This window comes from Oryctolagus cuniculus, chromosome 4 (genome assembly GCF_051225735.1).
Source record: "Oryctolagus cuniculus isolate XC-2025 breed Fujian yellow rabbit chromosome 4, ASM5122573v1, whole genome shotgun sequence".
In the NCBI taxonomy this organism is placed as follows: domain Eukaryota; kingdom Metazoa; phylum Chordata; class Mammalia; order Lagomorpha; family Leporidae; genus Oryctolagus; species Oryctolagus cuniculus.
Window position 1 is genome coordinate 129,795,797 of NC_142870.1, and position 62,047 is coordinate 129,857,843.

General features: G+C 40.0%; 1 long non-coding RNA gene and 1 pseudogene across 6 annotated transcripts; one reads left to right on the forward strand and one right to left on the reverse strand.

Moving 5' to 3' along the window:
* Positions 1-10,203: 10,203 nt before the first annotated feature.
* Positions 10,204-11,539, reverse strand: LOC100340166 (RWD domain-containing protein 1 pseudogene; annotated as a pseudogene). The gene is made up of 2 exons (XR_016232980.1): positions 11,451-11,539; positions 10,204-11,191 (listed from the first exon to the last, which is right to left on the reverse strand). The product of XR_016232980.1 is annotated as an RWD domain-containing protein 1 pseudogene (transcript).
* Positions 11,540-38,039: 26,500 nt separating this feature from the next.
* Positions 38,040-48,294, forward strand: LOC149127113 (uncharacterized). Of its 5 annotated transcripts, none has more exons than XR_016232697.1 (4): positions 38,051-38,184; positions 39,328-39,427; positions 44,856-45,051; positions 48,008-48,294. It is a non-coding gene; the product is annotated as an uncharacterized LOC149127113 (long non-coding RNA). The 5 variants fall into 5 exon arrangements; XR_016232698.1 differs by lacking the exon at positions 48,008-48,294 and adding an exon at positions 45,505-45,950; XR_016232699.1 differs by lacking the exon at positions 48,008-48,294 and adding an exon at positions 45,281-45,496.
* The last annotated feature ends 13,753 nt before the right edge of the window (positions 48,295-62,047 follow it).

The following is a 62,047-nucleotide window of genomic DNA, read 5'->3' on the forward strand; positions in this document are numbered from 1 at the left end:
TCCATGTAGGATCTCTGTCCTTAATGTGTTTACTATGAGAATTAGCAGTAAAACTAGTCTTCAAACAGTACTTTACACTTTGTGTTTCTGTGTGAGTGCAATCTGTTGAAATCTTTACCTAGTATATACTAAGTTGATCTTCTGTATATAAAGATAATTAAAAATGAATCTTAATGAAGAATGAGATGGGAGAGGGAGTAGGAGATAGAATGGTTTGTGGGTGGGAGGGTGGTTATGGGTGGAAAAACTGCTATAATCCAAAGTTGTACTTTCTAAATTTATATTTATTAAATAAAAGTTTTCTTAAAAAATAATGACTCAATTGCCTTTATAATTCTAACATTATTTGTAACTTAGAGGAAAAATAACTAAATTACCCAATTTTATCCATGGTAGAATTCTACACTTGTCTATAACCATTTTTTTCCAATAGTGCCCTTAAATTTATGGTATCTATCATCTACTTTATTCCTATCACTGAAATTCTAATTCTGTTTTTTATAAAATGAGGATTTTCTTTTTGAGAGAGAGAGAGGAGAGGGAAGAAGATAGGAGAGGAGGGAGAGAGAGAGAAAGAGAGGGAGAGAAAGAAGGAAAGACAAGAGAAGGCAAGGCTTTTTCTTATTTGGGGGTAGAGATAAATTTGTTTAAAAAAACAAGCATTTGCATTTCCTTACACATGTGCAGGAGTCTCTCTGTGCATGTAAAATGGACCATTTATTATGCTTCTAGGTTGTGCTAAACACTTCACTCACTTTTCATATGTTTCTGTGTTAGTCTGTGGGTGAAAGCATACTGCCACAAAAATTTTGTGGTGCTTAGTAAACATAAATTTGATACAACCAGAAGTGATGTAATGTGGTAGTTCAGTAATCCCATTCAACTTAGACCTAACTGCTTCAACAGAAACAAGCAGTTCTCATGTATTCTGTTCATCCCACAAACATCTGTAGACTAAAAATCTACAATGATCTTCATCAAAACAAAGAAAGAGGCAAGAATAGCTTTTTTGATAGAAAGCTTTTATTTAATAAATATAAATTTCATAGGCACAACTTTTGGATTATAGCGATTCTTCCCACATACCCTCCTTCCACCCTCAAACCGTCCCACCTCCTACTCCCTCTCCCATCCCATTCTTCATTAAGATTCTTTTTTAATTACATGCAGAAGATCAACTCTATACTGAGTAAAGATTTCCACAGTTTGCACCCACACAGACACACAAAGTATAAAGTACTGTTGGAAGACTAGTTTTTCCATTAATTCTCATAGTACTACTCATTAAGGACAGAGGTAAGAATAGCTTTCTGGAGCTCTGAAATTCTTTTTGTACCCAGTGTCATGACTTAATGCTATCTGGAGAACAATAATTCCATTGTGATTTTAGTATCTAAGGCAAAATGAAATCGCTGAAAGGGTCCTGGGATTCTCCTTAGTGGAATAACTTAGCTCACCTTGTTCATACCCCTGAATGTTTCTGTTGTCTCTGCCAATGAGCATAAAGTTCACATCTCCTTTCCTGCTACTAGAAGAAATCTTTTCCAATATTTTTTAATCAGCCCCTAGTGTGAAAACTAATAGAGGTTTAAAGGATTATCTAAAGCCATTCATGACCAATCTTTAGCTTCTCTCAATTCTCTGTTTCAGTTATTGAACAGTGACTGTGGTGTAGGTAAAGATATAGCTAGAAAGCAGAAGCTGACCTACATCTTGACCAGTCTACTTCTTGCATCCCTGTAGCCCACTGTGGGCTGCAGCTTGGCCTGCACTGCCTAATCCCCACTGCCTCTCTGTGCAGCTGAAAATAGCAGCTTCTGTAAAACCACTGCTTAGAACTGGCTTCTGCCAAAAATCACCAACATTTTTGCTAACTGGATCCCTGCAATGAACTTTAGCTAATTATAAGGTCATTATGATAAAATTACCATGGCTGATACTTCTATTTCTGTCATGCACCTGAAATCATGAAACTTCTGAGATTTCCAAAGTACAGCAAGGAAAAGGGCAGTATTAAAGCCCCACCCAAACACTGCCCCTTACAAATACTCAATTATACTCTGCCTGAGACACTATCCCAGGTAATTCCAGATCATATAAATGGATGACCCTGAAATTTGCTGAGTGCTGCTCATTTCAAAGGTGCCCTCACTCCCTGTTAAGTGTAAACTTTTGCTTTGCATACAAAGAAATCTTGTTTCTCTGCTGACCTTTACTCATACCTCATCCTTGAATTATTTTTTGTCACCCAGAAAAGTTTATTTAAAGTATACAAACTTCATGCATTTCATGTATAAAATTTAGGAACATAGTGATTTTCCCCACTCTACCCTCTTTCCCACCTGTACCCCCACACCTCCTGTCCCTCTTCTATTCCCATTCTTATTTTTTACTAAGTTCAATTTTTAATTAACACAATACACATAAAATAAAACCTACACTAAGTAAACAAAGAGTTCAACAAATAGTATGAAAAAACAAAGTGTTCCACAACATTCAAGACAAGGACTGTTCAAAATCATCACATCTCAAAGTGTCAATTTTACTTCTATAGATTACCTTTTAGGTATTCTATTAAATTACCACAAACCAGGGAGAACATATGCTATTTGTCTTTTGGGGACTGGCTTATTTCACTAGGTTTAATGTTTTCCAATTGCCTCCATTTTGTTGCAAATGACAGTATTTCATTTTTTTTCCACTGTGTAGAACTCCATGTTTTACATATACCATAATTTCTGTATCCAGTCTTCACTTGACAGACATCTGGGTTGATTCCAAATCTTAGCTATTGTGAATTTAGTTGCAATAAACGCTGGGGTACAAATAACTCTTTCATATGCTGATTTCATTTCCTTTGGGTTAATTCCCAGCAGTGGGATGGCTGGATCAGATGATAGATCTATATTCAGATTTCTGAGGTATCTCAATACTGGCTTCCACAGTGGCTTGTACCAGTTTACATTCCCAACAACAGTGCATTAGGGTATCTTTCCCCTCACATCCTTGCCAGCATTTGTTGTTTGTTGATTTCTATATGAAAGTCATTCTAACTGGAGTGAGATAAAATCTCATTATGGTTTTGATTTGCATTTCCCTGACAGCTAGTGATCCTGAGCGTTTTTCATGTGTCTGTTGCCCATATGAAGTTCCGCCTTTTTCTTTTTAGATTTATTTTATTTATTTGAAAGACAGAGTTACAGAGAGAGGTAGAGATAGAGAGAGAGATCTTCCATCCATTGGCTCATTTCCCAGATGGCCACTATAGCCGGAGCTGCGCTGATCCAAAGCCAGGAGCCAGGAGCTTCTTTCGGGTCTCCCACGTGGGTGCAGGAGCCCAAGGACTTGGGCCATCTTCTACTGCTTTCCAGGCCATAGCAGAGAGCTGGATCAGAAGAGGAGCAGCCGGGAATAGAACCAGCAGCCATATGGGATGCCGGCACTTCAGGCCAAGGCTTTAACCCACTATGCCACAGCGCCAGCCTCCAGAGTTCCTCTTTTGAAAAATGTCTGTTCAAGTTCTTTGCCCATTTCTTAACTGGATTGTTTATTTTGTTGTTGTTGAGCTTCTTGAGCCCTTTATATATTCTGTATGTTAATCCTTAATCAGTTGCATAGTTTGCAAATATTTTCTTCCATTCTGTTGGTTGCATCTTCACTTTGCTGAGTGCTTCTTTTGCAAGGCAGAAGCTTCTCAATTTCATGTTTCAATTTTGGCTCTGATTGCCTATGCTTCTTGGGTCTTTTCCAAGAAGACTTTTCCTATGTCAATGTCTTACAGGGTTTCCCCCAATGTTCTCTAATAATTTGCTGATATCAGGTCATAGATTTAGGTCTTTGAAGCATTTTGAGTGAATTTTTACGTTAGGTGTAAGGTCAGGGTCTTGCTTCATACTTCTGCGTGTGGAGAACCAGTCTTCACAATACCATTTGTTGAAGAGACTGTCCTTGCTCCTAGGGTTGATTTTAACTCATTTTTCAAAGATAACTTTGTTCTAGGTGTGTGGATTGATTTCTGGAGTTCTACTCTGTTCCATTGATCTACCCATATGTTTTTGTGCCAGTACCAGGCTGTTTTAATTCTAACTACCCTGTAGTGTGTCTTGAAATCTGATATTCTGGTGCCTTTCTTTTTTGTTGTATAAGGTTGCTTTAGTCATTCCAGTCTCCTGTGTTTCCACATGAATTTCATCATTGTTTTTTCGAGATCTAAGAAGAATTTTATTATTATTTTAACTAGGATCACACTGAATCTGTAAATTGCTTTTGATAGTATGGACACTTTGATGATATTAATTCTTCTAATACAAGAACGTGGAAGATTTTTTTTCCATTTTTTTTTCTTTATTTATTTCTTGAATTTTTTTTATTTTCATCATAGAGATTTTTGATCTTCTTGCTTGAATTTATTCCAAGATATTTTAATGTTTTTGTAGTTATTGTGAATGGAATGATCTTAGAAGTTCTTCCTCAGCCATGGCATTGTCTGTGTATACAAAAGCTGTTGATTTTTGTGTTAATTTTATATCCTGCCACTTTGCCACAGTTTTCATGAGTTGCAATAGTCTCCTAGTGGAACTTTTTGGGTCCCCTATATATAGAATCATGTCATTTGAAGCTAGGAACAGCGTAACTTCCTCTTTCCCAATTTGTATGCCTTTGATTTCTTTTTCTTGCCTAATGGCTCTGGCTAAAACTTCCAGGAATATATTGAATAGTAATAGTGAAAATGGGCATCCTTCTCTGGTTCTGGATCTTTCTAGTATGAATGCTTCTGACTTTTCCCCATTCAATAAGATACTGGCTGTGGGTTTGTCATAAATTGCCTTGATTGTGTCAAGGAATGTTCCTTCTATACCCAATTTGCTTAAGGTTTTCATCATGAAAAGATTCTGTATTTTATCAAATGCTTCTCTGCTTCTACTGAGATAATTCTATGGTTTTTATTCTTCAGTTTCTTAGTATTAGGTATCAAATTTATTGATTTACAAATGTTGAACCATCCCTGCATACCAGGGATAAATTCCACTTAGACCGGGTGAATGATCTTTCCAATGTGTTGTTGAATTCAATTGGCTAGTATTTTGTTGAGTATTTTTGTGTCTATTTTCATCAGGGAGATTAGTCTACAATTCTCTTTCTTAGTTGTATCTTTTTCTGGTTTAGGAATTAAGATGATGCTGGCTCCACAGAAGGAGTTTGGGAGGAGTCCTTCCCTTTCAATTGTTTTTGAATAGCTTGACAAGAATTGGAGTTAGTTTTTCTTTAAATTTCTGGTAGTGAATGCAGTGAAGGCACCCAGTCCTGGGATTTTCTATATTGGGAGAGTCTTTATTACTGATTCAATTTCTGTATTGGTTATCAGTCTGTTTAGGTTTCCTGTGTCTTCATGGCTCAATTTAAGTGGGTTGTATATGTCTAGGAATCTATTCATTTCTTCTAGGTTTCTCTGTTGTTGTCATACAGCTCTTTGTAATAATTCCTAATGATTTTTTTTAATTTCTGTGATATCTGTTCTTAACAGTTCCTTTTTTCATTTCTGATTTTATTAATTTGAGTGTCCTCCTTTTTTTCTTTGGTTAGTTGGGCCAATGATGTATCAATTTTGTTTATTTTTTCAAAAAACCAATTCTTCATTTGGCTGATCTTTTGTATTTTTTTGTTTCAGTTTCATTTATTTCTTCTCTAATTTTAATTATTTCTTCTACTAATTTTGACTTTGGTTTGTTGTTGTTTTTCTGGGTCCTTGAGATGCATTGTTGCTCATTTATTTGGTGCCCTTCCAATTTCTTGATGTATGCACCAATTGCTATAAATTTTCCTCTTAACACTGCTTTTGCTTTATCCCATAAGTTTTGATATGCTATATTGTTGTATTCATTTGTTTCCAGAAAAATGTTTTATTTCTTCTATAATCCACTGTTCATTCAGATGTATGTTGTTCAGTCTCCATGTATTTGCATATATTATAGAAATTCTTCAGTTGTTGATTTCCTCTTCATTCCATTGTGCTCAGAGAAGATGCATGGTATGGTTTTAATTTTTTTTTTTTTTTTGCATTTGCTGAGACTTGCTTTATGGCCTAGCATGTATCTATCCTAGATAAAGTTCCATGTACTGGTGCAATAAATGTGTATTCTGCAACTGTAGGATGAAAAGTTCTGTAGGTATATCCATTAGGTCTATTTGATCTATAGTGTTGATTAACTCTGTTGTTTCCTTGCTAATTTTCTGTCTAGTTGATCTGTCCATTGCTGAAAGTGGGGTATTGAGGTTCCCCATTACTATTGTTTTGGAGTATAGGTTTCTAGTCCCATCTACTTCTTGCACCCCTGAAGAAAACAGCAAATATTGCCCAAAGCCTAAGCCCAGGCTGACTTCCTAGATGCTCAGCAACCCCACCAGTGTCCTGTGGGAGCCATACAAATCCCCCAAGCATATCCTAATTATACCTATCAAAAAAGTTATGAGGATTAAGGGTGCTGAAAATCTGTGGTTAATTATTTCATGGCTTGGGTGAAAAAAAGTATTATGAAAGTCATAAATCATGACAAAATCATAGAGGTAATACAACACAGGGAACAGAATCCAGCCTTATTCCAGGATTGGTTGCTAAAAGCTTTAAAAACATACTAAAATAGGGGCCAGTGCTGTGGTGTGGTAGTTTAAACCTCCACCTGTGGTGCCGGCATCCCATATAGGGGCTGGTTTGAGTCCTGGCCACTCCTCATCCAACCCAGCTTCCTCCTAATGACCTGGAAAACAGTGTAAGGTGGCGTAAGTGCTTGGGCCCCTTCATCTATATGGGAAACCCAGAAAAAACTTCTGGCTCCTGGCTTCAGAGAGGCCCAGCTCCAGGCATTGCACCCATTTGGGGAATGAACTAGCAAATAGAAGATATCCCTCTCTGTCTCTCTCTTGCTCTGTTGGTAACTCTGCTTCTAAAATAAATCAATAAATAGTTTTTTAAAAAGAGATGCTAAAGTAGACCTTGCCTGATTCCTATTCCCAGTTATTTTTTTAAAAAATACAAATAAGAAAAAACTTGTATTTACCTCCATTTTACCAATTCCAACTTTTTTTTTTTCATTTCTTTGAGTAGACAGATTCAAGTTACTCTCTGATATATCTGTTTACTCTAAAAAAATCCTTTAATGGTTTTATAGTGAAAGTTTTCTGGTAATGAATTCTCTATTTTTGCTTGCATAAAAATCTTTATTTCTCCTTTATTTTTCAGTAGTGTATTAATTTGGCACCAATTTCTTGGTTTTGTTATTTTTTTGCTTTTTCCTCTCAGTACCTGAAAAATGTCCGCTTATTGTTCACTGGCTTGGATATATTTTAGTAAGAAGTATGCTTCCATTTTTATATTTATTTTTCTGTATATGATGTCTTTTTTGGGGGGGCGCCGTCAAGATTTTATTTTTATTTTTTTCATTCATTTATTTATTTGAAGGCATAGTGAAAGAGAGAGAGAGAGAGGGAGATCTTCCATTCATTGGTACGCTCCCCAAATGACCACATTGGCATAGACTGGGAAAGGCTGAAGCCAGGATCCAGAAGCTTCATCCAATCTCCCACATGGGCTCAGGGGCCCAAGCACCTGGGCCATCAACTGCTGTTTCCCAGACACATTAGCAGGGTACTGGATTGGAAGTGGAGAAGCCAGGACACGAACTGTCACCCATATAAGCAGCTTAACCTAGTGCACTATAGTGCAGGCCCCTAAGCTTAGATCTTTAACAATTTGAATATAATATGCCTAGATCTTTCTTTTTTTCTTTTTCCCTTCCTTCCTTCCTTCTTTCCTCCCTCTTTCTTTTCAATATATATTCTGGGTGTTCTCTGAGGTTCTAGGATCTGTGATTCAAAGTGCTTTAAAATAAAAAAAAAGTTTAGAAATATAGAGTTAATGGTAGGTAAGTATTTTTTTGCTCTACTTGTATTTTTATGCTAGCACACAGATTATAATTTGTATATCTGAGATAGGACTGCCCACTAGAACATAGGGTTTTTTTTTATTCTTTAGACAAGTGAACCAGCAGTTACCTAAAGATTGAAGGCCATAAGAAAACAGAGAGAGATTTTGTTTTAAAATGTACCTGGAATTTGTTTCAATCTGATATAGTAAAGCACATGGACATGGCAATGACAGATATGAAAGAAGTTTTGTATTCACTATTCCCTAGCAAAACGAAGCACAGCAATGTGGGCACCCCCATGTGGAAGCAAGGCAGAGGGAGACAGGAGAGTGGAGAGACAAGAGCCTTTATTGTTTTCACAGGAAGGAATGGACAAGGCAGATAAACAGCCCAAGCAGTTTTAGGATTGTGTAGTTAAATCACTTCAGCAGGTATGGGCAGAGGGGCCATTCTGAGTTGTCTGGCACCTTACCCCAGGGTGCAGGCAGGAGAATATTGGCTTAGAGTATAAGTGCTCTGTGGCTGGGGAGAGGAACTTTGGATTGGTTAGCTTGTATTTGAAAGGCACACTCAGGTAAGTTGTTGGCTCTATCTAGGAAGTAACTAACCTTGAAAAGGGCGGGCCCTCACAGGTCAGCAAGAGCTCAAATATCAGAGCTTCAGGAATGCAGAAAACAAGAAAATAATGTTAACACAGTCCACCTTCAGTATCTGCATGGGATTGGTTCCAGGACCAACACCACACCCCCCATACATACACATACACTCAAAAATCAGAGGATGTTCAAGCCCCTTATATGAATGGCACAGTGTTTATATACAACCTACATTCTCCAGTATTTTTTGTCATTTCTAGATTATTTATTATACCAAATACATTGTAAATGCTATGCAAATTATTGTTAATGTATAATTCAAGGAATAATTCAGGAAAAAGTCTATGTACTTAGTACAAATGCGACTTTTCTTTTCCCAATATTTTCAATCTGCAAATGGTTGAGTTCAAGGGTATAAAACCCATGTAGGTGGAGGGCCAACTGTCTAGGTTTACAATGGGAATTATTTCTACTCATCCCCAATCATGCACCCAAGCGTAAATCTGAGAATTTCTTCATAGTCCTCGTATAGGGAAGACAATCTCAGAAACAGAGTGACTAGGCTTTGCAATTCTTTCATAGGATAATGAAGAAGCTCAAATAATATTGTTGACAAGATGGATAGGGTCCCCCAGCAGGATTTATTCCAAAGTTCTTGCCTGAGCATACTGATGCAGGTGTCAGACGTTCTAGCCATTCTGGTTCATGTCTCATGCCCATGAAGAATGAGAACATGGCCCAAAAAGGGCAATCAAAGTGTATTGAAACAAAGGAAAAGCTCTCAGAACACAGCAAGAGGGGCTCCTGGGCAGGAATAAATTGAGAAGTGGAGGTCTGGTAGGGCTATGGGGAAGTTTTTCACAGGGACCTTTCAAGCAGTGATTTATGTCCAGCTGTTGTCTCCACCCTTCTGTAATCTCATCCTATGTCCTCATCTCTCATTACTCCCCTCTCACTAGTCTCTGGCCCCAAGTCCTTATATCTCATTCCTCACAGCTCTTTAACTTCCAGTCTCAGGCCCCATCTTCAGTTCCAAGACCTTGCATTTACACAGCACATTGTTTTTCACATAGGCCTGTTTGCCCCTTACTTACTACTTTCTGTCTAACAATATAGGATGAATTCAAAGCAGAGACTCAGACAAGTGCAAGAATGGGAGTAACATTTATTAAAGAGATTAAAGAGATAGCACACTGAGAAGTGAACACATGCAGTCTCATGAGGACAATCACACCCACCCGCCTTAGTTTGTTCACCCCTTTATTAAGTAGGGGATGGTGCCCTAATTGAATATGCAAATAACATGGAGTTTGTGCGGGGTTCAGTGCACGTGATGATTTTTTTTTACATTTGAAATTTTTTTTTTATATTTTTTTTTGACAGGCAGAGTGGACAGTGAGAGAGAGGCAGAGAGAAAGGCCTTCCTTTTCCATTGGTTCACCCTCCAATGGCCGGCACACCACGCTGATCCGATGGCAGGAGCCAGGTACTTCTCCTGGTCTCCCATGCGGGTGCAGGGCCCAAGCACTTGGGCCATCCTCCACTGCACTCCCTGGCCACAGCAGAGAGCTGGCCTGGAAGAGGGGCAACTAGGACAGAATCCGGTGCTCCGACCGGGACTAGAACCCGGTGTGCCGGTGCCGCAAGTGGGAGGATTAGCCTAGTGAGCCGCAGCGCCGGCTACATTTGAAATTTTAAGGTCAGTTTATTAAGTTCAATGATGAAAGCTATCAGAAGAAAATTCTCCTGAAAATTATTTTTTCTTAGAAAAAAAAGAAAGGAAAATCAAAACCCTCTCAGCTAAGCCACAGATGCTGTGGCAGTCAAGCCTCTCTGCAGAAGGGGATAGTCCATTAGTGGGTTGAGTCACTTCCTGGGTCAGCAGGATTGAGGTCTGGATCATCATCATCATCCTCCAGCTCCAAGTCACCCATTTCCTGGAACAAAGACTCATTTACTTCCACACTGTTGCCAGCATCCTCCAAGAACTGGATATCAGATGTGTCAAGATTATGATCTGTTTCAAACAGCTGTTTCCCACTTGATTTATTTTTTCCTGCTTGTTCTTCTTCTTTCATTCGTTTCTTTTTAATTTCCAAGAATTCTGCATCAAACTTGGCCTTCCAACTTAAGAAATTCTCAATTGTAACAGGTGCGCCATGGAATAATTGCTTTTCAGCTTCTTCAGCTTCTTTTTCCTTTTGTTTCTTTTCTTCCTCTCTTCTAGTTTTTATCTGATCTACTATTTCATTTAATTTTTCTTGCACAGCTGTCACTAGAGTAAAGATCATCACCATGCCAAGATTTTCTTCAGCCTGTAATGCTAATAATTTTAAAATGTCTGATACATCATTATCTTCTAGATTTTCCTGGGAGAATATTTCATAAAGAGGAATGTCATCTGGGTATTTTTCACTGTGTGTAAACTTGAGGGTAGTCTGGACAGTTTCATCTTTCTCTCCTGCCTCAGATGTCACAGTAATGGTGAAGCTGGGTGGCTTTTCTGATAATACTGTGAAGGAGTCAGGGTAGATGGATTCCAGGGCCTCCAGCTCGCTACGCTGTTCCTCGCCATAATCTGTCTTCCTGGCTCTCGCGGCGGCCGCCCATGGATCTCGCAAACACCCAGGCGGCGCGCTGCAGGCGAGAGCGCGGCCGAGCACGTGATGATTTCTTATGAGGATTCATGGCATCTGCGTGTGGAATGCGCCTCACATGTGTCCATCTTGGTGTCCTCATGATGGAAAAGGCTCAGGTGCATCACTGGATGGTGGGTGTGCTGAACAGGCATGGGAGAGGGCTGAGTTTTCTAGCGGTACAGGGCTAAGGCACAAACACTGCTGGAAGACTCTCCATTCCTTTGTCCCTCTCTTACTCCCTAACTAGCCCATAGCATAGTGAGTATTTATTGTAAGGTGATGAAGTATCTCACAAAACTGAAGCAAAGCAGAAGCTCTTAGGAATATCAGTTAGAATATAGGACACCATGGAGGCCAGAGCATAATCTCTCTTGGTGGGCATTGTAGTACAGTAGTTTAAGTGGCTTGCAATGCCCACATCCTGTGTTAGAGTGCCTAGGATCAGGTTCTGCCTCTGCTTCCAATTCAGCTTCCTTCTAATGCACACTCTGGGAAGGCAGACATAATGGTTTAAGTAACTTGGGCCCCTGCCACCAATGTAAGAGATCCAAATAGAGTTTCTGGCTCCTGGCTTTGGTCCAGCCCAGCTATCACTGTTGCCAGCATTTGGGTATGAACCAGTGAATGAATGATATCTTTTTCTCTCTCTCTCCCATAAATATATATAACATATAATTTTTACCTTCTCTGAGCATTGACTACTCCCCACAAACAACATTTTTTTGAGTTAAGAGTGTTCCAATATCTGAAATGCCCTCAGTGGGCTCAATTAGTAGAATCATTTTGTCAATAACCCCACATCCACTTGACTTTTGACTCTGTGTCTAGAAATACAAGTTTTGTTACAGGTCAGCCAACAAACTGACACTCACTGGCATAGAAAAATCCCTGGTCTAATCAGTAATGGGAAAAGACTTATGTCTGTTGTAGGACAACATAAACAATCCTGACTAATATAGCCAAAAATTATATCTAGTAAATGGAACCAAATGAATACTATTAAATCTGTCTAATCATCCTTCAGTTCTAAAGAGGCCAGAGGAGATATTTATGTAATATCTTTGCCTTATTGTGTTACTGAATCTTGATCTCTGTCCCTGGTGCCAAATCAAAATAATAAGGAAAAGGTCTGAGGGCAAAATAAAGAGGAAGTTTTAATCTGTCAACAAATGAAGGGGTAGCAGACATTGAGTATCAAGAACTACTGCCTGCTAAATGAGGGTGCTTTAGGGTTTCTAATGAAGCTGCCAAGAAGGGGAGTCATTTGCAACAAAATGGAGGAATCTGGAAAACATCATGCTGAGTGAAATAAGCCAGTCCCAAAGGGACAAATATCCTATGTTCACCCTGATTGGTGACAACTAACTGAGCTCCTAAAAGGAAACCTGTCGAAGGGAAATGGACACTATGAGAAACAGTGTCTTGATCAGACCTTGTCCTGACTGTCGAGGAACAACTTACTATTTTATTCTTTTTAGTATTTTTTTGTTCTACTTAATACCATTGGTTTAATTAACACACAATTATTCTTAGGTGTTTAAATTTAACTGAAAAGTGATCCCTATTAAATATAAGAGTGGGAATAAGAGAGAGAGGAGATGTACAGTTCAGCACATGCTCAGTCAGACTTACCCCTAATGGTAAAGTTAGAAACGTGCTAGGGGATTCCAATTCAATCTCATCAAGGTGGCATGTACCAATGCCATCTCACTAGTCAAAAGCAATCAGTTTCAGTTCATAATTGATCATAATGATAGGATTAAGTGTCAAAGGGATCACGTAAACAAGATTAATGTCTGCTAATACTAACTGATAGAATAAAAAAGGGAGAGAACAATCCAACATAGGAAGTGGGATACACAGCAGACACATAGAATGGCAAATGCCTAAACAGCACTCTGGCCTCAGAATCAGGCCTTAAGGCATTCGGATCTGGCTAAACAGCCATGAGAAAGCATGGAAAGCCAAGCTACTGTGGCAAAAAAAAAAAATATATGAACTAAATGAAAGATCTCTGTGAGTGAGATCCCAGCAGAAAGAATGGGCCATCAAAGAAGGAGGTACCTTTCTATGAAGGAAGGTGAGAACTTCATAGAACTATGGCCTTGTCTAAATAAGATCAGAGTTGGCGAATTCAAGAGGCTTCCATAGCCTTGGAAGCTCATGACAAGAGCCTAGGGTGATTACTACGTCATAAATAAGAGTGTCAATTGTTAAGTCAACAACAGGAGTCACTGTGCACTTACTCCCCATGTAGGATCTCTGTCCTTAATGTGTTGTACAATGTGAATTAATGGTAAAACTACTTCTCAAACAGTACTCTATACTTTGTGTGTCTGTGTGGGTGCAAACTGTTGAAATCTTTACTTAGTAAACACTAAGTAGATCTTCTGTATATAAAAATAATATAATTGAAAATGAATCTTGAAGGCTGGCGCCGTGGCTCAATAGGCTAATCCTCCACCTACGGCGCTGGCACACCGGGTTCTAGTCCCGATTGGGGCGCCGGATTCTGGCCTCTTCCAGGCCAGCTCTCTGCTATGGCCAGGAGTGCAGTGGAGGATGGTCCAAGTCCATGGGCCCTGCACCGCATGGGAGACCAGAAGAAGCACCTGGCTCCTGGCTTCGGATCAGCACGATGTACCAGCTGCAGCGTGCCGGCCGTGCCGGCCATTGGAGGGTGAACCAACGGCAAAGGAAGACCTTTCTCTCTGTCTCTCTCTCTCACTGTCCACTCTGCCTGTCAAAAAAAAAGGAAAGAAAATGAATCTTGATGAAGAATGGGATGGGAGAGGGAGCGGGAGATGGGATGGTTGCAGGTGGGAGGGAGGTTATGGGGGGAAAAAGCCACTATAATCCAAAAGTTGTACTTTGGAAATTTATATTTATTAAATAAAAGTTAAAAAAAGAAGGAACTGGGATAGGTACAGTTGTAGTTAGCCTCGGTTGAGGTGATAAAGAGCCGGTTGGAGTTTCAGTGTTTATCTGCTCCTGTTGTATGTTCACTTGGTGTCCAAGTTTCTGTTTGGTCAGAACATTGTGTTACTCAAGGACTGTTTATGATGCCCAAGTGGGCTTCATCCAGGCTAGGAGCTCCATGTGGGTAGTAGTTACTTTCTACCCTAGACCAGAGAATCCCCTCCCCAGACATGGAATTTTCCATAACAAAACCCATCAAGACAATACTGGCCACCAAAGTCTGATCTACTGGAGAAAAAGAAATGACCTCGTGAATCCAGCGGATCTTTGGCCATTCAAAGATCAACAAGCATGGGATGGCCAAAGATTTATCAGTTGTTCCCTGGTCTTTTCAGAGCAGGGGCATAAGGTAGCCCACTACTGTTGTTATGAATAAAATGTTGGTATAATGCTATAAAGCATGTACCTAAGCAAATTCTAACCACTTTTGTTGCTCTATACAGAAGAGGTCAAGTTCTGAGATGGTATTAGGGCTGAGTCCCATCCATTGGCAAAAATCTCTCCATTTCCCAGCTTATATTTTGTCCAGAGATTATTACAAAAGAAAATAAGCTTTTTCTTAATTATACCATTCAGTTTAAGAGTTTGCAAATTATTAAGCATGCATCTTAGGAGTATCCATGGGTATAGATGCAGAGTTGCCCATAGCTGAGTCTCTTTATAACCTGGGAAAATAAAAGGTAGAAAGGGCTCAACATAAACCCAGTTATGCTTAAATATGTAACTCACATCCCCAGTATTAGATGAGATCTGGTGTCCCAAGATCACTTTTTTGCAACCCAATGTGGGGTTCTCTGTTCCAATCCACCTCAGGGGCTCTGTGCAGGTTGACCTAAATCTGGGGCATTACCAATACATGTATATATTTAGGGCATTGCATATTGGTAATTTTAACCAATGAGCCAATTTTAACCAATGAGCCATCACCTGTTACCTCCCATGGTGTGCTATAGCAGGAAGCTCAACTCAGATATAGTCAGGACTGGAATTCAGGCCCTTCAATAGGAGTTGAGGGCATCTCAAGCAATATCTTTAGGGCATTGCATATTGGTAATTTTAACCACTGAGCCAATTTTAACCAATGAGCCATCACCTGTTACCTCCCATGGTGTGCTATAGCAGGAAGCTTAACTCAGATATAGTCAGGACTGGAATTCAGGCCCTTCAATAGGAGTTGAGGGCATCTCAAGCAATATCTTAATTGCTTGAGATTTTAACCACTGCACCTAGGATATCTGACCACCATAGGGCACTACTATTGCTAAAGTTCCAGTAAACCAGAGGAGGAAGCATTTGATTCATCATTACTTGAGGCGTTTGGTACCTCAAATATTTCTGGGAGACAAAACCACCCCACTAGTGCTTTCAACCTCTAGGGACATTGAACTTCAAACCAGGTGTCTATGCTCCAAGATTATAGCAGCCTTCAGAATGTGTTTGAAGCTGAAGCCAGTTTTCAGAGTTCTGTTTGAACTCTGAAGCTCCAGTGTGCCAAATATTTCTGGGGGCTTGCACTGCCACACCTAGTGCCCTTTACCCTAGGAAGAATAGAACTCCATGTGCTTGAAGATGGTACTTGAAGGTGGTGCCTGCACTGTGCTGAGAAGCCAGTTGTTGGTCTCTATTATGAGGTAGGGTGTGGTGACTCTACTGGCATGAGGCCACCTGGGAATTATATGGCACCTCTATGAGTTCTATGTGGGGCTCAATATCCATACATTTTCATGGCATCCCCCTTAGGTCCCAGATGAAGCAGATGTACCCTGAGAAAGGGACTGTTTTGATTGACAAGTAAGAAGATAGAATTACATGGGGGCTCATGACTTCCAGCTCAGCTGACCTATCTAACTGCCTAGCTATCCCACATCACTACCACTCCTAAAAGGTAACCTCCAACTAGTGCAGCTCTGAATCAGTGAGTCGGAAGCAATAGAATCAGTCCAGTGATTCAGTGCCACATAAGATAAGCTCTGGAGTAGGTAATTTAGTGGTCTGAAATAAAGCAGAACATTTCTGTTTGTCTATTTATACAACTTTTTGGGTGATTCTAATGTACAGAGTCATTTGGATCTCCTGGACTGCATCATTTGTAGACTTTGAATTTCATAATTTGAATTGTTTATCCCACCTTGGAAGGGGGACCAACTGCCTGTGTCCCTTTAACCCATTTCAACAAGCTCACCCCTTGTTCTGGCCAGGAACTTCCAGCCTTTCAGTAACTAGACCCTACTATCTACCTCTATGTATAAGGAAATCACAGAATAGTTGTTAATAGAGAGGTGTTTCACACAGCAATTAAGATATTGCTTGAGATGCCCTCAACTCCTATTGAAGGGCCTGAATTCCAGTCCTGACTATATCTGAGTTAAGCTTCCTGCTATAGCACACCATGGGAGGTAACAGGTGATGGCTCAAGAACTGGATTCCTCCCATTCACATGAGAGAACTGAGTTCCCTGCTCCTAGCTTCAGACTGGCCTGGTCCTGGCTGTTGCAGGCATTTGGAGGATAGAATCAGTGGAGAGAAGGTTCTCTCTCTCTCTCTCTCTCTCTCTCTCTCTCTCTCTCTTCTTGAATTCTCTGTCTTGCTGCCCTTCAAGTAAAATGAAAATGAATTAAAAAAAAAAAAAACACCTTGTTCAGGTTTTGTACTTCTGGATTACATATTGATAGTTTGTGTTCCAATTTACACAAATATATGAAATATGGTTTCTGAGCCTATAAAGTCAAGGGATGGATCTTGGATTCAAGTTCTCTATTACCAGTTCACCAAACTCCAGCCTGAAGTCCTCAATTCATCTTTCCTCCTGATAGTTGATAATTGATAATGGTAAATTATAATATATAACAATTATTAAATCATCACATATCCCATTCTCAACTCTTTCACAGGTTTTAGAGAGCAATTCAGGGTGGTTTAAGTACTTTCTCTGACACTTATTAGCTGTGTGATCTTGTACAAGATACTCAACCTCCCATGCCTCAGCTTCCTACCTCCTAGTGTTATCAGAGTTAAAGGGACTGATGCCTATAAGAAATCTGGCACTTGGACGCATTCAATGAGAATTTAGTCACTGCCATGGTTCTTTTGAGCTATGGGCTATTTATTTAGAACCACTCAATGTAAAACTTTCAACTGTTTACTGACCTCAGTAATCTAGGTCTTCCACATGGACAGCAAAACCCAATTACTTGACCAACTTCCTGCTAATGAACACCTTGGGAGACAGCAAGTGATGTCTTAAGTACTTGGGTCCCTGACACCCATGTCAGAGATCAAGATGAAGTTCCTGGGTCCTGGCTTTAGCCTGGCCCAGCCCCAGTTGTTGCAGGAATTTGGGAATAGAAGATTTTCATTCATTCTCTCTCTCTCTCTCTCTCTCTTTTAATCTGTGTATGTATCTTTGTGTGTATGTGTATGTATATTTCTCTGCCTCTCAAATAAATAAATAACTTTTACTTTTTTAATGTTATTTGTCTTACGTGACAATGGAGGTCACGGAAAACTCTCCCTAGATCCTTAACCCTTTAGTAGATACAGGATTTCCTGAAGTCCCTCCAAAGACCTCAAATTATGAAGTTCCAAGTTAGGACATTTTTGGTTTTATTATTCTAGTTAGCTGACACTTAAAAGCTAGGCAGGACCTCCTGGAACATGAAATGGAGGCATGCCCACCCTGGCAATAGCACTAGGGAGGAAGGACTAGAGGGGAAGGTCATGAGGCTGATTGAGCCTGTTTATTCTATCTCCTGAGGGGCACAGGTTGAGAAGAGCACAGCCCTGAAATTAAGAAGTGTGGGGCTCCCGTGTGGGCTTTGGTGCTAACCAGTTGTGTGACGTATCTTCAACCAAAAAAAAAAAAAAATGGGGCTGTTTGACTAGATGTTCTTTCGGTCCCCTTAAACCGCCTGTGTCCTCTCTATGCCAGAGTGTAAGAATAAAACAGGGCTTTGAGATCAACATTTGAAGCCGGAGAAGTCAAAGCTGCACATGTGGCTACATTTTTAATGATTCATTTATTTTATTTAATTAATATATATTGCTTCATTCCTCAATATTTAAATGGTACAAAATATTGTATAATAATAAAAATTTATTTCCCTTCCTCTTCCTTCCCCACATCCCGGGGCTCCTTCCAGAGGCCACCAGAGATACTTACACATTATTACTTCTCTTTCCCCTTTTTTTAAAAAAAATTATTTATTTATTTTAAAAGCGGAGTTATAGAGAGGCAGAGGCAGAGAGAGCAAAAGAGGCCCTCCATCTGCTAGTTCACTCCCCAAATGGCCACAAAGGCCACAGCTGGGTGGATCTGAAGCGAGGAGATTCCTCCGGGTCTCCCATGCAAGTGCAGGGGCCCAAGCACCCGGGCCATCCTCTACTGCTTTCCCAGGCTACAGTAGGGAGCAGGATCCTTCCTTCCCCTTTTTTAAGCCACAAATGGTAGCAGATATAAGTGTTATTTTGCTCCTTGTTATTTCAAACAGGGACTCTGGAAATGCATTCCATACCAGTACATATCCATCCTGTTCATATTTTTAGGGCCACAAATATTCCATTATACATATATGAGTGCACACAGAGAATAAACTATTCCACATGTAAAGGACATTTATATTTACAAAAAAAAACACACACACACAAATGCAACCTTTTGCTATTATTGTTAAATAAGTACCTGTACACAGATGAGCCTGGTGGAATGAAGAGAGTACACAGAAAAAAAAGGAGAAACTTTTTTACCCAAGCAAATAAACTAAGTTCTCATTTAGAGAACAGTTCAGTCTGTACGCCTCAGATTACTAGAATTTTCTTGCTTTTCTTTATCCAAATCCCTTCTTTATGAGGTTTTTTGTTTTGTTTGGCTCATATGACAAAACTTATCACAAACATTCAGAGGTCATAAAATGGTTTCAAGGTTCTGCTTGAGAAACCACTTCCTGTTCCGATTCCAGTCTGTCATTGGTTGGCTGCTTTTCAGGAAAATTGCACTGACATGTTTGTCAAGAAACAAATACCAGATTCCCCCCAAAATGCTAACCAGATTTTATAAAAGCATGGATATCCTCAATATATCTCATTTTGAAGTATATTGGCTCAGCTTCTAAAGAAAACAAAGATTTCATCATTTTCATCCTTGGAGCCAATATAATAGTCTTGTTAATCCTAAACAATACTACCCAACAAGTAAACTAAGATTTGGAGGCTATCTAATTTTAAATTGTGTTTGGCCATGAAGCCAACATGATTAAGATAGCATCCTCATGTTTTGTTCTCTGATTAATTTGCTCCCACATATTGTAGCTTAAAAAGACAACATACTCAGGGCTGGCACTGTGGCATAGTGGGCTATGCCTCCACAGAAGTGCCGGCATCCCATATGGGTGCCAGTTCTAGTCCCAGCTTCTCCACTTCCAATCCCGCTCTCTGCTGTGGCCTGGAAAAGCAGTAGAAGATAGCCCACTTTCTTGGGCCACTGCACCTATGTGGAGACCCAGAAGAAGCTCCCGACTCCGGCTTTGGATTGGCTCAGCTCCAGCCATTGAGGCCATTTGGGGAGTGAACCAGTGGATGGAAGACCTCTCTCTCTCTCTGTCTCTCCCTCTGTCTGTAACGCTACCTCTCAAATAAATAAATAAAAATCTTAAAAAAAAAAAAAGACAACATATTGGGGCCGGCACTGTGGCAGAGCAGGTTAAGCCCCAACCTGCAACACCAGCATCCCATAGTAGCATGCTTTAAGTCCCAGCTGCTCCAGTTTTGATCCAGCTCCTTGGTAGTGTACTTGGAAAAGCAGCAGAAGATGGCCCAAGTGTTGAGGCCCCTGCTACCCAAGGAAGAAACAAAGGTGTAGTTCCACACTCCTGGCTTCATCTTGGCCAAGCCCCAGCTATTGTGGGCATTTGTGGAGTGAACCTGTGGACAGTAGATGGATTCTCTTCACCCCCTACTCCCATGTCTCTCTCTTTCTCTGTAACTCTGACTTTCAAATAAATATATCTTTGAAAAAAAGGTAACTTATTCCAGAAGCTAAAATTACAAGATATGGTGTCAATATGAAGAGACTGACAGCATAGTGTATTACATTGCTTAAGAGACTATAGAAGGGAGATGGAGGCCATGGTAATGATAATTTATTATAGGTCTATAATTTGAACACATCAGACCATAGTAATCTGTATTTATGAGTGGTATTAAGTGAATATCTTGATCAACATTGATTCAACATTTGCCTGAGACCATTTTTTTTCCCTTAGAAAAGTCTAATATCTCAGACAGAGACATTGAAATCTGTGCCCAACACATTGGGACTGCTCTTCTTCCTAAGGGTTACATGATGCAGGTCTGGCCACTTGCTGCTCAAAAGCCAATGCTTGAGAAACAAGAGTTGGTGCAGGGAGACCTTAAGTTCTCAGGTCAGCAGGAGGACTGGTAAAGGAGAAAGGAGAATTAAAGGAGGTGATGGAACATAATGCTCTGAGTTGGCTATGTGCACATTCACGTGATCATTTCTGGTATCTTGAAATTGCTTGGGTGGTAGTCTGGGTGGCAGTGGTCTGAGTAGCATCAGGCTTGATTATTTACAGCTGGCGGTTATAAATTCTTTCCACTTAACTTATCTGATGTTCCAAAATTTTAATCAACTTCCCTGAGGTCAGTCCCTGGAATTCTTCAGCAAGCATTATTTATCTGTGAAAGTTGAACACATGCAGTTAGTTTTGTTAAGCAAAATGGGAAAGGCAAAAGAAAATGGAATAACTTGAGCTATGGTTCCATAAGCACTCAAGCAGTTTCTTTTTTCCAGCAAGATGTCCTCTTTCAGAAAGCAGCTCATGAATTCTTTTCGAGGTGGTCTCAATGCTATTCAAGGTCACTGAATAGTTTAGGATACGCTTAGCTCTCCCCTTCATCTTCCAGTACCCTTGTCCCCACACAGTTCTCCAATATTTCCCTCCCTTTCTTCTCAATCACATTATATATCAGAATATTCCTTATTTAATGCTAATTAACAATTGCCTTGGTCTTGTAAAGTATTTAAGCATCTTTCTGCAATAAATTAAAGAATATTCTTATATATACAAAGTTATCTATGAATTCCAATTTTCTTCTAGAGTCTCCATGTATTTGACACATTCATGTGACTTTATTCTCCTAATAGTTGTTTCCTGTTGCACTAATTTCTTTGTAGTATTTGTTCAGTTTTACAATAGTCATATACTCTTGAGTACATTCACTGTATTTTTATTCTAAACTGTTTCAATAATGAAATCTTTTGTATGATGCATTCTCCCTGTGCACGGGGTGCCACACAACGGAGGAACATTGCCATGGAATTTTCAGTTGTCATTTCCTAGAAAATACAATGCTTTCAAACACATGACTATGTTTTCACATATGTCGGCAGAATACTTTAACTTAAATGTTGTAAGTTGTATTGTGTGTGTGTGTGTGTGTGTGTGTTTCCTTCATTGAATCATTCTTCTAAACTGGCTATAAAGTTCCTTCTGTCTTATTGCTATAATTAGCCCAATGAACCTAGAAGTTGAATTATCTAAATCTACTTGATAGGCAGTGGAGACTGCCTCTTTTGTCAGTTGGCTGTGACTGAACCCTTAAGGTATTTCTGATGTTTCCTATTTTTCAAATGAAGCTTGGCCAACTTTGACTTCAGCATTACATTGAGGAGGAAAAAAATGTGTCTGTATATAAAAACTGTACATGAAAAAATGCAATCTATCTACTAGGATTCTCCAAATTTTTTCCTCACAGACTTATTTTGGCTCAAGAAAGACATCATATGTATCAAGGGTCAGAAGAAAATCATTCCAGAGATGAGAGCTCTCCTGGGGTCTACTGTGGTGGGACAAACATTCCACTGGCGGGATCCGGAATTCTAATGTGTGACCCTTCTAGTCCAACTTCAGCATCAAATAGTTGGAAAAATATTTATTCATGTGGCATGGTTCCAAGGTCATTTGACAGCAATTATTAAGCACTAGAATAGCAAGAATGTGTGCTTGGCAGCATGTTGGGTGGGCATGACCTGCATTTGTAGTATTTTACCCATTTATTCCTATCAAGCCTACATAATTTGTGTGCTAGTAAAGCCAATCTAAAGTGATATTATGTAATTTTTATCTCTCTCTCTCTCTCATCTCTTTTTCTGTCTCTCTGTTTCCCTTCTACCTATATTCCTTCCCTCCCTTGCATTCTCTCCTCCTCCCTTATACCAGTGGTTTTTAAGCCAGTCTTACTAGTATTAACCATGCCTTCTTATATCTTGTTCCAGTGTTTTCTTCTCACTTTTTTACCTGACATCAATAACCAAGTGCAAATCTGCTCTACAACATTCCTATCTGTTCCTTGTTTCATCAAAACTCCCATGAGAACAAGAAAAAATTCAATCTTCAATTAGTTTTTTCTATCAAATAAAGTTATTATTCCAAAGATCTTTTTTTTTACATTCTGAATGGTCTCACATCCTTTTATCCCAAGTATGTGATACTGTTACCTATGCATTCTCCAATTTTTGTTAAGTTTCCTGTGAATCTGATTGCACTACATTTCATTTAGTAAAATTCACACCCACAATTCTTTTGAAACAATTCCCATTCTTTAGACCCAATTAGTGCTGGCTTAATCCAGGAAGGCAGCTGGATACAACTTCCTTATGATTTTTTAATATTTAATTATTTTGAAAGTAAGAGTTACAGAGAGAAAGAGACATATCTTCCATCTACTGTCACTCCCCAGATGGTTGCAATGGCTACCACTGGGCCAAACCAAAGCCAGGAGCTCCATCAGGTCTCCCACATGAGTGGTAGGGGCCCAAACATGTGGACCACCTTCCACTGATTTTCCCAGACCATTATCAGGAGCTGGATTGGAAGTGGAGCAGCTGGGACACAAACCATCACCCATGTGGTGGGAGCTTTACACACTACAACACAATGCCACCCACCCATCCCCCCTCCCCCACCTTTAAAAAACTTTATTTCAAAGGCAGAGTAACAGAGAGAGAAGGAGTGACAGAGAGACCTTCCATCCACTGGTCCACTCCCTAAATGGCACCAATGTCCAGGACTAAGCCAGGCTTAAGCAAGGAGCCAAGAACTCCATCCGGGTCTCCCATGTGGGTAGGGGCCCAAATACTTGGTCCACCTTTTACTGCTTTCCTTAGCACCTTAGCAGGGAGCTGGATCAGAAGTGACGCAGCTGGGACTTGAACAGGTGCCCATATGGGATGCCAGTGCTATCAGCAGGGGCTTAACCCTGTGCATCACAATGCCCCTCACCTTATAAGTGTTAGAAGCCTTTGTTGGCTCAGAGATACATTAAGCACCACATTAATTCTGTCAGAGATATTAGTAAGGGCTCTTTCAGTCACACCCTTGACTTGATCTTTTCCTTAATACCTGTTTCATTTTGATAATTTTTACTGACTCAAGTGGAAGAAGATGAGAAACAGCTCTATTTTCCAGTCCTCTAAGTTCTGATCCCTCCATATTCCCTCTACATTCCACTTGCAAATTGGCCAGTATTTTCTCTATTTCATCTACCTCATGCAGCATTTTATCATACACAGCTCATAAAACACAGCTGACTATTTTAATATCCTATGTAGAAATTCCCTTGTTCCAATCCAAAAGTTCACAAAGTACATTTTCCTTTTTTCTGGTTACCACAACTGACCGTTTTATAAATTGTTTTTCCACTATTTAACAGGGGACACAAATTCCTTAACTCCCTTCCAGACTCCGTTAATAGTCTCCATGCCACTTTAAAGTCCATTCTTGTCACCTTTTAGTTTTTTGTTAGGATGGTGTCCTACTTCAAGGTACCAAACATCTGTCAGTTATCCATTGCCATAAGAGCACAAAACACCACAAAACTTAGCAGCAGTCACCATTTCTCACACATCTCTGAATAGCTGAGTGTCCTTGTAACCAGTGAAAATGCCACTAAAACATGTATTAAGTAAAAGCATTTCTCAGGCTAAATATTTTACTAAACCTTCAGAAGGCTTCCTTGGGCTGAGTGCAATACATGGTTTGAATTTTTTCTGAGGGAATACTAATGCCTCAACTGTGCAAATGATGGAGGTATTTCCTGAAACAATTCAAAAAGTGTACATACATGTCCTCTTTTTTTTTTTTTTTTTTTTGACAGGCAGAGTGGACAGTGAGAAAGAGAGAGAGAGAGAAAGGTCTTCCTTTTGCCGTTGGTTCACCCTCCAATGGCCGCCGCGGCCGGCACGCTGCGGCCGGCGCACCACGCTGATCCGATGGCAGGAGCCAGGAGCCAGGTGCTTTTCCTGGTCTCCCATGGGGTGCAGGGCCCAAGCACCTGGGCCATCCTCCACTGCACTCCCTGGCCACAGCAGAGAGCTGGCCTGGAAGAGGGGCAACCGGGACAGGATCCGGTGCCCCAACCGGGACTAGAACCCGGTGTGCCGGCGCCGCTAGGCGGAGGATTAGCCTAGTGAGCCGCGGCGCCGGCCCATACATGTCCTCTTAAACGTCAAGCCATGTGTAATGATCATCTTGTCCAAAATCACCACACTTGGTTGAATTAGAACTATTAACACAATAATTCCATTTTTTTCCATGTAATTATATGTTTGAATATGGGCTCTAGGTTTTATAAGGTAAAATCCTTTAAATTATAAAAAGAATCTCAATTAATACTTAAAGAATAGAATTACTTATGTTTATTATGAAAGCATTTTTCAATAAAAATGTATATCTCATCAACAAATATGCCTTCAGATTTTACCTACTAAGAAAATTTTAGAAAAATTATTCAGTGGGGAGGTAGATATTAACCATGTGTGTGAAAGAGGTCAAAGAGAGAAGACGAGAAAGATTATATGACAAGAAATGTAGCAGCCTTAGAGCCATGCTTCAAAAGTAGGCTGGTATTTGCACATCAAAAGTACTGCCCATGTCTAATGACCCTGTAGCAGCACCCCAGCCTTCCCCACTCCCAGAGACTTCCCAGGGAGATCTTCCTGATCCAATATCAAGTGGGCTGTTTGTTCCAATAACACTGTGTAATGAAACCTTGGGAGGAATTTCACTCACAGAAGTCCTTTGTCCAGCAGTATTTCAGAAGAGAGAGGGGGAAAAAGGAAATGGTGTGAAGAAGTAGACCCTATACCCATAAGAACCCTGGTTTAAATGTAGACTAGGACTCAATTCCATGCTGAGTTGCCCACCTGGCCTGTCAGGTGTACTGCTTCATTGAGCTTTTTGGCTTGCCTGCCTTATATCTGAAATTCTTTTCTTATTGCAAAACAGGAGCCTCTATTACAGCTGTCTCTGGAGACAAAACCAGAAAAATGACAAAAATAAAAGCAGACAAACCCTTTAATTGCTTTCTGTTTCTACTATCCACCAGCACACTTAAAACTCTGTGTGTGTGTGTGTGTGTGTGTGTGTGTAAATGCCCTTGTTCTATGATATTTCTTCTTAAATCTTTAGGGTTAAAAATTCTTTATTTCGTTTGACATCTAAGTAATGTTTCTTCAAATTAAAGCAATTCATTCCCAAAGAAAACTTAACAGAGAACCAGTGAGCTCACTGAAGCTCCTAATTATGCAACTAGCTAGTTAACATCTGTGCTTAAGGGAACAAAAGAGACTTCATCCAGTTCACAACAATTTACCCTGCAAACCAAGAAACCACTCCTTGCCTCTGTTTACCAGTATGGTTTGAGTTCAGTTATCAGAAGTTCGGTTAAACCTGATAGAAGGGTGTATTGAGCAATCCTGAGGCATGGTTTCATGGCTGAGTTTGTTAGCTAAAATGGCCCAGGAAAGTCCATTCTAAGGAGTGAGAGCAGATAAAGGCCAAGGAAAAGATCCAAGTGTCAGTACCAGGGGAGTAACATTAGTCTTAGATTTAAGGAGCAAATATGAAATCATAGGCAGGAATCCAGGCCAAATGTCAGAAACCAACAACAAGAACAGATCAGCATATGGATGCCAGGAAGAGGAAGAAATTTGGACAGAGTAGAAATAGCTTGTTTCTTCTCCCCAATGTCTGCAACTCCAGCTGGGAAGACTCAGTGCTGCAGATGATCCAATAAATGGATGAAATCATCTGAAATCATGCATATTTATCATTCGCTGCTGAAGTCAGCTGTAGCCTCCACAGAGGCTGTGGATACAAGAACCTCAGGAGGCCTCCCAATTTGCCCTAGGTTTCTCTAGAACATATTGTCAAGGGTAGTCAGACTGCTTATTTTGTCACTCAGGGTTTCACAAACGCAACTCTCCCAGAGCAATGCAGAAGCTGCACTGCTTTTCCAAACCTTGTCTCACGATCCCCACAGTACCACTTCCACCACAGTCTATCAGGTATAAGCAAACCATTAGTCACCACAGTCAAGAGAAAATTACATATATCTCAGTGGGAGGGTGGAAAGGCCATATTGTAGAAGAACAGGCAAGATGAATGCTATTTTACAACCATTTTTGGAAAAAGCAATCTGCCATACTACAAACAGAAAAAAGTAGAATGACTTCAGAATATTCAACAGCAATACTGTAACGAGGCCATGAAAAGAAGAAAATAAACTTCAATCTAGAATTCTATTTACAGGCAAGCTATCAACAATGTGCATGAGCTATCAACATATTTAGACATATATCATCTCATATATTTGAGGTATTCCATGCATCCTTTCTAAAAAGTTACTGCAGGATGTACTCCAAAATGAAGTGTTAAATCAATAAGGAAGATAATGTGGGCTCAGAGGAATCCATATAGTGCAGAGGTAAACATCTCCAGAGATGAAGAGTAAGTTCATGATGACAGCCATGCAGCAGGTGTAATAAGCTTCCAGTCCAGACTCTGGGAGCAATTGTTTCACAAACATGAGACGGGTAGAATGTACAATGTCTGTACTGAAAGAAAATCTAGACAACTGGTGACAGTCTGGTATTAGCATAGCATATATATAGTATATATATATATTTATATATATAAAACTAAGAAAAGGAATGAAGATTGATTATTGACTTCAAGAATATTAAAATCTTACAGGAACATAACCACTGGATATAATATTGCTCAGCTATGAATAGAAGCTACATATTTATGAACATGTTTAACAAAATGAATACTGTTCTAATTATTATTGAGTTAAAAGGAATGGAGTAGGAGAATGGGAAGTTTGTAAGGTGTTTTTAAAAGAGAGCTAAATCCTCATTTCCCATGTTAGTAAGTTAGAAAACATCTAAAAACTGAAAAACCTTGAAGAACCCATGTGAACAAATTATTTAAAAATATGAAGAGAGGCTGGCGATGCCAACATCCCATGTGGGCACCAGTTCACATCCTGGCTGCTCTTCTTCCAATCTGGCTCCCTGCTGATGGCCTGAGAGGTCAGTGGAGGATGGCCCAGGTACTTGGGCCCCTGCACCCATGTGGAAGACCTGGAAGAGGCTCCTGGCCTCAGATGAGCCCAGTTCCAGCCATTGCAGCTATTTGGGGAATGAATCAGCAGATGAAGACCTTTCTCTCTTTCTCTACCTCTCTCTATCTGTAACTCTGCCTTTCAAACAAATAGAAGAAAGAAATATGAAGAGAAGGATCAGCTAAAAATTCTTAAAGAGGTTGTTATAATGGAATGAGGAATAGGGACACAGACAACTTCTGCCTAAATCATAATGCTTGTTGAAATAGTTTATGTGAATATATTACTGCCAAAAGAAATATAAGTAGTCAAGAACATAGACATTTATCAAATAATCTAGAGCTTCTGGCATGTTAAACTGCTATTGTTGGGGCTGTTTTTTGGTGTCATAGATGATGTCATAAATGATGCTAATTTTTGTAAGGCAATCTGGCTGCACCTCCTGAGTTGCACATCTGGAGACTTTTGCTTAACGGGCCAGAGGGATACCTGGCCGTATATGTGTTTTCAAAGCTCCCAAGTTGAGAAGCACTGCACTAGAGGAGAGAGCAGCAATGCCTTTCTGCAAAGAACTAGACCTCTGCGCTCAGTTTTGTTGGCCACATATGGTCTCTATCACATGTTCTTTGTTTTATTTTGTCTTACAATGTTGTAAAAATGGTTTAAGCTGTGCTTAGTTCATCTACCACAGGCTGCGTTTGGACAACAAGCAGCACTTTGCTAACCCCTGCACTACAGGTTCCTACCCAGTTACCCTCAGCCCTCTGTTCTTCCCTCGTTGCCCATGACAACCTCAAGTACACATACTCACACTGAGGTTTATTTTTTTCAATCCATAAATCTCACTAAAGCATTTTAAAAGGTACATATTCAAGGACAATGGTAAGAAGGATGAGATGATAACCAACATGATGATAACCACCAAGTCCCTAAATATTTGGAAAATACAAATAACGAACGGATGGCAGGCTGGTCTCTGACAAAGCAAAGTGGGGGAAAGCGAAAGTGTGAGCACCTGTGAAGGATCAGTACCACAGACTGGGCCAGTTTCACCTAAGCATTCCAGAAAGCCTCAGAACGTCAAGGCCAAGGATGTGCAGAATTGGGGGCTGCCGCACAGGGCCAAAAACAAGGCAAGTGTCAGACAGCCCCATTATGTAGCAGTTATGGCAAAGGCTTTGTCTCATTTTCCCAATGCTCCTAGGCAGAGGATCACAGGATTCTTCACTGCAAAACTGCACAGTTCTAGAGAAAAACCTCTGACTACCTCTAAAGGAGAAGGCTGCCTTCCTGCCTTGTAATCCTACCATGCAGCTTTCCACTCAACAACTGGACTTGCACATTTGCTTCTTGGATATGCCTTCCTAATCTGAAGCATTGCCAGGTATTTGAGAAAGTTCTCTAAGGTAAAAATAGGCCCAAAATAGCAGAAAATGGAGCCCAAAGCAGATTACATACAAAAAAAAGCACAAGAAAACCTCCTAAAGTATATCACTAATATCCTTAAAAGGATTAGAAGATATATTACAGTCATGAACCAAAAACAAAAGGCTACTAAAGAACCAAGAAAGAACTCATAGCAGTTAAATGGAGAATGGCTAAAATTCAAAATCAGCATGGGGACAAATTTGTGAAAACGTCTCAGAAACCTGGAACCAAGAAACAAAGGTAAAACTTTTTTAAAAGTTAAAGACGTTTTGGGCTGGCGCTGTGGTGTAGTGGGTTAACACCCTGGCCTGAAGCGCCAGCATCCCATATGGGTGCCAGTTCGAAACCCATCTGCTCCACTTCCAATCCAGCTCTCTGCTGTGGCCTGGGAAAGAAGTAGAAGATGGCCCAAGCACCTGTGTGGGAGACCTGGAGGAGGCTCCTGGCTCCTGGCTTCAGATTGGTGCAGCTTTGGCCATTGGGGCCAATTGGGGAGTGAACCAGCGGATGGAAGACCTCTCTCTCTCTCTCTCTCTCTCCCTGCCTCTCCTCTCTCTGTGTAACTCTTTCAAATAAATAAATAAATCTTAAAAAAAGGAAGTTGCAAAATTAGACTAGAAATAAAAGGAGATCCAGAAGACAGAATAGAGAAAACAAAGGAGAGAAAAATCATCATAGCACTAATACAAGGCCATTTTTCCAGAACCAAAACAAAAATCTCCAGGCTGAAAGATTTCATCATATGTGGAGTACACTAGACAAAGTATACAAAACCATATCACAATGTTCTGGAACATAAGCAAAAGGAAGTCCCCAATCACAATCAGAAAGAAAATATAGGTGGTTGAACTCAGAATTAGGAGATCAAAGAGCATCTGACTTTTCACCAGCAAAACTGAAAGGGAAAAGGGGAGCAGACTACAGAGCAATGCCTTTACAAACCTCAGTGCAAATGGTCTTTAACTTTTTTTAATCCAAGAAACTATCCTTCGAATATAGAAGCTGAACATATATTTTCAAACATTCAAAATGTTTCTCCCCCATGAACTCTTTCTTAGAAAACTTTACAGCATGCTATACCAAGAGCAGGCAGGCAGGAGGCAGGAGGCAGGGAAAGAGGGTCCCTGGAGAAAGCCCTAGGAAGCCTGTGTGGCCGCAGCAGTCTGAAGAGAGGCACAGGGGCCCTGCAGAGCGTTCTCCAGTGGTCCTGACGCTTGAGTCCACAAAACATCAACAGATGTTTGGCAGCTCTGCTCTAGCAGCTGGGGAGGAAAAATCAGAAGACACCTAGAAAACTAAGCAAATGAGAAAACAGACACTTATTTACTCCAGGAAGAATCAATATTCACAGACCCACTTGGCTCAGCAGAGAATTCTTACAAATTCCTAATATTGTAGAATTTAACATAATCTAAAAAAATGGGAGTTGGGAAATTAGTAGGAAACAGATTGTATAAGAGAGTTGAACCATTTTTAATAACAAAAACAATATCAATATCATTGATATCTAGAATTGATGAAGAGAAAGTATACATATAAAGATGAACAGCTAGCTAAAATATAAAAATGTTTGGCCTCTACACAGCAGATAAGGCATATGCGGTGATACCTTTAACTAAAATGTATATTATTTTAACAAGGAAAATGTATGGAAAACAAATGTGACTTTACTAATCATAATTGGAAGCATTTCTCCTTGAAAGGATGGACTCAAGACTATAGTATAGTTGGTTTTATGAACACAAATCAGTGTAAATTATAGCTGTTTTAAACATTTCCAAATGCATTTTATGTTAGTAGTTACAATATTAGAGAAGAGCAGCAATGAAATAAGGGTGTGCAGAGGATTTTCAGAGAAGTGTGCACAGTTAGGTAGTCATATGAAGGAGATCTCTGCAAGAACCCAGCTGATGTTGGGAAAAGTGGTTGCCCATGAGGAAGAGAGCTGGAGTGTAGAGGTCAGAAATGAGAGGAAGCCTTGCTTTTCTCTTTGTACCCCTTTGTATTGTCTTCTTTTAAAAATCCTTATGAATGGAATTGATTTATGTTAAAGTAAAGAAAGGCTTTGGTCACAGTGAAAAAAATAACTACAGGGTGCTTTATATCATGTCCAATGTCATGAATAAAGAAAATAAATATGTATATGCACTTCATAGTTCTGCAATAAGATATACAGGAACAAGAACAGTTTGCAGCACAGGAATGTAAAATATAAACTTCTTTTGGAATGTGTTAAGTGTAGCACCCATGCATATCAGAACTATGGTGTTCTTTTAAGTAATTTGGGTTAAATGTACTGCTAGTTTTGTTAAATTCTTTGTAGAAATTAAATCACCCAGGGAAAATTTGAAGAGTGAAAGCAGCAGTATTTTATGGGGCATAACGAAAAAGAGAGTAAAGAATGTGTTAAGAACATTGATCACAGTACCTTCCATATACACAGTCTGTTCTAAAGAAAGCTGCTCTCTTGAAGGGACAGTCATAAGTGGCAGTAAAAACTCTTACGAGGCCTTTGCAGTGCAATGGGTTAAACCTCCTCTTGTGAGGAGCACCCCACACTGGAGTGCCAGTTCAAATCCCAGCTGCCTTCCTTCATAGCCAGCTTCCTACTAATGTACCTGGGAAGGCAGCAAATGATGACCCAAGTATTCAAACCCCTGCTACCTTTGTAGGAGCCCCAGATGGAGTTCCTCCTGCCTTCAACCTGGCTCAGCCCTGGCTGTTGAGCATTTGGGGAAGGAACCAGAGATGACTCTCTCTCTTTCTCGTGTGTGTGTGTCAGCTTTCCAGACATCAATGTTTCTACCCAGCCAGCCATCCACACACATATGTATGCATTGCATTCAAGAGTACTACAAACAGCTGTAGAAATGGAATTTATTTTAGTGCAGAAATACTTTTGAAATTCATGAATATAGGGGTTTTGAAAATTTTGTAGAATGCATATTTTTAAGCAACTATTCATAGATTTAGAAACATTTGCACCAAGAAAGCTTGTCTTTTAATTCTAGTTTTGATGAAGTTTTTGAAGTGTCTTAATCTGTGTACTCTATTTTCTATATATCCTGAGAAAGAAGAAACAGCTGTGAATTTCAGAGGAGACACAGGGGGCATTAGCAAGACAAAGAAATAAGGAAATAGAAACATTATGAAGAATAAAACAGAACATATGCAGAGAAAAAAAGGAAAAATAAAATCAGAAATACCCACCTTCTTAGGGAAGAGTGTTAACATTAATTAAGGTACACCTATGAGGAATTCTCTAAAACTACTTTGTTCACTCATTTCTATATTGTCATGAGAAAATGGACTTTATGATCTGGTAAGTTAAACATAGATGTTTACTGAGCAAGCTAATCTAGGCACCGGTGCTGTGGTGTGATGGGTAAAGCAAACTAATCTCATTGACATGAAGTTCAAAAGTATAATTATATTTGACACAACTCAGTTTGATATCACGAAAAGTTACACTATTTTGTTAGCTTCCCCCTCGATGCTGATAGACTACATTAAGCTGTTCTTTAATATGCATGTCTGACTTCCTGGAATGAAGTTAATAAAATGCGTTTTACTTAGTTACAGAAGGTCAAAGGCATGACTGATTTAGGAGAAACTGACAGTTTATGAATTCTACTTACTGCTAATAATAACAGATAGAATGGACTTTAAAATAAGCATCTGATGTTTTGAGGGTTTCTTTTATTCAAACTGAATCATTTGTTCCACACACACATTATAAAAACTCCAGCATGATTTCCACTTTGGAACTGAAATTCCTTTGATACCTTCTTTCTGCTATGGCTTAAAAAATTTCTTTTAATAATCTGGACACTTAAATGTGCAGGGTCATTCAGGGTTCAACAGCAGAAAGTTGAGAAGATTCTGAAACAGGAACTGGATTACTAGCAGTTCTCCCTGTGAATCTGCATGGTTCCTTTTGCCATGTAAGCTAACAAATTCACTGATTCCAAGAAATAAGATGTGGACATCTTTGCAAGGCCTTTCCACAGCTTATAAGGATATAAAGCAAATGGAATTTTTGTATACTGCTGGTGGAACTATAAATTAATAAATATTTTGGGAAACTACTAACATCTGCAAAATACAAATGCACACGTTTTTTTAACTTTTATTTAACAAATAAAAATTTCCAAAGTACAGCTTATGGATTACAGTGGCTTTTCCCCCATAACATCCCTCCCACCCGCAACCCTCCCATCTCTAGCTCCCTCTCCCATTCCATTCACATCAAGATTCATTTTCAATTATCTTTATATACAGAAGATCAATTTAATATGTATTAAGTAAAGATTTCAACAGTTTGCAGCCACACAGACACACAAAGTATAAAGTACTGTTTGAATACTAGTTATGCCGTTAATTCACATAGTATAACACATTAAGGACAGAGATTCTACATGAGGAGTAAGTGCACACTGACTCATATGTATCCTGCTTCCCATGTTGGATTGTTCTCTCCTTTTTAGTTCTATCAGTTAGAATTAGCAGACACTCGTCTTGTTTGTGTGATCCCTTTGACTCTTAGACCTCTCAGTATGATCAAGTGCGAACTGCAACTGATCACTTGGACTAGTAAGATGGCATTGGTACATGCCACCTTGATGGTATTATATTGGAATCCCCTGGCATGTTTCTAACTCCACCAATTGGGGCAAGTCCAATTGAGCATGTCCCAAATTGTACATCTCCTACCTCTTTTATTCCCACTCATATTTAACAGAGATCACTTTTCAGTTAAATTTAAACACCTAAGAATAATTGTGTGTTAATTACAGAGTTCAACCAATAGTATTAAGTAGGAAAAAAATAGAAAAAGGGATGAAGTATTAAGTTGTTCATCAACAGTCAGGACAAGGGCTGATCAAGTCAGTTTCTCATAGTGTCCCTTTCACTTCAACAGGTTTCCTTTTTGGTGCTCGGTCAGTTGTCACCGATCAGGGAGAACATATGATATTTGTCCCTTTGGGACTGGCTTATTTCACTCAGCATGATGTATTCCAGATTCCTCCATTTTGTTGCAAATGACCGGATTTCATTGTTCTTTACCGCTGTATAGTATTCTATAGAGTACATCTCCCATAATTTCTTTATCCAGTCTACCGTTGATGGGCATTTGGGTTGATTCCATGTCTTAGCTATTGTGAATTGAGCTGCAATAAACATTAAGGTGCAGACAGCTTTTTTGTTGGCCAATTTAATTTCCTTTGGGTAAATTCCAAGGAGTGGGATGGCTGGGTTGTACGGTAGGGTTATCTTCAGGTTTCTGAGGAATCTCCAGACTGACTTCCATAGTGGCTTGACCAGTTTGCATTCCCACCAACAGTGGGTTAGTGTCCCTTTTCCCCCACATCCTCACCAGCATCTGTTGTTGGTAGATTTCTGTATGTGAGCCATTCTAACCGGGGTGAGAAGAAACCTCATTGTGGTTTTGATTTGCATTTCCCTGATTGCTAGTGATCTTAAACATTTTTTCATGTGCCTGTTGGCCATTTGGATTTCCTCTTTTGAAAAATATCTATTGAGGTCCTTGGCCCATCTCTTAAGTGGCTTGTTTGTTTTGATGTTGTGGAGTTTCTTGATCTCTTTGTAGATTCTGGTTATTAACCCTTTATCTGTTGCATAGTTTGCAAATATTTTTCCCATCCTGTCCGTTGCCTCTTCACTTTCTTGACTGTTTCTTTTGCAGTATAGAAACTTCTCAATTTGATGTAATCTCATTTGGTAATTTGGACTTTGACTACCTGTGCCTCTGGGGTCTTTTCCAAGAAGTCTTTGCCTGTACCTATATCTTGCAGGGTTTCTCCAATGTTCTCTTATAATTTGATGGTGTCGGGTCATAGATTTAGGTCTTTAATCTATGTTGAGTGGATTTTTGTGTAAGGTGTAAGGTAGGGGTCTTGCTTCATGCTTTTGCATGTGGAAATCCAGTTTTCCAAGCACCATTTATTGAATAGACTGTCCTTACTCCAGGGATTGGTTTTGGATCCTTGATCAAATATGAGTTGGCTGTAGATGTTTGAATTGATTTCTGGTGTTTCAATTCTGTTCCATTGGTCTATACATCTGTATCTGTACCAGTACCATGCTGTTTTGATTACAACTGCCCTGTAGTATGTCCTGAAATCTGGTATTGTGATGCCTCCAGCTTTGTTTTTGTTGTACAAGATTGCTTTAGCTATTTGAGGTCTCCCGTGCAACCATATGAATTTCAGCATCATGTTTTCCAGATCTGAGAATGTCTTTGGTAAATTGATTGGTATCACATTGAATCTACAAATTGCTTTTGGGAGAATGGACATTTTGATGATGTTGACTCTTCCAATCCATGAGCATGGAAGATTTTTCCATTTTTTGGTATCCTCTTCTAATTCTATCAGAAATGGATAGATTCCTGGACATATGCAATCTACCTAAATTGAACCATGAAGACATAGAAAACCTAAACAGACCAATAACTGAGACAGAAATTGAAAAAGTAATAAAGTCCCTCCCAACAAAAAAAGCGCAGGACCAGATGGATTCACTGCTGAATTCTACCAGACATTTAAAGAAGAACTAACTCCAATTCTTCTCAAACTATTCAGAACAATCGAAGAAGAGGGAATCCTCCCAAATTCTTTCTATGAAGCCAGAATCACCTTAATCCCTAAGCCTGAAAAAGATGCAGCACTGAAATAAAATTACAGACCAATATCCCTGATGAACATAGATGCAAAAATCCTCAATAAAATTCTCGCCTATAGAATGCAACAACACATCAGAAAGATCATCCACCCAGACCAAGTGGGATTTATCCCTGGTATGCAGGGATGGTTCAATGTTCTCAAATCAATCAACATGATACACCACATTAATAGACTGCAGAATAAAAACCATATAATTATCTCAATAGATGCAGAGAAAGCATTTGATAAAATACAACACCCTCTCATGATGAAAACTCTAAGCAAGCTGGGTATAGAAGGAACATTCCCCACTACAATCAAAGCAATCTATGAAAAACCCACGGCCAGCATCCTATTGAATGGGGAAAAGTTGGAAGCATGTCCACTGAGATCTGGCACCAGCAGGGATGCCCACTCTCACCACTGCTATTCAATACAGTTCTGGAAGTTTTAGCCAGAGCTATTAGGCAAGAAAAAGACATTAAAGGGATACAAATTGGGAAGGAAGAACTCAAATTATCCCTCTTTGCAGATGATATGATTCTTTATTTAGGGGACCCAAAGAACTCTACTAAGAGACTATTGGAACTCATAGAAGAGTTTAGCAAAGTAGCAGGATATAAAATCAATGCACAAAAATCAACAGCCTTTGTATACACAGGCAATGCCACGGCTGAGAAAGAACTTCTAAGATCAATCCCATTCACAATAGCCACAAAAACAATCAAATACGTTGGAATAAACTTAACTAAGAATGTTAAAGATCTCTACGATGAGAATTACAAAATCTTAAAGAAACAAATGCCCACCTTCTGACCACTCAAGGCTACCCTAGCCATGGACCCAAGAGAAGTACGTATATATGTACACCAAATACATGAACAAGAATGTTCACATTAGCACATTAAGAATGAATAGCCCTATGCTAGTTCTAGTCGTGGTTGCTCCTCTTCCAGTCCAGCTCTCTGCTGTGGCCCGGGAAGGCAGTGGAGGATGGCCCATGTGCTTGGGTGCCTGAACCCGTGTGGGAGACCAGGAAAGAAGCTCCTGGCTCCTGGCTTCAGATCAGCATAGCTCCAGCAGTGGCAGACATTTGGGTAGTGAGCCAACGGAAGGAAGAGTTTTCTCTCTCTCTCTCTCTCTCTCTCTCACTGTCTCTAACTCTGTCAAATAAATAAATAAAAATCTTTAAAAAAAAAAAAAAAGAAAGAAAGAATAGCCCTAAACTGTAGACTATCCAGTTGTCATCAAAAGTAGAATTGATAATTAAGCTGTAGTATATTCATACAATGTAGTATCATACATTAATAAGAAGGATCTGTAAATAAAACACAGTCATAATGTGTGGGATGCAGCCCACACAATGTTAAGCAAAAGAAGCCAGACACCAGAGTAGTTATTATATGATTCCACTCATTAAAAATCAAATATGGCAAAAAATTAATATATTCCTTTAGAAAGTCAAAGTTGTCTTTGGGTAGTGGTGATCAGAAAAAAACAGGAAATCAAAAAAAAATTAGTAACACTCTGTTTTCCAATCTGGAATTCGGTTATGCATATGTGATTCCAATTGTGAAATTTTATTGATTGTATATAAAGTGTAAATATACTTTTCTGTGTTTCTTATGTTTTAAAAAATCAAATTATGCAATGTGATGGTACAGGTAGGATATTTTAATAAAAATTCATTGAGTGATATGACTAGTGCCTTTATTCTTAGAAAGCCTTCTTCATCTTTCTCCCTCAAAATGGCACCATTGACACTAAGCTGAGGGAAGGAAAGAATCATCAGTTAGGTCACTGGTGCTGGAGCTAAGGTCTATTCTGCGAGAGGCCTCTAACTCCAAATTTCCTCACTGTTTGCCTTCTTCCAAAGATGACAGGCTGGATGGACAAAGAGACAACATACATGGATGGATGGATGGATGATAGGTGATAGATGATGCAGATAGATAATAGATTGATAGTGATTGTTGAACTCATTTTGATGAAAGGGTTACAGCCTGAGAATCATCAAGAATCACACCTGATCATCTGGTTGTTAGGAAAACAACCAATTTGGTTTTGGGAAGAGATCAGATTACAGATAGATTTTGACATGATGAGTTTCATGTGAGTGTGAGACAGCATTACTGCATCTCAATTTCTTAGTTGTAAAAGTGAGAATAAAATATGCCCTGCTTACCACCTAGAGCCTGGGAAGAAGTTGGAGATATAAATGTTCTAAGCTAAAATGTGTTCAAAGGCCTTTGAGTGGAAGCAATTCTCTGCTTCGCCAATTTCTTTAAGACAGGATTTCCCTGAGTGTTAGCTTCTTGTTCCACCCTCAAAATACAGCTCTCCAGGTGGAGTGAGTTACCTATTGGATGATTGTGAAATAAGGAACAGAGCAGACTTAAGTAGCTCCTCCCTCCCCTCCATTTTAAGAGTGATCACAAAAAAAACTCACATTCCAAGTTTTCTGCCAGGCATCAGGAGCAGCTTCCATGTGGAGAGGCCAGCAGTTGTCAAGGCAAGGCCCTAATTCCTGTTTCTGCCTTATCCCAGATCTAATGCCCTTTCCAACAGCAATGATGTCGATACTCCATTTGCTAAAATTTTTTGTCTATCAACTTTTTTAAGAACACGGGTAAAATTAAAGTTAGTTCTTTATTGTCCCTCTTCTTATGCCAATAAAAACTAAAGTATTATTGTTACAGGGACATGTTTTCATTTACTGCCATTATAGTCCCTACAATATATGTTTTAATTCTAAGAATTGTTTTTCCATGATCCCTTGCAGCCCATGAAATAACTACAATGTTTTCAGAAACTAGGATTTAACGCCCAGTCTTTGTGTGGCATGTAAATTTGATTTGACAAATATTTTTTGCGGCTACTCTGTACCAAACGCTATGCTAGACTTGAGAGGTTGAAAGAGTAATGTTATTAAGGCAGGGCTTGTGTTCTAGTGGATTGTTGTTGGTTTTTTCACTAAAATTCCTTACTTATTTCAGTGTCTGTCAATCAGCAATGTTAATGGAAAAACAGCATCAAAGGCTTAGGGGTGGTGTTGGAACTAGACATGCTTTTCTCACATTTTATTATAATGTATGTCCAAAGATTGCAATTTCCCATTTCAGTCGGGCTGTAATCTTAAGTATCTCCTACTAATGAGGTATTTAGCCACTAAAGCTATTACAATGTTATTAGGTGAGGGGGAAATAAAAATAAAATTGAACAAAAATTAAGTACAAATAATGCAGGGCACCAGGCTTTTTAAGCTTTTAATTCATAATTAAATGTGTTGAAGGAGTAGTAGTGGACTTGCCTGGTCTCTGTGCTTTTGGTGGTCCCAGAAGTGAGCCATCACAAATGGGAGAAGGCTCAAAGCATGAAAAATACACTTTGGTCAGGCATGCCTCTGAATGAAACTGTGACGCTTACTGTGCATGCTACTAAAGACCCACCCCTAGAAGTGACCTTCGACAACTACTAGAGATTCCATAGGCTTCTGTCTCTGCTAAATCATAGGCCCAGGAAAGATGAGCCGTTTGAAATCCAGGAAGCAGGAGAGGTCATCAGAGGGATCCTAGCTGTGCTGATGATTTCAAATCCCTGGGCCTGGCTAAACTCCATGGCAGGGAACAGACAGAACGCATGTCTATAATTACAGAACCACTGTGGGTAATCATCAGGAAACCATGGAAAATAGGAGAGTTGCCAGGGGGTTGAAGAATGGAAAATGTTGCTCCAATTTCCAGAAGGAGAAGAAGGTAGGTTTATTGAACTACACATCACAGAGTTTGACAATAATCCTAGAAGAGATTTTTTAAAGCACTTGAACACTTAGAAAAGGAAGCAAAGGTGACTAAAATTAGAATGGCTTTGTCAACAACACGTCATTGTAGAACAATTTCACCACAGCTTGATTTTTTAAGTACAGCAAAGTTGGTCTATAGGAAAGTCATAGTATTAAAAGCCATATTTTACCAAGTTACTAATCAAGTGTTTCAAAGTAGCACCATGTATGTTGTGGGTGAGGTGAGGAAGGAACGAGCTAGAAATTAGGATAGTTAGCTGTGAATGATAATTTCCAAAGCGTACAGACTGACTTGGCAATGGACTATAGTTATCTCTTCTTGGCCTCATCTTCATCAGTATTTTCCTATGTTTCTTGACAAAATTAAGTAACCTATTCACATCAGGCTTTAGGGAAAGTCACAATCCTCACAATCCTTGTCTGTCTTTGGGAGAGAGTAATCCACGCTGATTCTCTATTATTTGAAAGTCAGGGAGATAGAAGCAGACCTTCTACCCACAGGTTCACTCCTGAAATGTTCACACAGCTGAGGCTGGGCCAGGTTAAGTCTGGAGCCAGGAACTCCATCCAGGCCTTCCACATGGGTGGCAGGGACACAGCCACATGAGCCAATGCCTGCCCCTGAGTACACATGAGCAGGGAGCTGGAATCCTAGGTAGAGCCAGGACTCAAGTCTAGGCACTCCGGAGAAGCAACGGGAATCCCAGCAATGTCTCTCCTGCTATTCAAATGTGTTCCTCCCAAGAGATTCTTAATCTATGTTTCTACGTATGATATAAATATTAAGTCCAATACTACTAATCAAAGCATAACTGATCGATCAAGGTACTAATCTATGAGCCCACATAAATCATCATAGACTTAACCGCAGGAGGGCCAAAAAAAACCCCTATATTTGAGAAGGTTTCCCCCCAAAAATTTTTCCCTCAGGGTTCTATATATTAGATGCCTTTAAATAGTCCTCCTCAAATATTGTCATTGGAAAGAATAAATTCTGGAATAAAGAATACTTTCAAATTTTGTGGTTTGGGAGATGTATTTTGGGTCTGCTGTTTTAAAAGTAATGGTTACAGGTTCATAGTTCCTGCAAACCCCATCAAATTATATTAATTTGCCTTGTGTCCTTGTAATATTAAAAGGACTGTTCTGTTACCTTCTTATCAAATTTAAGAATCATTTAAAACTTGAAGGAATGTTATCATGGTGCATTACAGAATTAAGACTTAAAAAGATCAGGACCAGAGCTGTGGCACAGTAGGTTAATGCCCTGGCCTGAAGCGCCAGCATCCCATATGGGCGCTGGCTTGAGACCCGGCTGCTCCACTTCCAATCCAGCTCTCTGCTATGGCCTGGGAAAGCAGTGGAGGATGGCCCAAGTCCTTGGGCTGCTGCACCCACATGGGAGGTCTGGAGGAAGCTCCTGGCTCCTGGCTCCTGGCTCCTAGCTTTGGTTCGGCACAGCTCTGGCCATTGAGGCCAATTAGGGAATGAACCATCACATGGAAGACCTCTCTCTCTCTCTCTCTCTCTCTCTCTGCCTCTCCTCTCTCTGTGTAACTCTGACTTTCAAATAAATAAATAAATATTTAAAAAAAATCAATACATTGGAATACAGGGCCAAATCAAGCAAAAAGTGCTTTAAAGGGGAAAGCAAAGAGAAAACAAGATCTTTAGAGACTTTATTCAAATTGGACACTTTAGATACACTATCAGGGACAAATGTTAAGCCTGATAGAATCAGAGGACACAACTGCAAAGAAGCTAATGTAACTTGAGCTTCAGGGCCACTTTCTTGCATAGACCTTTTCAACACTGCCATGGAGGATTACAGGGATAGAGGGAACAAATGAGTACAGGCTGCCCAATTAAATCTGGATTTTAGATAGCCTTAAACTACCGTTTATTGCATATGCTGGATGTGTCCTACAATTTTATTTTCTAAATAAATTCTATCCAGGGAGGAATCGCTGGCTCCATGCTAGGAGGTCATCCTCTCTGCCCCTGTGGTTTGCTTAGCTCCATAAATGAGATTGACATGGTGCCAACCCTAGCTCTGTATCCACTGGGCCCCAGTGACAACTTGTCCCAGGACAGCCTCATAGAGCATCCAGACTCTCTCACTTTGGAAGTTTTTCCCTGTTCTCCACTCAAAGATCAATGTGAGACTTCCTGGTATTTCCTCACCTATTCCTACCCCACCCCACCCCCTACCTTCCAGGGCTCCTGGTTGGGACAGAACAAGAAACAGACAGCTAAGGACCTAGGAACACTAAGATGGAGATAAAAGTAGTGCCATGTGAGCAAGAAGCCGCAGCTGGAGCTACACAGACAGTGTTGCACAGGGTGAGCTGTGAGGTAGAAAGAAACTTTGTTAAGCCACCAATAACAATTTTTAAAAAGTGGCCCGTCTTTCTAGAAGAAAGATTTGTTTTTCTCTTCTTTCCATGTAAAATTCTATAAAGCAGCTGTGAAAGGGTGGGCAGCTGAAGTAAATGCAGGGAGAAAAGGAAAGGAGATAGGTTACAGGTATGTCAGGTGTGAATTAGCCACAATTAAAATACCTTTTGATTTGTAATATTTATAGTATTTACCATATCCTATATATTTTTGATTTATTGTAGCTTATTCTTAATAAACATTAGCTTTTGTGTCAATTTTTATTCAATGTCCTATGCTAGCTCCATCCTGGTCTCCCATGTGGGTGGCAGGGGCCCAAGCACTAGGGCATCCTCTGCTGCTTGCCCAGGCACATGAGCAAGGAGTTAGACTGGAAGCAGAGTAACCAGGACTTCAACCAGCCTTCTGATATGGGATGCTGCTGTCGCAAACTGGCAGCATAACCAATGTCAGCCCATACTGTTGTTAGTTTTAATATTATTCTCAGGGACCGATTCAGTCAGACTTGGGGGGCCCTTTTAGGAGAAAGCCATTATCTACTCTTCAGAAATGTATTGAAAGGAAATCTGAGGTTTTATTTTTCAGTAGGGATAGTCCTGAAATATAACACAATGTGGAACAATTTGTATTATACCAAGTTCAGAGAAGCATTCTTGAGATGAGTGTATTTCAAGGTTAATTGATAATACCATAAAGAATACCAATCCATGGACAAGGCTATGCAACAAAAATTAAAGCAGAATCAAGAAAAAGTGAGACAAACAAGGAAGTTGGGGTTTCTGAAGGGAAAGGCAACGCTTTCCAGGCTTAGACTGATACACTGAACAGTATGACAAAGAGAAGGCTGAAGACATTTCAGCTTTTTTTTTTGCTATTGTGTAATTTATTATGCTAATTACATAATTGTACAATGCACTTTAATATTACATTAAAATTTTTATCTAATTTGTCAAACACATATGTTGGAATCAAATACTTGAATTCTATTTTAATTATAGTAGCATATAATTTTTTTTTTTTTGACAGGCAGTAGACAGAGAGAGAGAGAGACAGAGAGAAAGGTTTTCCTTTTCCGTTGGTTCATCCTCCAATGGCCGCCACGGCTGGCACGCTGTGGCCGGCACACTGCATTGATCTGAAGCCAGGAGCCAGGTGCTTCTCCTGGTCTTCCATGCAGGTGCAGGGCCCAAGAACTTGGGCATCCTCCACTGCACTTCCGGGCCACAGCAGAGAGCTGGACTGGAAGAGGAGCAACCGGGACAGAATCCAGCACCCCCACCAGGACTAGAACCTGGTGTGCCGGCGCCTCAAGGCAGAGGATTAGCCTAGTGAGCTGCAGCGCCGGCCTAGCATATAATTCTTAACTGTCTTTAGACATTTCCTCTTCTAACACCTTCACACTGTTGCCCAATCTCTTCAACATGTAGCTCAAGGTTTTTCCTTTGAGTTCTGCCAAAATGTTTCAGAACTCCAATATCATGGTCTAAATATCATGGTCCTGTGCTGGACAGGTCATTCCTTAGCACTTAGATGTTCAAGTGATAAAGGTTAACGTGGATGAGATAAGATTTTGGAGATGATCCCAAGATTCCCTGCCCCCACATATATGCTCTGTGTACTCTCTTCCTCTTGAGGGTGGGTAAGACCTAATTTAATGAACTTTATCCTATAATTGGGTTACTTCATATGAAAGTGAAAGGATTTTGAAAATATAATTAGAAGCCAAATTAATCTGACTTGAGTAAATCAAAAGGGAGATTATTTTGAGGGGCTGACCTAATTCTGTGAGCACATAAAAGGCATTAGGTTCTGTCATAGGAAGCGACAAGCTGAGGGTGGTGTTGTGGGTGGTGAAAGCATGATCGGAGCAGTCAGATTGAGTAGTTAGATTTCCAGAACACACAGCAAGACAGCAGCAGGCAGGCAGGACAGCTGGAAGCTGACCACCACTGCCGAAACTACAAGGCAGCTGCAGATAGGACAAGTGCGCAGACAATAGAAAGAAGCAGATCTGGGGGGCTGGCACCATGGCTCACTTGGTTAATCCTCCGACTGTGGCACTGACATCCAATATGGGCGCCGGGTTCTAGTCCCAGTTGCTCCTCTTCCAGTCCAGCTCTCTGCTGTGGCCCAGGAAGGCAGTGGAGGATGGCCCAAGTGCTTGGGCCCTGCACTCGCATGGAAGACCAGAAAGAATCACCTGGCTCCTGGCTTCAGATGAGAGCAGCGCCGGCCATAGCAGCCATTTGGGGAGTGAACCAATGGAAGGAAGACCTTTCTCTCTGTCTCTCTCTCTCTGTCTATAACTACCTGTCAAATAAATAAATAAAAAAAAGAAAGAAGCAGATTTGTTTTTGAGTTTTCCCAGGACCCATTAGGTTTCCCCAAGTGGTTGTTTTGTATTTCTAGGCAGAGCTGGGGAGGATGCACCGCCCTTCGCTTTGAGGCTTTCCGAGTGCCCTGGGGGGCAATCCTCCACAGGTTCTTCCTTCCTGAAGGGAGGGATTCAGAGGGTGAGTGTCGCTCCCCCTCTTCGTGGAGGAACGACACAGGACCCTGCGTTGTTCTTCTGTCTGCTCGGCCCTCCCCGGGTTTGCTGCTGGTTCTCCCCAGGTTGGCTACCGACCCTTCCACCTCCGTGGAAGGGCGGTTCCCCCTGCCACTTTCCCCACTTCCGCGGGGGAGCGGCACACCGCCGGCCGGCTCTCTCGGGGGCTGCACAGGTGTTCCTTCAGATAGATGTTCCCGGTGCATGTTGTCTCTCTCCTCCTTTATAGTCCTCTTCACCAATCCCAACTCTGCTACCCACACACCGAGTATGCTGCTCTCCTCCAATCAGGAGCAGGTCCTGCAGTTTATTGGTTGAACTGGAGGCAGCTGTGTAGAAGCTGTTTCCTCCTCTCCCAGCGCCATATTGTGGGAGAGCAGATGCATAGAATAAGTCTTAATTCCAGTAACAGTATAGTCCGAGTTGTTCCCCACAGGTGAGAGAGTGACGGAGCCCCATGAGTTGCACCCCCATGGACCCATGGATGGAGGAATACATGTGGCAAGAACCTGAGAGCTGCCCCAACCAATCACCAGCCAGAAAGCAGACTTTGGCCCTACAATCGCAGGAACGGAAAGCCCCAACAAGCTGCATAATTGAAGAAGTAGACCTTTGCCCAGACAAGCCTCCAGGTGAGAAAGTAACCAGCTGGCGCCTTGACCTCAGCACTTGTGAGACCTTGGGAGACTCCAGACTCACAGAAACTATGAAATAATAGATTTGTGGTGTTATCAGCTAAGTTTGTAGTGATTTTTTTTTTACACATTGTATGAGCTAGAAATTTGATCAAGCTGGGAAATTTAGTTACTACTGTAATTTAAACAAATCTTAATTTTTTTCCTTGTGGTCAACTGAATCCAGAGCAACAACTAAACTGGAACTACAAGTTACAATAATATGGTATGCATATAGAGCCCTAGTTCTGTAATAGAGTCTTCATTGTGCCTCCCTGAACTGCTTAAGAACGTGTCAGGAAAAGGTGCTTACAATAAGAACTGAAATGGTTGTCTTATATTATAAGATTTTTGAACTGCATTACTTTAAGACAGAACTATATCTGAAAATGTCATCTTATTTGGTACTAGAAAGAAAAGAGAAGGAAGATAGAAGGAAGCAAGACAGGGAAGTGGGAAAAAGAGAAACATCAAAATCTACTGTGATGAACCTGATCAGGAAATTTTCCATTCTTATGCCTCAAACCAACCTCAGAAACAGTGTATTTCTTATTTACATGAATATGACTACTGATAAAGATTTCCATCAGGGGAAAAATGCTCTTTGCCTATTGTATATGTCTGAGAAGCAAATTCTTTTATTGAGATGCAAGAAGTCAACTTTAACCATTTGGGTGTTTTCTTTGTTATCCAAGACATGCTTAACAAACTGGACCAATTCACTTTGGCAAATCATGTTAACAATTATGACCTCTGCAGTGTTTTATTAAATATTTAATAAAGTGTTGTGAAGACATAGAAATTGGGGAGAATTAGCTGGCAACAAAAAATGCAGCAATAAAATAAAATACTATCTGAAAAAGGTACAACACAGTGAATTTTGTAAGCTATCTTTCTTTTTTTTATGAGTTATTTTATTTGAAAGACAGTTACAGAGGGAGAGGGAGAAAGGGAAGAGAGAGATCTTCATCCATTGATCCATTCCATCCAAATTGCCACAATAGCCAGGGCTGGTCCCAGCTAAAGTAAGGATCCTGGAACCTTATCCAGGTCTCCAACTTGGATGACAGGGACCCAAGCACTTGAGCCATCATCCACTGATTTCCAAGACATACTGGAAAGGAGCTGAATCAGAACTAGAGCAGCCAGGACTCAAACTGGCACACACAGGGGATGCCGGCTTCACACATTGGCCACAATGCTGGCCATATAAGATATCATTTTTACCAAACAAGGAGCTTTATAGAAGTGTAGAGGAGGCATCTTCAAAAAGTCTTAGAAGGGGCCAGCCCCGTGGTGCAGTGACTTAATTCCCCGCCTGTGGCACTGGCATCCCGTATGGGTGCCGGTTCTAGTCCTGGCTGCTCCTCTTCCAGTCCAGCTCTCTGCTATGGCCTGGGGGAGCAGTGGAGGATGGCCCGGTGCTTGGGCGCCTGCGCCCGCATGGGAGACCCAGAGGAAGCTCCTGGCTCCTGGCTCCAGATTGGCACAGCTCTGGCCGTTATGGCCAATTGGGGAGTGAACCAACAGAAAGAAGACCTCTCTCTGTCTCTCCCTCTCACTGTCTGTGGCTCTGCCTCTCGAATAAATGAAATCTTTGAAAAAAGTCTTAGAAAAGGCATATTTTGAAAAAACTATGCAAAACTGTCTTTTAAGTCCATTTTCTTTTTTTTAACTTTTATTTAATATAAATTTCCAAAGTACAGCTTATGGATTACAATGGCTTCCCCCCCATAACGTCCCTCCCACCCGCAACCCTCCCCTTTCCCGCTCCCTCTCCCCTTCCATTCACATCAAGATTCATTTTCGATTCTCTTTATATACAGAAGATCAGTTTAGCATACATTAAGTGAAGATTTCAACAGTTTGCTCCCACACAGAAACATAAAGTGAAAAATACTGTTTGAGTACTAGTTATAGCATTAAATCACAATGTACAGCACACTAAGGACAGAGAACCTACATGAGGAGTAAGTGCACAGTGACTCCTGTTGTTGACTTCACAAATTGACACTCTTGTTTATGGCCTCAGTAATCACCCTAGGCTCTTGTCATGAGCTGCCAAGGCTATGGAAGCCCCCTGAGTTCACTGACTCTGATCATATTTAGACAAGGCCATGGTCAAAGTGGAAGTTCTCCCTTCAGAGAAAGGTACCTCCTTCTTTGATGACCCATTCTTTCCACTGGGATCTCACTCACAGAGATCTTTCATTTAGGTATTTTTTTTCCCCAGAGTGTCTTGGCTTTCCATGCCTGATATACTCTCATGGGCTTTTCAGCCGGATCCGCATGCCTTAAGGGCTGATTCTGAGGCCAGAGTGCTGTTTAGGACATCTGCCAATCTATGGGTCTGCTGTGTATCTCACTTCCCATGTTGGATCGTTCTCTCCCTTTTTTATTCTATCAGCTAGTATTAGCAGACACTATTCTTGTTTATATGATCCCTTTGGTTCTAAGTCCATTTTCTATGAACTTGTTAAAATATCATTGTTCATGGGCCATCATTACAAAGTCACAGGAAATGGAATTCATGGGAAGGGAAATCTGGGAGGCTGAAGGTCTGGATAAGCAAGAGCTTAGCATTCTATACCCTTGAGTGCTGATAAAATTCTTGAGAATTCAAGTATGATTTCAACATGAAATGACATAAAATCCTCAGTGTGTACTGCAACAAAATCATGGTATTTTTCTTTCTTTCAATATGCAAGTGTTAGATGTTGCTCTCACTGGGAGGGGTATAATGAAAGAATGCATGTAATTAGGGCCTTAGTCTAGCACCTACTAACCATGTTCTTACACTAAGATGTCTGGCAGTGCTTAAATATAGGGAAGTTGAAGGGGTCTTCAAGCCTTATTAACATATCCCACTAAACCTAAGTAACATGTACCCCCCCCCCAATTAACCTCCCTCTAGGCAGGCACCGAACTGTGACTACTCTAACACCTGCTGACTTAGAATGACGAGAAGTGGACAACTGGAGACAGTGGTCTAGAGCCAAAAGATCGAACTTTTGCAAAGTTTGTAAAACCACAACACATGCAGGTAGGAATCCTAGAACTTGCAATTCATTAGCTTCACAGAAAAACCAGCTTCTGGATGGCTGAATGTAAAGAAGGCCTGAGGCGGACAGAAAAGTGATCAAAGCACCACAGACTTCCCAGACCCATGAACAAGAAATAATGCTTATACCCAGTGAGATATTATACATTACTATATCAGCAGTTGCCAAATGCAAACACTAACAATGTCTCATAGTCTGTGGTCTCCCAGCTCGTCAGAGCCATCTTATTTCTCACACTTTTTTAAAGTATTCTGTTGGTATTCAGTGTAAGCACCCAAAGAACAGATGCTACCACAAATCAGGTCACTGCTTGATCAAGAGGAAGAAGGATGTCCATGCGTATCCAGTAGGCATTAGATCTGTCTGATTCAGAATCTCAACTAGCATACCAGCCAAAACATCTTGTTTTGCATTTTCCTAATAGAATGCCTCCATTTTAATATCCAAACTTCATTATATATGCATCTTTCTCGGTACAGAAATTATGACTTATAGAGGGAAAAATGTTTATGCTCTAAAACTCAACATTGCCATTTTAAACAAAACATGGAGAACAAAGCCCCCAGTGCAATTTATAGAAAATTGGATTCATATATATATTTTTTTTGAAAAATATTCTCTGTCAACAAAGGCAATATGCAATATGTCACAGCACTAAAGCACAATTTGGTGACAACTGTACTAACTGCTCTGTGACCAGGACAGGATACTTTAAATATCTTCTTCCTAACCTGCTGGTTGTTACTTATACATATCAGTACTTTCATGTGTTTTATGTCTGGGCAAATTGAAAATTTGGGATTGATACATAAAATGTTGTATTTTTGCTTAAAATAACAGGAGATAGTTTTCCAATTAATGGTTTCAAAATGAACATCTGATTTTCATGAAGAAATCAGTGACATTAAGCAGAAATGTACAGATACTCTTTATTCTTGAGAAACATTAGACATCATACCTTCACACACTGCCTCTGCCTCCCTTTCTTTTTGGAAACTCTGGAACTCTAACTAGATGTGTTAGGGCTCATTTCCAACTCCATGTCATGACTCCTGCAGTCTGTCTCTTGCCATATTTTGTCTCTCTATGCTACATTCTGTACATTTTCTTCTTTCAGGTTGCTAATTGTGGGAAATGCTCCCTCCAAATTATGTTGTAGAGGTCAAGAGCCCAAGGGTGAGCTTGGAGAGACCCCCAACTGGACTTAATCCAGGTTCTTGCCTTTCTGCACATAAGAATACAACTGGGAGACATGGATAGAGATGAACAGAAAAGCAGGATTAACTGAAAGATAAAAGGATAGTGCACACTCAGACATGAGCATGAGTGCAGATGTGCAGCCAGCTTCATGAGGCAGAATTTCCCCCCATGCATGCTGGGGTCATGCTTTTTACAGGGTAAGTGTGGGGTTGCAGAGCAGGTGTGATCTCCAAGACGATGTCCTAGCGCCTGGTGCCTGCATGATGAGGGCTGGGTGTGTTGAGTCTTCAGCAGCTGATGGGATTAGGGACATGGCTTTGGCGTTGGCAGTGCTCAGCTTCTTGTCCCTCGCTGACTCTCTGCTTATCCCATGTCACTAGTTATATCATTGAGTTCTCGATACTTATTCTTGTCAGTGCTCAGCTTCTTGTCCCTCGCTGACTCCCTTCTTATCCCATGTCACTAGTTATATCATTGAGTTCTCGATATTTATTCTTGTCATTTCCAGAAGTTCTGTTTAGATCCATGTTACTTTATTGTTTTGATCCTAAAAAAAAAAAAAAAAACTTAAGATTGCATGCTATCACTTTAAAGATAATAATTATCATTTCATTTATTTCTTGTAGCTAATATTTTTAAGATCTGAAACTTATGGATCTAATTCTGTTGATTCTGTCTGTTCTTACTTCTGGTGTCCTATTTTCTGGTGACCTAATTATCTTTGTATGTGGGTTATTTTATTTGAAAACTTATTTGTAGGAATAAATTTGGGTACCTAAGAGCAAAGCAGTTTCTTCTACAGACAATTTGCTTTACGTCTGCTCTACCACCCTGGGATCCCTAAATTCATATTCAGGACTTGAAATTCATTCCCTTCAGATATGCTCTCGGGCTGGAAAGGCATATGAGGGTGTTTCCATGTCTCAGTTATTCGAAGAGTGTTGCTAAAGTCCGAACTCCTTTTGGAGCGGGTCTGCTACTAGCGTCTAACTTCAAACAGACATGGATCTTTGATTTCCATCCCTGTCACTAAAGGCATTTTCAAAGTCTGTGTTCAAATGTGCTAAGGTCGTAGAGGCCTTGAGACAAGGCAGCTTCCAGATTTTGTCATCACTCAAGGTTCTCTTTTTTCCTATAGGTTTTTACGCAGTATTTCTTTACTGTATTGTCAGCTCTGCATACGTATTAAGAAATATCATCTAAATTTATTTGAGCTTTCTTTTAACTTTTATTTAATAAATATAAATTTCCAAACTACAGCTTTTGGATTACAGTGGCTTTTTCTCCCCCATAACTTCCCTCCCACCCGCAAACCTCTCCCGCTCCCTCTCCCATCCCATTCTTCATCAAGATTCATTTTCAATTATCTTCACATACAGAAGATCAATTTAGTATATATTATGTAAAGATTTCAACAGTTTGCACCCACACAGAAACACAAAGTGTAAAGTACTGTTTGAGTACTAGTTATAGCATTAATTCACAATGTACAGCACATTAAGGACAGAGATCCTACATGAGGAGTAAGTGCACAGTGATTCCTGTTGTTGACTTAACAATTGACACACTTGTTTATGGAGTCAGGAATCACCCTAGGCTCTTGTCATGAGCTGCCAAGGCTATGGAAGCCCCCTGAGTTCTCCAACTCTGATCTTATTTAGACAAGGTCATAGTCAAAATGGAAGTTCTCTCCTCCCTTCAGAGAAAGGTACCTCCTTCTTTGATGGCCCCGTTCTTTCCACTGGGATCTCACTCACAGAGATCTTTCATTTAGGTTTTGTTTTTTTTGTGTGTGTGGGGTTTTTTGTTTGTTTGTTTTTTGTTTTTTGTTTTTTTTTTTTGCCAGCGTGTCTTGGCTTTCCATGCCTAAAATACTCTCATGGACTTTTTAGGTGGATCCAAATGCCTTAAGAACTGATTCTGAGGCCAGAGTGCTGTGTTAGGACATCTGCTATTCTATGAGTCTGCTGTGTATGCCACTTTCCATGTTGGATTGTTCTCTCCTTTTTAATTCTATCAGTTAGTATTAGCAGACACTAGTCTTGTTTATGTGATCCCTTTGACTCTTCATCCTATCATTATGATCAATTGTGAACTGAAGTTGATCACTTGGACTAGTGAGATGGCATTGCTACATGCCACCTTGATGGGATTGAATTGGGATTCCCTGGCACATTTCTAAGTCTACCATCTGGGGCATGTCAGCTTGAGCATGTCCCAAACTGTACATCTCCTCCCTCTCTTATTCCCACTTTTATATTTAACAGGGATCACTTTTCAGTTAAATTTAAACACCTAAGAATAATTGTGTGTTAATTAAAGAGCTCAACCAAGTATTAAGTAGAACAAAATAAAATACTAAAAGGGATAAAGTATTAAGTTGTTCATCAACAGTCAGGACAAGGGCTGATCAAGTCACTGTTTCTCATAGTGTCCATTTCACTTCAATAGGTTTCCTTTTATTTGAGCTTTTTAGTTCTTATAAGTAAGAGGGTTGGTGCAGATGAGCCTGGAGATACTAAAAAAAAAAGTCTTAAAGCAATAGAAAAAGTAATTGTAATATAGAGTAACTTTGTAATATTGCTATTAAGTCCGAGATTAGGACATTACACAAAAATAGGATGAAATAAGTACTATATGCTCGGAATTTCCTTCACTGAGGTTTGGCTGAAAACAAGCAAAAATCTGAGAATTCTGTGGAGAAGGTTTTTGTTTACTTATTTGTGTTTTAGTGGAGTTGAGAGACTGATAGTATTAGGCCAACAGTGGCTAATCTACAAGGGTATGTAAAAAGTTTGTGGAAAGTGGAAATTAACTGATAAGTTTATTTTTGTACAAAAGAATTGAAATCCATGCACACAATGATCTTTGAAAGGTCCATGAAAATGGATGTCTCCAGGGATTTCAAAAAGTATTTTGCACTTATCTATAAAATCCATCTTTTCCATTGGCTTCTTGAAGAACCCTCACATAAGCATTGCTATATATAGACTCTTCTCCTGGCCAACATGATTCCATGATCACTCAGAACTCCTGGAGATAATTAAGGTTTTTAGCTTAAAAAGAGACTTACTTACAAAGTGTTCATTTTCTCCTAAATTTGTTTTTGCTGTTGCCATGAGAAATTTTTTGGCTAAGTCATAAAGCATACATACTCACACAATGAAAGAACTGATTAAACTCATAATTGATGGTTTGTAGATAAGAAAAGTTTACCAAAGTTTTGGCTTTGTGGTAACAGAGGTATGGAGAATTTTAGGCTTATGGAAGCATTTGGATGCAGCCAACAGACATGCATTTCATACATGGCTGGATATGAGGAAGGATGGGAGGAGACTATTATTTTCCACTATTTTAGCAGGTTTTGGGTCTGTAAAGAGTGATGCATCCAATCTGGAGTTCCTGGATATAAATTAGAGAAAATTAAAGAGGAACACTTTGAGAAACACATGCTCAGCTGTTATCACTTTATTGTGTAACTTTACTGGCAACTGCAAATTTGAACTATTTGGTTTTTTTTTTTTTTCACAACAGTGTTCAAATTGTATAAACACTGCATGTGAAAAGGTCAAAGAAATACGTTTGTGAATCTGTATTTTTCATGTTATTTGCCTACATGAATACTTAACACTTTGAGGATTTGGTTAACCAGTTCTGAGATTCAGAGATCTTGGTTATCGTGTGTTTATTTGTATAGGATCTCTAAGTATCCATATCTACATTCTACATACTTAGGTCAAACCAATAACTCGGCATTCTCCAAACAAAGGGAGCTACAGATATGCTGCCATAATATTCTTAGATCTCAAGTTTGAGGAATATTCCTCTAATGCATAAGGGGAATCCATTCTTTTTAAGATTTATTTTATTTATTTAAAAGGCAGAGTTACAGAGAGAGGTAGAGCCAGAGACAGAGTGAGGTCTTCCATTTGATGGTTCACTCCCCAGATGACAGCAATGGCCAGAGCTGAGCTGATCCGAAGCCAGGAGCCAGGAGCCAGGAGCTTCTTCTGGGTCTCCCACATGGGTGCAGGGGCCCAAGGACTTGGGCCATCTTCCACTGCTTTCCCTGGCCATAGCAGAGAGCTGAATTGGAAGTAGAGCAGCTGGGACTAGAACTGGTGGCCATATGGGATGCTGCCACTGCAGGCCAGGGTTTTAACCCACTGCACCACAGCACTGGCCCCAGGGAGAATCCATTCTCTTATTAACTCTTTATGAGAAGATTCACAAATGGCAATATTATTGAGGCATGCCAAGCATTATACTAAGTGTAGAATTTTTCACTCTTCTAATCCTTATTCTGATCCAAGAAAGTAGGTGTTATAATGATCCCTATTTTATAGATTAAAAACAACGGCTCAGAGAAGTTGACAAGTAGACTAAATGCTAAGGACTTGCTTCAGCTCATGGAAAAGTTATAATTCAATCTAAGTCTGTATAGCAGAAGTGCTGAAACAGGGGAGCTGAGGCAAAGCAATAAAGAAAACCAAGACCAAAAAAAATTTCTTTTCAAACCACCTCATGAGTCATACCCAATGTGTAAGCAGCCCTTGCATTTCTGAACAGAAATCTTTTTGTTTTGCTATTAGTCACAGGTGTGTGATCAGCTCCTATTACTGCTATGGCAGCTTATATTGCTTAACATAGCCATCCTTGGGCAAGTGTTGGCACAGTAGTTAAGACTTTGCTTTGGCTGTCTGCCTCCCATATTATAGTGTCTGGATTCAAATCCTGCTTCGACTCCTGAGTCTGCTAATGTGCACCTGAGGAAGGCACCAGGTGAGGGTTCAGGTGGCTAGCTTCCTGCCCCTCCAACATAGGAGACAGAATTTCTGCTGCTACCTTTGGTCTGATCTAGCCCAGGTTATTGCAGGCATTTGGAGAATAGAACAGCAGATAGGAGATCTCTTATTTTTTCAAATAAATAATATTAAATTAAAAATAAAATATCCAACTCTTTCTTTAAGGCATCCCTCTCCATGGGAGAATCATATTTATGGTTCCTTGACAGCAAGTGTGTTCATGTGATTTGAAGTGCCACTCTTTTTAAAATGTATTCATGTACATTTCCATCCCATCAGAAACCACAGAGTTGGAGCAAGTAGGGCACTTGGAATGAAGACAGAAAATTCTTGTGGGAACTAAATGACTTGGATGTGATGTATAGGGGTAGAGCATCTGCCAGCATCCTCTCTGAGTCTCAAAGATTGAAAATTATTTGTTAAAATGAATACCAATAGGTGCTGACTATGAACACAACACTCTGGTTTGTGGAGATTGTAGAAAGTGCCACAAAGACTGAAGTCACATTCCCTGACCTCAAAGAACTCAACAAACTGCTCTCTTGAAAAAACATTCCTGTAATCCTCAGTTGCAGTCTACTGAGAATTGGGTAGAGAAAGCAAAACCAGTTCCTTGAATCCTTGGGAAGATTTACTATGTCATGCCATATGTTTTCTATTGCAGAAAACAATGTACAAAGCTCCCTACCAATGCCAAACTGACATCACTAAATTAAGTATTCGGAATGTATGCTTTTTCTCAGTTCCCTGACAGCCTTACCTTTTAGAACAAGATCTACTGCAGCCACTGGCAGCTTTTTTCAGTCAAGTAAAATGAAGGAATTGTTTGGGTATCATACTTTTGCTGCCAGAATCTCTAACAAGATTAACAATCCAACTGAACTACATAGCCAGAGGGATTGTGTGCTTTCTATCATTTGAACAAATGTTTAACTAATTACCTGCAGATGTGCAGGAAAACATGTACAAAACTAAACTGTATTCACTTACTTGCTACTACTTTAAATGCATTCTATGGCTCCCTTTACATAACCGGGAATTTGAATATTAAACATTTGAATTACAAATCTCTCCAAATAAAATACTACTAAAAACAAATGCATTGTGAGCCAAACGTATCTCATGTTAGCAGCCCATTCCTAAACAATACTAGTCTCCTTTGAGGGGAACTAGGCTGTTAGAATTACTCCGTATGCTCAGGTCTAAGTAGACTTTCTACAAATACACAACAGCAAGAGTTGTGAAGAATGAGGTCCATTATGGGAACGAGTTTCACCCCATTAAGCTTATTCAATGGTGGCCTGCTTTTAGCTCATTTCCCACTGAAAACTCAAATGTGTCTGTATTTTCAATTTGGCTATTCTTACAGCTTCATCTGTCAAGAACATCCTAATATCCCCTAATGTTGCATAGCAGATCATATTTGACTTCAGAGCAGCTGACAAGAGCTGCGTGGCTCTCAAATGAGACCTCCCTTACTGGAAGTATGTATACGAGCCAACACAGAATATGTCTTATCATTTAGGAGCCAAAATCGTCAAAGTACTTCATAAGTTCTTCACTATTGTAGAGAAACTGACATGTGAATCGGACTAACAGTTAATTCGTAGGTCAGTACTGGCCAGTGGCTTTATGCATATCAACAAATATGGTAGTAACCTACCAAAGATCAATATAAAGATATTTGAAAATTAGAAGAGGATGAAACTCTGGTGCTGCTTCTCAGCCCAGTGCAGATGCATGAGGAAGTAGGAGGAGGGAGAGAAGTATGGGGATACTTCACGAGGTTTGTGGAAAATTGAATTAAAAGATGTTTGTTTTTATGCAGAGCATTTTGAAATCTAAGCATAGTTTTTCATGATCTTTTCCACAAAGATCTTGAAGACTCCGTGTGTGTCTGTGTATGTGTGTGTGTGTGTGTGTGTGTGGAGAGAGAGAGAGAGAGAGAGAGAGATCTAAATATGCAGTTCATCATTTTCAGGAAAAATACACTGTTTAGTGGTTAAGTACCCGATTTGTGAGAATTCCACAATTCTTGGCTTGTGTCTTCCTCCTGCCCTCTGGATAGATGCCTTTTGGACTTAAATTCTTTGGGCACATTTTCAGCTGTGGGAAGAAAAGGAGGAATAAAAGAAGTGAATATCAAATTAGTCATTTGACCTACTTTTTATTAGCTCTAGGGAAGGTCTGATAGCAGAAACAGTGAAAATCAGATCTGTGGGTTATTTGTGAGAGTCAATAATTTCTTCACTCTCTTTCTAATATTACCATGAATAATGTAGAATTGATGTTGCTGCCCAAATGCCACCATTTCTAAGCGTGATGTATTTTATTGGGTAAGTCATGAGTATTCATTTGTGTTCATGGTAGATCAAATTCACAGCCAGAACAAATTTTGTTCCCAAGTTTCCTGTTTAGTTGTTACATACAACTAAGTAAATATAATACACATTTCTATTTTCATTTTGCAAGTAACCTTCTGAGTTATCTGAGAAGACAGAACTAAGGATCTTGATGAGCCCAAAAGTTTTTGATTTCAATCATAATTTCTACATTGCAGAGGCAGCAACTTGAGAATGACATGCACTAAATCTGCTATGCCCAGAGAGTAAGTTTTACTTAAAAAGTATGAGAGGATGAAAGGAGAATGCTGAAGTCTTAAACTGTAATGGAAAGTATGAATGTCATTTTCATCTTCCAGACAAATTTTGACATATGCTTTGGTGTGTTTGCTCCATATGATAGTTTGTGTAGGTAGACCAGGAGAATGTTCATGCTTACTATATATACGCTGACTAGGCTCTCAGTCATTTCTTTCTGTGCCTCTCAAAAAACCCAATATTGAATTACAAAAAGAAACAAACCCTTCCTGGAAGTTGCTGAAAGACATGTGGAATGTTTTACACTGAAATGTGGTTGTGATTTGATGGTGTTGCCTTAAAGATAATACAATTGTTGGACAAACCCAAGCTGGCTATTCTTATTTTGCCAGCAAATACTGGCAAATGTGTTTTATAGAAACAATATAATACATTACCATGGAGGAACAAGAGATAGTTAAGAGGTAGATAGTTAAGAGAGGTAGTAGAAGTGAGTTGAATTTTTGGCAGAATCCAAGAACAAAAGGTAAACTTTTCAGTATTTTTTCAATATTAAAAGATAAGTGTCTTGGCCGGCGCCGTGGCTCACTAGGCTAATCCTCTGCCTTGCGGCGCCGGCACACCGGGTTCTAGTCCCGGTCGGGGCGCCGGATTCTGTCCCGGTTGCCCCTCTTCCAGGCCAGCCCTCTGCTGTGGCCAGGGAGTGCAGTGGAGGATGGCCCAGGTGCTTGGGCCCTGCACCCCATGGGGAGACCAGGAAAAGCACCTGGCTCCTGGCTCCTGCCATCGGATCAGCGCAGTGCGCCGGCCGCAGTGCGCCAGCCGCGGCGGCCATTGGAGGGTGAACCAACGGCAAAAGGAAGACCTTTCTCTCTGTCTCTCTCTCTCTCACTATCCACTCTGCCTGTAAAAAAAAAAAAAAAAAAAAAAAAAGATAAGTGTCTTGTTAGTAAAATCAAATGTAGTTCTAGTTGAGACCTGATAATTAAATATTAAATAAAACTGTAATCTAGAGTCATGTTTGCATAATTTGCTCATTAAATAAGCCTGAGTTTTCCATAAACAATTAAAAAGTCATCACTAAAAAAAGCAGAGACAAATTTTTTAAGTTTCTGGTTACTTGAATTAGTAAGGCTGCCGTTATTTTTAAATACAACTCCTTAATTTTAAGTTTTTTTATTCTTTTTCCCAAGGAACCTTTTATTTAAGGTATATAAACTTCATACACTTCATAAATACAACTATAGGAACATAGTGATGCTTCCCACCAAACCCACACTTTCACCCTTCTTCCTCCTCCCTCTTCTATTCCCATTCTTATTTTTACTAAGATCTATTTTCAATTAACTTTATATACATAATATTAACTCTAAATAAAGAGATGAACAAATAGTATGAAAAAAACTGTTCCTCAACAGTTAAGACAATGGTTGTTCATAGTCATTGTATCTCAAAGTTTCAATTTCACTTCTATAGATTACCTTTTAGGTGCTCTATTCATTACCACAGATCAGGGAGAACATACGGTATTTGTCCTTTTGGGACTGGCTTATTTCACTAAGTATGATGTTTTTCAGTTGCTTTCATTTTGTTAAAAGTGACAGAATTTCATTTTTTATGACCATGTAATATTCCATGTTGTACATATCCCATAATTTTTATCCATTCTTCAGTTGATGAACATTTGGGTTGATTACATATCTTAGCTATCATGAATTGCACTACAATAAATATAGGGGTACAGATGACACTTTCATATGCTGATTTCATTTCTGTAGGGTAAATTCCCAGGAGTGGGATGGCCAGGTCATATGGTAGGTCTATATTCAGATTTCTGAGGTATTGCCATACTCTTTCACAATGGTAATACCAGTTTGCATTCTCACCAACAGTACATTAAGGTACTTTTTTCCCTACATCCTCACCAGCATTTGTTGTTTGTTGATTTCTGTATGAAAGCAATTCTAAGGGGGGTGAGGTGAAACTTCATTGTGGTGTTGATTTGCATTTCCCTGACAGCTAGTGATCCTGAGCATTTTTGCATGTGTGTTTTGGCCATTTGAATTTTCTCTTTTGAAAAATGTTTAAGTCCTTTGCCCATTTCTTCACTGGGTTGTTTATTTTGTTGTTGTTGAGTTTCTTGAACTGTTTATATATTCTGGTTATTGATCCTTTATCAGTTACATAGTTTGCAAATATTTTCTTCCATTCTGTCAGTTGCCTCTTTGCTGAGTGTTTTATTTTTTCAGTGCAGAAGCTTCTCAATTTGATGTTTTCAGTCTTGGCTTTGATTACCTGTGCCTCTAGGGTCTTTTCCAAGAGTGCTTTACCTATGCAAATGTCTTCCAAGGTTTTCCCAATGTTCTCTAATAATTGGATGCTATCAGATCATAGATTTAGGTCTTCGATGCATTTTGAGTAGATTCTCATATAAGGTGTAAGGTAGGAGTCTTGCTTCATACTGCTGTATGTGGAGATCCAGTTTTCCCAGCACCATTTGTTTAACAGATTGTCCTTACTCCAGGGATTGATTTTAGCTCCTTTGTCAAAGATAAGTTGGTTGTAGATGTGTGGGTTGATTTCTGGAGTTTCTATTCTGTTCCGCTGGTAAATGTAACTTTTTCAAGTTTTTTAATTGACACAAATATACATCCAATGGGGTAAGTGTAAGGTTTTACTGCATGTAACGTAACTATCCTGTAATGGTCAAGTCAGGGAAGCAGATATATCTTGAATAATTTCTTTGTGGTGAAAACATTCAAAATCCTTTCTATTTAACAATCTCATGTTATCATCACCTATCATCACCCTGCTGTGCAATAGAACACCAGAACTTATTCCTCCTATCTAACCATAACTTAGAACTTGTCGATCACCCTTTCCCCATTTCTTTCCCCATTCCCATTAGGCTGTGATAACTATTATCCTATTCTCAACTTGTGTGAGGTCAACTTACATTCCACAAACACGATACTTCAAAAAGTTTGTAGAAAACAGAATTAAAGGTACATTTATACTGATGGGAAAAAAAAGTCTTGAAATATATGCATTGTTTTTTTCATAAAAATTTCAGTTACTTTTTAAAGATCTGTTGTGTGAGTGATATAATGTGGTAATTTGTCTTTCTGTGCCTGGCCTATTTCCATTAATATCATGACCTCCATTCCACCAATGTTGTCACCAATGGCAGGATTTCATTTGTTATTCCTGAATAGTGTTCAACTGGGAGCATGTAACATTCTTTATCATTCATCTGTTCATGTACACTTAGGTTATCTCACTTTCCTGGCTATTGTGAATTGTAATACAATAAATGTGCAAATGAAGGTGTCTCTTTGACATACAACCAATAGTGGAATTTCTGGGTTACATGGTAATTCTATTTTTTTAGGAATCTTTATACTGTTTTTCACAATTTACACTTATGTAATTTACTTATGTAAGTATACTTTATAATTACGTAAATTTATGTATGTAAATTGTGAAATACATAACTTATGCTTGTTTTTTTAAAGATTTATTTTTATTTATTTTTTTTTTGACAGGCAGAGTGGATAGTGAGAAAGAGAGACAGAGAGAAAGGTCTTCCTTTGCCGTTGGTTCACCCTCCAATGGCCGCCACAGCTGGCGTGCTGCAGCCTGAGCACTGTGCTGATCCAAAGGCAGGAGCCAGGTGCTTCTCCTGGTCTCCCATGGGGTGCAAGGCCCAAGCACCTGGGCCATCCTCCACTGCCTTCCTGGGCCACAGCAGAGAGCTGGCCTGGAAGAGGGGCAACCAGGAAAGAATCCGGCGCCCCGACTGGGACTAGAAGCTGGTGTGCCGGCGCCGCTAGGTGGAGGATTAGCTTATTGAGCCGCGGCGCTGGCTTTATTTTATTTAAAAGTCAGAGTTACACAGAGAGAGAAGGAGATGCAGAGAAAGAGAGAGGTCTTCCACCCACTGGTTCACTCCCCAATTGGCCACAAACGGCTGGAGGTGTGCCAATCTGAAGCCAGGAGTCAGGAGCTCCTTCTGGGTCTTCCACGTGGGTGCAGGGATCCAAGGACTTGAGCCATCTTCTACTGCTTTCCAAGGCCACAGCAGAGAGCTAGATTGGAAGTGGAGCACCAAGGACTCGAACTGGCACCCATATGGGATGCCAGCACTGCAGGCAGCAGCTTTACCCACTACGCCACAGCGCTGGCCCCCTTATGCTTATTTTTTTTTTAAGATTTGTGTATTAATTTGAAAGGAAGAGTTGGAGAAAGAGAGATCTTCCATTCATTGGTTCACTGTCCAAATGGCCACTACAGCCATGTCTGGGGCAAGCCAAAGCCAAGAGCTAAGAAATCCACTCTGGCCTCCCACATGAGTGACAGAAGCCCAAGAGAAAGAATGCAAGGGGTTGCTTTTGTCCTTCCTCCATCAATTCTGACTCTTAGTATAGAAAGTGAGACAGAAATAAAGGAGACAGTAAAGGTATCAACTACAATGCAAAAGATGGCCAATGATGAGGCAGGGCTATTTTGGGAATAGATTTCATTAGCACTTTTTTTTAATGTGTTCAATCCCTTCTGTTACCACACCTGACTTATTGGTGTAAAACCAGAGCTCTTAGCATAAAATGTGGGGAAGTCCCACTTTTGCTGCAATGAGGAGCTCTAATCCTCTGAGGTTTTGAAGGACCACTGCCTCCAAGAATCTACCTGGTCTTGGAGGTAAGATGGCTGTTCTGCTAGGTCATATGTTTTCTTTGTGAGTGAGAGATAAATCTTTGAATTTGCTTATTTTGCCAAAATTGCCCATCTGGTTGCTCCTGTCCCAGTTCATGCCAAAACATCCAATGAGGAGACACAGATGAACAGTGGGGAGAGCAGGGATGCCCACGGCTCTGAGTCCACACATCAGCGCTGGAAGGGGAGGTGAGCTCAGTAACCCAAGACATTGGCGGCGAAATGGCGGACAGAATCTAGAGGGAAGTGGGCTTAAGGCAGGAAAGTTCACCAGACTTACTACAGGAGAGAAGGAAAAAAAAAAAAAGGTGGGGGGTACTGGTACAGGCCAGTTTCTCTCTCCCCCAACCTTGCAAAGGTGAGCAAGAGACAAAGAGCAGGCCCCACTCTGGATATACATAACAAAAGGGTAGAGCTAAGGAACTGAGGCGCTACAATTCAGTAGCCTAGGCAACCCAGTGGGAGTCCGCAGGAGAAACTGAGCCCGCACAGACTTTTTGGGTAGAAGCCAGAGATCAGAAGCTAAATACCATCAATTCTTCTCAGCCGTGCGGTATTACTTACCTCCTGAATA